At 31.9% G+C, this 71380-nt stretch overlaps 7 protein-coding genes across 8 annotated transcripts; 4 read left to right on the top strand and 3 right to left on the bottom strand.

The window, feature by feature from the left end:
- The first annotated feature begins 1167 nt into the window (after window positions 1–1167).
- LOC103492470 (uncharacterized) lies at window positions 1168–5500 on the top strand. The gene is made up of 11 exons (XM_008452869.3): window positions 1168–1460; window positions 1887–2164; window positions 2397–2480; window positions 3018–3151; window positions 3246–3343; window positions 3460–3548; window positions 3665–3776; window positions 4195–4349; window positions 4635–4705; window positions 5009–5123; window positions 5212–5500. Exons 2-11 carry the CDS (start codon window positions 1937–1939, stop codon window positions 5377–5379), a joined length of 1254 nt encoding a protein of 417 aa, XP_008451091.2. The 5' UTR covers window positions 1168–1460; window positions 1887–1936; the 3' UTR covers window positions 5380–5500.
- Window positions 5501–13290: 7790 nt separating this feature from the next.
- On the top strand, window positions 13291–17997 carry LOC103492543 (probable inactive receptor kinase At5g10020). 2 transcript variants are annotated; one of them, XM_051081437.1, is made up of 4 exons: window positions 13291–14770; window positions 15387–16040; window positions 16134–16949; window positions 17109–17997. In XM_051081437.1, exons 1-4 carry the CDS (start codon window positions 13870–13872, stop codon window positions 17696–17698), a joined length of 2961 nt encoding a protein of 986 aa, XP_050937394.1. In that variant the 5' UTR covers window positions 13291–13869; the 3' UTR covers window positions 17699–17997. The 2 variants fall into 2 exon arrangements, with proteins under 2 accessions (XP_050937394.1, XP_016901019.2); XM_017045530.2 differs by having other exon boundaries at window positions 13293–13663; window positions 13838–14770; window positions 15387–16949.
- Window positions 17998–30609: 12612 nt separating this feature from the next.
- On the top strand, window positions 30610–31588 carry LOC103492469 (NDR1/HIN1-like protein 13). The gene has a single exon (XM_008452868.2). The coding sequence runs from the start codon at window positions 30686–30688 to the stop codon at window positions 31469–31471; it is 786 nt and encodes a 261-aa protein (XP_008451090.1). The 5' UTR covers window positions 30610–30685; the 3' UTR covers window positions 31472–31588.
- A 5194-nt stretch (window positions 31589–36782) lies between these two features.
- Window positions 36783–40815, bottom strand: LOC103492468 (uncharacterized). The gene is made up of 3 exons (XM_008452866.3): window positions 40453–40815; window positions 38888–39215; window positions 36783–37347 (listed from the first exon to the last, which is right to left on the bottom strand). Exons 1-3 carry the CDS (start codon window positions 40598–40600, stop codon window positions 37131–37133), a joined length of 693 nt encoding a protein of 230 aa, XP_008451088.1. The 5' UTR covers window positions 40601–40815; the 3' UTR covers window positions 36783–37130.
- Window positions 40816–42042: 1227 nt separating this feature from the next.
- Window positions 42043–43673, bottom strand: LOC103492467 (60S ribosomal protein L30). The gene is made up of 5 exons (XM_008452865.3): window positions 43569–43673; window positions 43343–43448; window positions 42845–42946; window positions 42346–42414; window positions 42043–42256 (listed from the first exon to the last, which is right to left on the bottom strand). The coding sequence occupies exons 1-5, from the start codon at window positions 43587–43589 to the stop codon at window positions 42219–42221; spliced, it is 336 nt and encodes a 111-aa protein (XP_008451087.1). The 5' UTR covers window positions 43590–43673; the 3' UTR covers window positions 42043–42218.
- A 4764-nt stretch (window positions 43674–48437) lies between these two features.
- Window positions 48438–56631, top strand: LOC103492466 (serrate RNA effector molecule). The gene is made up of 12 exons (XM_008452863.3): window positions 48438–49011; window positions 49908–50020; window positions 50843–50900; window positions 52666–52740; window positions 52830–52904; window positions 52980–53027; window positions 53215–53283; window positions 53371–54174; window positions 54257–54305; window positions 54886–55160; window positions 55242–55424; window positions 56024–56631. The coding sequence occupies exons 1-12, from the start codon at window positions 48566–48568 to the stop codon at window positions 56082–56084; spliced, it is 2256 nt and encodes a 751-aa protein (XP_008451085.2). The 5' UTR covers window positions 48438–48565; the 3' UTR covers window positions 56085–56631.
- A 1181-nt stretch (window positions 56632–57812) lies between these two features.
- LOC103492465 (protein FAR1-RELATED SEQUENCE 3) lies at window positions 57813–64811 on the bottom strand. The gene is made up of 6 exons (XM_008452862.3): window positions 64474–64811; window positions 60585–62893; window positions 60414–60503; window positions 60059–60208; window positions 59615–59731; window positions 57813–58471 (listed from the first exon to the last, which is right to left on the bottom strand). The coding sequence occupies exons 2-6, from the start codon at window positions 62805–62807 to the stop codon at window positions 58433–58435; spliced, it is 2619 nt and encodes an 872-aa protein (XP_008451084.1). The 5' UTR covers window positions 62808–62893; window positions 64474–64811; the 3' UTR covers window positions 57813–58432.
- Window positions 64812–71380: the final 6569 nt, after the last annotated feature.

Raw genomic sequence — 71380 nt, 5'->3', positions numbered from 1 at the left:
AATATATACCTTTGCGGCTTTGCCATAGGAAAAATACATGTAGCTTGTAAAAAAATGGAAAATCAACCTAAGTAGACAGAAATTCAAATGTCTTAAGAAAATGATCGAAGAGATGTCTTTGTATATAGATGAGGATCCTATTATTCAATATAAATTCATAATATTTAGAAATTAAATTATTAAAATAAATAGATAAAAACCTTTCATTTATTCTTTATATTATAAATAAAAACAAGTAATAAATCAATTATAAAATAATATAATTCATAAAAAGATTTTCAGAAAACTCAGGGAATATAAATGGCTTGTTTTCTTTCCTTTTTTTTTATTAATTTAAATAATAACTAATATGTATTTTAAAATATAGGATAATATTATAAATTTAAAATTTGGCTAAGGGTATAACCGTCTAAAAATAATTTTTCTTTTAAATCACTTTTAATATAGTGAGAATATATAACACATCAACTATATGTACCTAAAAGAAGTGATATGTACATTACAGTAATATTGTAAGCGGATTTCAAATATCTCAATTAATATGAGTACTATCAAGTAGATTAAAAATACGTCAAATAATTAGTAACATACTAAATCAATTTTTAGTTTTTTTATATCGTTGTCATTTGTTATCTTCGACTCTTACGCTTTCTTATACTTAAATATTTTAAACCTAACAATTACGAAGATAAGTATCGGACTTTCCACTTGAATGTAGAAGATCATAATTAATAATACTAAGGGTGCGTTTGGGGGAGGGAAAGAGTTATGGGGGAAAAGGATTATAATAATCCTAGGATTATGATAATCCTAGTGTTATGATAATATGTGTTTGGGGGAAAGAATATAAAAGGTAGTATTATAATAGTATGTGTTTGGGAGAGAGATTATGATAGTAGTGTTATAGTAATATGTGTTTGGGGGAAGGATTATGATTGTAGTAATTTAAAAAATAATAATAGAATTTAGATTGGGTTATTTAGGTAGGGTAATGTAGGGTTGTAAGAAAGTAAAAATAGGATAATAGGGTTATTTAGGGATTAGGATTATTTATCATATTTCTTGGGCCAAACACGGTTTGGCCCAATTTCCTAATCCTTTTCCCTCTAAAACCCCACCCCAAACACGCCCTAATTGTTGTTCTTGCCCTTGTGAGAGTGAAGGAATGTGAGATTTGGGCAAAAGTTGAAACAACCTTTGAAAAGTTGACTTTCAATATCACAAAGTCAACTAGGGCAACTTAAAAAAAGAACCGCTTCTTCTTCAAGTGAGCGCGGCCGACCCCCCACTCTCCGTTCACTGCCACCGTAGCCTCGCCACCGTTCAATCAGTTTGCAGCCGTATTCAGTCGCTGGTCACCGCCTGCAGGTCCACTACCCCACGACGTCGAGGTTGACGTGAACCAGCAGCCCAACAACGCTGATTTTCCCTGGCCATTTGTTGGAACGTTATACAGGAAGGTATTGAGTTTTCTTTGGTGCAGTTTTAAAAATTTGTTTCATTGTTTATTTTGCTTGATTATCTTCACCAACAGTGAAGAAAATTAAACACAATTTCTTTTTGGTTGGTTTTTTCTTTCATCTCTATTCAACTCGTCTAAATGAAAATGTAAAACTAAGAACGTGTACCTTGCAAATAAGGGGAAAAAACAGGTTGAATCAATGAAAAGTAGGAATAAAAACTTTATCATTCTTACCTGAATCAATACATTTAGAGGAAACAGCGTTTAAGAAGATGAATACAGCAAAAAAAGGAAAAAAAAAAAAAGGTTTTTAGGGTGTGAAAACAAAAAAGAAGGTTTTTCGGATGTGAAAAAAAAAAAAAGGATTGTATGGTAATGGCCGATGAATCTTTTGGTTGGTTGATTTTCATCCCTTGTGCAACAGGTTTGGCTTGTGATTGATGAAACTTTGTTTCTGAGGTTGAGGCTGACAATATGGAAGAGATTGGTGCGGTGGAATCCATGGATAAACTTAGTAGCCTTCGTATCACCTCTTTAGATGATGATGATGACATTCATGATGATGAAGAATTGCAAGATGACTATGACACTGATGAGGATGAAGAAATGAATGAATCAGTGGTTTTGGGTTTCGTTACGAACCCCAAAAATTCGTGGTCTCTTCTTCCCCAGCTATTTCCAAGCAAGGCTGGAGGAGTACCGGTGTGTAAGCATAATCCACATCCATATCATTCGAATTTCTCTTTTATATTATACGTGTTCATCAATTTTTTGTGTGAACTTGAATGTTGTTTGTGGTGATTGGAAATGTATGTTTTTTTGTTCTTCTTGTAATATCAAATGGTACTGAAGTTGGAGAACTATTATTTGTATAGAATTATTAATACTAATGTAGCGAATTCGTATTTGATTGCATGAATAAATGGCACCTTAGGCTTGGTTGGATCCAGTGAATTTGCCGTCTGGAAGGTCTTGCCTTTGTGATATATGTGGAGAGCCTTTGCAGTTTTTAATTCAGGTATTTGTTCGGTCTCAAATTCTTCAAGTGTTTTCTTTTGCTTTCTCCTTACATCTTTTTCTGTCTGAAATCTCTAAACAATTAGGCTTTTGCTCAAGAAGTTAAAACATCCATTCTATGCATTATTAACTCCTTACACTGTGGGTTGCACGACTAAACAACTTTTTAAGCTTCACAACCCTATTCCTTGTCCGAAACACTCATGTAGCAACTAAAATAGGAAGAAAGCCTTTGTAAACTGCTCTCAAGATTTCACAACTCCGTCTTTGGCCCAAATGCCCCCTTAGTAACTAAAATAGGAAGAGAGATTTTGTCAACTGATAGTCCAATGACTCTATGTGGGAAGAACATAATAATATTAATTTATCGAATTTCAACATGTTGAGGAGTTAGGAAATACCATTTGTATATTTTTTTTAAGGTTCGAACTTTATTTCTTATTGATACCATATAGTTTCTTTTCATTGCAAACTATTATTGATGTTCCAGATGGACGTATAGCTTATGATGGTTTGTTCCTGTTCATTAAATTGTTAGATTTATGCTCCTATTGTGGAGAAGGACTCAACATTTCATCGAACATTATTTGTGTTTATGTGTCCATCCATGACTTGTCTTCTACGAGATCAACATGAGCAGTGGAAAAGCAAGTCTGAGAAGTCATCTCGTAGGTATCACAAGTTGGCTTTCAGATGAAATAATTTTACTTCATCATTGTCTGACATTTTAAAACTTTCCTTAGTAACTTTGTAATTGTTTTGGAAGTGTGAAGGTTTTCCGCAGTCAATTACCCCGTAATAATCCCTTTTACTCGAGTGAACCTCCAAAACATGATGGGAGTGACAAACTCTGTCAATCTGGAGGTAGTTTTGATTTATTCTTCCTTACATCAGAGGCCTCAATTTCCTTTAATATATTAATGTTCTTTAAAATGGCACTGATTTATAAAACATGTCTTACATATGTGATGTTGTTTTAGTTGCACGTTGTACCTGGTGCGGTACTTGGAAAGGAGACAAAGTTTGTAGCAAGTGTAGAACAGCACGCTATTGTTCTGAGAAACATCAGGTAATGTATTTGCAGCGCCGCAAGTAAAATTTGTTGTATTTCGAATTCTCATACAGCATAACCAAATTAACTTCTTGATTCCAATCCTCAATACTCTATTCTATATATATCTTCAGGCTACTCATTGGCGTACTGGCCATAAAACTGATTGCCAACGAATGTGCATGTCTTCTCAGTTATCAAGTTCTAAACTGACTAATAATCATCACGAAACAGATATTGAGAAAGGTTAGTGAAGAAAAAACCTCTCTGGACATTAATGAGATATTAGGAAGATTCATATTTTTTTTATTTTATGTTTTGGATTTACTTGCCTAGGATTTCTGGTTTCTTTTGCATTCCATACATGACTTGGATTCCTTTTTTTTTTTTTTTGTGCAGAATATTTGAAGGATTATCAATTCTTTAGATAAATGTAAATTTGTACAATTGGATGAAATGTGATATGTAGCTTAAATTTATACACAGTAGCACTTACCCAAAAAAGTACTTAAATCTAATAGAAGCTATAGGATCAATTGCTTGACTAAGATGTATGAGAAGTATTCTTTCTTATCTCAAAAAGAAAAAGAAAAAAAAAAAAAAAAAAAAAGGTGTGGGAAGTAGCCTTTAAAATTTAACTGAGATTTATTTGCTTTTTGGACAGTTTCAAGCAAGCATCTTTGGCCTGAATTTGAGATTATGCATGAATACGAAAGTGAGTTCGACATTGAAATATCTCAAGACAATTCTTATGTAAATGCTTTGGTTTGTAAGGATAGGATGGATGACTCGATGAAGTCATTGTTGGCCAAATTTGAGGTATTGATCTTTATGGTATCATATCATTTGAAAACGTTTAGTCTTCTTTGGTAGTGTCCTTTTTGTAACCTATTTTTTAGTAGTTGTTCAACTATTTTGAAGAATTGAAGTTCCCTTTGTACTATTGAGTTGGGTTTCTTTGTATATGTGGCTCCTTTTGTAGTTTGATTTGCTTCTTTTTTATATTGCTTGTTTGTATTCTTTCATTTACATAAGAAAGTGCCGTATTTCATAAAAAATGTAAATCATTTCCTTGCTAAGTTTTATGAAATCTTTGATATTCAGGGAGACGATGATAGAAAGTCTTGGGCTTCTTTTCAAGCTCGAATATCAAAGGCACCTGAACAAGTGTTGAGGTAATATCAATAGTTGATGTTTTCTACTGAAATTTTACAAATTTGGTTGAACTCGTTCATGTCCAGAGATCTCTGGTCAAAGGGGAACTACAAATCACAAAAGTTGATTATTTGCTTGATATTTTCTAAATCTAATCAAGAGGCTAAATACAATTAAAATCTTATCATCACATAAACATTTTAGCCTTAGCAATGCTACCACACTCATGATCACAATCAATCACGTGTACTTACATTTTTACTTGACTAGGTTTTTCATCTCAATGTCATGTCATTAATTTCATTAATAAAAAATGGAAGCAGATATTGTAGAGATGTGGGATCTAAACCTTTATGGCCAACTTCAAGCGGTCTGCCTTCCGAAGCAGACATCCCAAAATGCAATTACTGCAGCGGTCCCATGTGTTATGAATTTCAGGTAAGTCCTGCACTCGTCTTTTTTCTGGGTTCACATTTGGATTCTTTAGTTTTGTTAGTTATAGATACTTTGCATTGGTCAACAACAGATCTTGCCTCAATTGCTTTATTATTTCGGGGTAAAGAATGATGTGGACTCACTCGATTGGGCCACAATTGTTGTGTATACATGTGAAGCCTCCTGCGAGTCCAGCGTAGCTTATAAAGAGGAGTTTGCTTGGGTTCAACTCTCTGTCCCATCAGCTGGTCACCAGTAATATTTTTTGCCAGTTTTGTTCTTCAGCAATTCTTATTGCCATATGATGAGTATGTTTTTTGTTTACTCTTCCAATATTTCTCAGAATGTTAAATTATAGAAATCAACTATTTTCTGCCTCATCTTTTTTTCTGTATTTTATAAATCTTGCGCTTATCATAATTATTACATCTTTTCTCAACTTTCTTTTAAGAAAAATTGGATATGGTATATTAGGAGTGCTCGAGGAAAACTGAAAAACCGAAAAAAACCACTTTGGTCTAAGTGGTTTAGTCAGCCCAGTTTTCCTAAAATTGAGCTACACCGAGCCGCTTAAACCCCTACTTTGGTTCATGCAAGAAACTTGTTCAATTGTTTGCAAGTTTGTTTGTGCTGTGTAGAAAGAAACAGTTGTTTACATAGGTGAAGATATAAGTTTTCATTATGTAGAGTATTTTCAAGGGAACCATGTTTTGGGAAGTCCTTAACAACAAAGTGAATTTTTAAGTGCAAATTAGTTGGATCTAAAAACCAAGTCAGGTTATTGACCAAGGAGCATTATTATTGACGTACAATCTAGTTTAGAGAACTACAATTGTAAATTGTTAGAGTTGTATGATGTTGGATAATTCCTTCAATCTTGGTTCTTTGTATCCTAGATTCATGTAGGAGTGAAAGCAAAACTCGAAAAGGAGACCAAGAGTGCCTACCGATATGAGTTTTAAGCGGTTTGGGTTGAGGGGTTTAGCTAAACCAAATTGCGTATGCTCAAAATCAACCGATCAACTAGAAAGACAAATTGTAAACCTAAGTTTAACTCAACTAAACTGGACTACTTATGATATTTGACATCATTTAGAAGGGTAAAGGTTCAATTTCTGATTCTTTTGACCTTTAAAATTTTAGTTTTTCATTTCAAAGCCTAAACCATAAACTCAAAGTTAACTAACATGGATTAGCCTAGTGGTAGAAAAGAATACATAGTCTTAGTAATTAAGAAATCATTGGTTTAATTCATGTGACCACTTTTTTTATGAGTTTTCTTGACACCAAATGTTATAGAGTTGAGTTGTTCCGTGAGATTAGTCGAAGTGCGCGTAAGCTGACCAAGACACTCACAAATATCAAAAAGAAAAGAAAACAAACAATAAACCTAAAGTTCAATTTGCCAATTCCACTATATGGTTCGGGCTTTCACTATGCAACAATATGTCAACAGTTTTATTGTATCGACGTATTTCTCTCTACTTTTTCAGTGGCAATGTACAGTTTACAATCCCTTTATCAAGCTTTGAGCATTGAGTCTAAGGTTACTTTTTAGTGTTTGGTTGTTTGCTTATTTTGTTTTCAATCGTTTGTGTTTTGTACTTTGTTTAAAGTCAAAAAGCTAGTGTCTTACTTTTTAGTGTTCTATTCACATCTATTTATTCTTTTTCTAATTGTCATATGTGATATCATGACAACAATTTATTACAATTCAACAATGTATGAAGGTGAAGTCGATTTAGATGAAGCTGCACTTATATTCTACCATTATTGGGTCTGCCGTTGAAGAAAGAACTAAAAAAATCATGGATAATTATCTTAAATGACAAAACTGCTAAAAATATTACAAATACAAGAATCTCACATGGATGTATTATTTTTAAAATTCTTTGCAACCTTATTTGGAAATGCTAAGAAAGTGCTCCTTCCCTAAAGTTCTTAAATCCTTCGCATGATATTTCAGCATCGAGCTTTTGAGTATCCTCAATCTCTAAACTAAAAATTGTGTACTTTGGTGATATATTTATCATATTTTTCATTGTTTTTGCGCATGGACATTTTAACGGTAACTATTCATACTTATATTTGGCCTAAAGTTTATCTTCATTACGATTGAACGAGTTGGCAAAATGATCCTAGTATGTTTTATTCTTGTTCTTTTCTTTGGTTGTGGATTTGATAATGGCAACCATCATTTTCTAAAGTGACATAATCTTCGTTTTTCGTTGCAATCCTATCACTTATCTTATCACCCATGACAAGTAGAACACTCTTGAAGTTTTTTTGTTTTTTTAAGAGCTTTTTAGTGGGGTAGTTATTTTTTTTTCTTTTTCCAACTAAAAATGTTCTTTTTTTTAACTCTTTTGACCGTTAGTTGACTAATAATAAAATGAGTGGACAATAAGTTTAGTTAACTAAATTATTATTATTTATTTTACGTATTTTGTTATATCAGCATTGTAAATTATTTAAGATTATTTCTCAAATCTTGTGCGCTAAAAGTTTCATTTTCAAAATCTTATGACATAAGCATAAGAAATCAACTACCTTCAAATTTTATGGACTAAAAGTTCTTTTCCTTTTACCTTAGTGATATTTTTTTTTAGTGCAACAAGTTCGAGATGAAAAATTGAATGAATCTTGAAACTTTATGCACGAAAACAATGTCAATAAAACTCCTTCTTTTCTCTTTTGGGCTAAACAAAATATGGAACAACAATGATATTAAATATAGTAAACAAAGAAAACACCAACGGGACGTTTGATTAACGATAAAAATAAATAGTTGAGTTATTGTTGGAGTTGACATGAATAACGATGTGGGAAATGTGAGTATTCTAATGAGCAATGTGAATAACGAGTTAGTAAACCACTTTAACTATTGATGAATCAAAAGGTGAGTCGATTTTTTTTTACCTATCCAACTCAACTCTCTTAAAGTACTTAAGTTGTCAAACAATTCCTAGATGGCAACCCTCAATTAGAAGAAAAAAAAAAGAGCATTTCCCTCTAAAATAAAATAAAAGTTAATTTGATATATTGAGCTTTGATTGCATAATTATTAGAAAGAGGAAAGTTTATTCTTAATCAAAATGTGATGATTAGATTTAACATATAATGAAAAGACCAATATTTATTTCATCATTAAAGTATCATAAATGTTATCTAACCTTACAACTATTTGTTGCCTTTGTTGTTTAGAAACTCACCTTTTGGGCAAAGCATTTACAAAGGCTTTAATTTTATTCTTTATGTATAAACTTTTTCGTTCAATTATTTACAATTATTGGGTTTTAAATTAAAAGAATATTGACAAGGAAATGTAAAAAAATATATATATTTTAAATAACAAAATTTCTAAAAAAACAATAACAAATATAGCAAAACAAATACATAAATAGTAATCTATCAAAATCTATCGTATATAAACTATAATGTTTTGTTATATTTTATAAATGTAAATTAATATCTTAGTTAACTTTTTGCATTGTAATTTCTTACTTTTTTTTTTTCTTTTTTTTTTGTGGGTATGGATTCACTTTTTACAATGGGAGCCATAATAGAGACAATGTGTATACTTTTTATTTTATTGATGGGCAGCCCCTTTATGAATGAGTGGTTTTTTTCTCTTTGAAAGTGAAGCTTTTGAAAAGTTATTCATTAAATTGAAAAATGTCATCAGCATAGAGACAAAATTACATATTTATAGGAATAATTTATTGTTGGTTTTTAGGGATACTTACAGTGAGTAAAAATGTAATTTATTTTGAAACATAAAGATCAAATGAAAATAAAACTCAAAATACGAGTAAAAATGTAATTTATTTTGAAACCTAAGGACTAAAGGAGAACTAAACTCAAGACATAAGGACATAAGAGTAAGATTGTAACATTTTGAAACTACAAGATGAAAACTAAACTCAAAGCTCAAAAGTAAAAATGTTACCCCTTTGAAATATATAAACCAAATAGAAACAAACTAGCTAGATCGACCTAAAATACTTTTTTCTCTTCGTTTAAAATATGAAGACTAAATTTAAGATTTATGATTAGTACATGAATTAAAATTGAACACCTAAAAGTAGGAGAATTGTCAAAAATAGTAAAATTGACCAAATATTTACTCTTTGTAACCATTTATATTGGAATTTTTTTATTTAGTGGGTTTTTGTTACGAAGGTAAATATATACATGCATGCATATATATATATGGTTATTATTCTTAAGAAAATTGTGAAATTGATGGTTAATGATCAAAATATTATAAAAATTAATAATATAGATCTCCATTAGTATGTTTAGTGTCCATACAGTCATGTGTTACTCTCTCTCTTATCAACTCCTAAGCCAATTATCTTGAAGATATTTATTCTGAGTAAACATGTAATCCACCTCCTACTTTCCAAATTGTCTATACAATGACATTTGGTAGATTTGTAGAACACACGCGTTATAGAGAAATCTATGAAATTTGGAAAAAGCAGATAATTTATTTATATATTATATTATATTTATCGTAATAGTATGTTTGTAATAGTATGTTTGTGTTTCATTTTGAGCATACAAAATTAGATAATAGCCAATATTTAATTGAAAAAATAAAAAGAAAAAGAAAGGGTGAATGAAAGGAAAAAGTAATGTCTGATTTAGGAACAACGCATAGAGAATGTAAAGATAATATAAATGGTAAAAGAAAGAACATAGTAAAGGAATCTTAAAAGGGTAGAAAAAGACAAAATAAATATAAAATAGAGTGAAGAAAAGAAAAAAGAAAAAGAAAAAAGAAAAAGAAAAATAGAAGAAATCCAAAATTGTAAGGCATTGTATTTTGTTTGTCTGATTAAGGGGATGGGTATGTGTGTCACTTTCTTTGGGCATCTTTGCATTTATACTATATACCAATTGCATTCAATTCCCCTATTACACTATTCTTATTTTTTAGCCCAATTCTAATTCATTTTTTCTATATATATATATATATAAACCCTACTCTGAAGGCCATTCTCGTAATTTCATTCCTTGATTTAATTTAATTATTATTTACGTCTCCTTTACGTAGTTTCACAATTTGTGACAAACTTTTCTTTTCTTCCTATATGTATATATGCTTTTAGATGATGTTATTTAATGTTTGAGTTTTTCTGTCGTTGATGAGTGATAGTTTGGATATATTCTTGTATCATAATTACTTCTTTATAGCAACACTCTTCGAGATTAATGCGAACTTTAGACGGTTTAGAATTCACGGTTTATTAAGAAAAGATGTAGTTAATGTGAGTATACCTCAATTTATATGTTTTTGTACTATGTATTAGCGATCAAAAGGTTTGTGGTTTGAATCTCTCTAACTTTTTATTCTACTAAAATTTAGCTTTTCAAACTTTTTTTCCTCTTACCAAATTGATTAGATAATAACTTAGGTAAATATCTTTCCAAAATTTTTAATGGAAAGGCTCATCAATTGATTTTTTTTAATTCAACAATAAACTAATCGTAAGAACTAAATTTAATATCTATTTGAAAAGTTTAAATTATAACATTGGTTCCTATATATATAGTTCGAATATAGCAAAATGAACCAAAATATATATAAATTTCAGATCTATCATTGTTAGTTATATCAATATTCGATGAAATTGTAGGACTCTATGTTTCGTCAAAATAAAAAAAAATAATAAAAAAACCTTTATAGCTACTTTTTTTTTTCTGTATAATAGGATTATTAGTTACTCGTTGGATTTATTTGACACATTTACCATTACGTGATTTAGGGTTTAGGGTTAAGTGTAAGAGCAAATAATCGCACCAAGTATTAATTTTACACAAAGTTTTACTACTTCAAGTCTTTTATCAACATTTATCATCGATAGAATTTGAAATTTTTCTATAATTTATAAATATTTTCAACAATTTTATCATTTATAATAACTCCTCTTGTAAAATCTCCAAACCATTAATTTTATCGAACTACTTTTTAGTTATAAACTATAAAAACTAAATTTTAACTTTTTCGATGATTAAAAAAGATAAAAGATTTTTCCAAAAATAATTACTTCCTTCCAACCATAAAAACTAAAACTAAATATTTTAAAATACAAAGACTAAAATTAAATGATATGAAAGAGAATCTTATTAAATGATGTATATATATATATATATATATATATATATATATATATATATATATATATATATATATATATAGTTTGGACTTAAAAGACCATTAATGTTCTTTATTGGAGGCAGTTGAAAAAGAAAATCCCTTACTCCAAAAACTATTATGTCATCTTTATGTCCAACTGCATTTCCTTGACATTAAGACCATATTACAAACCCTCAATTAATAATTAATCAATCAAAACACTCAAAATCTTTGATTATAACATTATCTCTTTCATAATATCAAACTTCTCCTACCAAATTACTGGCTTAAAATCATTCCAAATTCAAAAGTTCGAGTTTACTACGGTAAATTTGATTATATTAATACTTTTAACGTACTCTTGCTTCTTTAATATGGACTTGAAAAATTGTAGAAAAGATTTTTGAATGAAGAAAAAAATGTATTACATTTTCGACTATAATATCAAGTTTAATTGTTAATCAAGTTAAAGGTAATAAAATAAGATAAATTTAGGGTTTGTTTTCAAATATAGCAAAATATCACTGTTTATTGGTGAGAGATTACTATCATCTATCATCGATAGAAACAAATAAATGTTTATCAGTATTTAACTACTCTATTATTGATAGATAGTTAAATTTTTATTATATTCGTAAATATTTTCAAAAAGTTTGTCATTGCATCATAAATTTAGTTATATCACTTCTTCGATAACTATGAGGTTTTTAAAATAAGGAAAAATGAATAATTGGATCTATATGGGCTATTATGTGAGAACTAGGGATTCAGCTAGGGGTAAAAACGGTACGGTTTGGTCCACCAAACCGAACCTAACCAATTTATTGGTTCAAATCAAATTGAACTTAATCTTATCTATGTTGTTCGGTTCGGTTTTGAATTTGGTTTTAATCTTTTTTAAATATATAAAAATCATAATATTATAGTAACTAAAATTGATTTGGTTCGCTTTCAATTCAGTTTCAATTTCTTTGAACCGAGACAAACTGCATTTTTTGGTTTCATTGAGTTTTGTTGTTGGAATTTTTTTCGTTTAAATGGCCACCCCTAGATTGAGCTTCCAATTACATAGCAAACAAATACTTTGAATTTTTTTAAAACATATATTAAAAAAATTATTAAAAATGATAAATTTGACAAAATATAGCAAAATTTTAAATTATATGAACAATAAACATTGAGAACCATCAGTCATATAATAGAAGTTTATTAGTATTTATCATTGATAGAATCTAAATTTTTACTATATGTTGTAAATATTTTAGTTTGTTCTACTATATTTAAAAATGTTCCAAAAAGAAAGTTTGTCCCACGCCAAAAAATGATTTTATAATTGAATGAGTTACACAAAGATAATTATAGATCTCAAACTTATAAAAATATCAATAAAAATATCAAAATAACAATGTCGATAAAAATATAAACAAATAATAACGTCGTGTAAACTATAAAATAAACTGAAAAAAAAGTAAATAAACCTTTAATGTTTTTAACTAATTATGATGTTTATTATTATATTCAATAGACTATGAATTTTGATTTTATATATATATATAATTTTAAAATTTTTTAAATATAACAAAATAAATAAAAATATTTATAATATTGACCAAAATTTTAGATCGTAGGAAGGAAACACTGTAAATTGTGTTGGTAACACTGAGGAAACGAGTAAGACTCATTATTATTAACCTCAAAATCAATAATTGGATTCCCTACTTCACTTATTATAGAAAATAGTAAAAAATAATAATATTTGGGTGATGCATTCTCATTCATCTCCTTATCGATTATAAAAATGAAAAGTTTTTATGCAACTCCAGATAGGCTCATTTTTTTATAATATGAATTCACCCATGATAATTGATGACTCAAATTTTGCTTTTTGCTGAAAAATAAGGGTGGGAATGAAGGGAGAAAGGTGAAAAGGCATCGCCTTCAACCTTTGTATGGTGTTTTGCATTGGGATCTGATGGGTTTGTACCATTCAAGAGAGGAGACCTAATAAATTTAGAAAATTAACTCTCAAGTCAAAGTCAATGAATCACAACCCTCATCTCATTCATTCCCCTTCATCATCATCATCATCATCATCATCATCATCATCTTTTTTCACTAACTCACCCACTTCTCTCTCACTTTCTTTCATTGTTTATTCTTCTTAAAGGTGACTAGTTGGCAGCACTACCTACCAGCTTCATTCCCACTCCCACTACTGAAGCTCTGATCTCCATTTTTCACTCCATTCTCTCAATTTCCCCCTTCAATTTCCCTTCTTTTTCCCACCCCAAATCCTTCAATTTCACTTTTCCACTCCTTTTGGAATGTGGGTTCTTCTGTTTTTCTCCTTTTCTTTCATTTTCTTTCACTTCTTGGGATCTGAGTACCCCTGATTTTGGTAACTCGTTTTACTCTTACCCTTTTCTGCAATTTCTCTCTTGTGTAAATTCTTGGTCTGTGCTTAATTCTTGTATTTTTGTCAGTTGGGCTTGAAAGGTGTAACTAGTTTTAAGTACTTTTGTTTCGGGGTCTGTTCATTTGAATTGTGTATTGGGTTTTTTTTTTCCCACAGAGATTTTGAGCTGCTTTGTGGGTTTTGAAGCAATGCAGGCTACCTTTTTGATAATATTACTCTTTTTGTTAGTAAATGTGTTGGGACAGTCTGATTTTGCTGCACTTTTGGAGCTGAAGAAAGGCATTGTTAAAGACCCTTCTGGGAAACTTGATTCTTGGGACTCAACGTCCTTGGATTCTGATGGTTGCCCCAGTAATTGGTTTGGGATTGTTTGTGTTAATGGCCGTGTTACATCTCTTACTTTTAATAATGCTGGTTTAGTTGGTGACTTTAACTTTTCAGCCATTTCTGGTCTTTCTTTGCTTCGTAATTTATCACTTTCAAACAACCAGTTCACGGGGACTATTGCGAAAGTTGGTTTATTTAAGTCACTTGAATTCTTGGATCTATCCCGCAATAGGTTTCGTGGTACGGTACCTAGTTTGTTGATTGGTTTGGTTAACTTGGTATCGCTCAATTTTTCTTCAAACCAATTTGAAGGGACTTTCCCTACTGGTTTTGGTAAACTTACGGACTTGAAGTATGTAGACGTGCATGGTAATGGCTTCTCGGGGGATATCACCGGTTTTTTGTCTCAAATGGGCAGTGTTGTATATGTTGACTTGAGTAGCAATCGGTTTACTGGTTCGATGGATGCTGGAGTTGGGAATCCGTCTTTCATTTCCTCGATTCGGTATCTCAATATTAGCCATAACCTGTTGACTGGAGTGCTTTTTCCTCATGATGGGATGCCATATTTTGATAGCTTAGAGGTCTTTGATGCTAGTAACAATCAGTTTGTTGGCATCATACCGGACTTCAATTTTGTGGTCTCTCTACAAACGCTAATACTTGGAAGAAACAAGTTATCTGGGTCACTTCCAGAAGCTCTCTTACGAGATAGGTCAATGCTCTTGACCGAATTAGATCTTAGCCTTAATGAGCTTCAAGGTATTCACATACTATGTTGCCTATATGCTCTTTCTGGATTATTTAAATTGTAATTGATACTTGATTGTTAATACCGAAATTTCAAGTTTGATCTTCTTAAGAAATTGCACGTTGTTTTTCATAAATATTTGTGTTGCCATAGTAAAACTAGAGATGCCTTCAAGGAACAAAACGGTAATACCATAGAAATTCTGTATATCCTATGTTAATTAAGTTAAAATTCACGTTATCCGTGGATTGAGCGACAGTTACTTAGACAATGAGTTAAAGATGATTTCATCTTCTTCTTACATTTTGGAATTAAGAGGGAAGAAATGATAAAATTAAGAAACAACTGTTTTCTAATTCAACAATCGAGTTATAGGTTACAACTTCAACATATCATTGACCTTGCTTCTTTTGCTTTCTAATGTGATTCTTTAGCCATTTAAAATTATTCTATCAAATGAAAGTCTTAGCGTTCCCTGTTTGCTTTTTCAAACAAATCATATAGTTTGATAATAGCAGATGTCAATGATTTGCCTGAACATTTTCCATGGAAGCATCTCGATTCTGGGTTTCTTCATCTCCCATTATCGACCATTTTTTAACTTCTAACGACTTAATTCCATGGCAGGTCCAGTTGGGAGTATTACATCAACAACTCTGAAGAAGCTTAATATATCTTCAAACAAATTGACAGGTTCCTTGCCCGCCACGGTTGGGCGATGTGCTGTTATAGATCTTAGTAACAATATGCTTTCAGGTGATCTATCTCGGATTCAAAGTTGGGGAAATCATGTAGAAGTAATTCAGTTAAGTTCAAATTCATTGACAGGAACGTTATCAAATAAATCTTCTCAATTCTTAAGGCTTACTTTGTTGAATATCTCCAATAACTCATTGGAGGGTGTTCTTCCAACTGTGTTGGGTACATATCCTGAACTCGAGGTTATTGATTTAAGCCATAACCGGCTTAATGGTCCCGTCCCTTCTACCCTTTTTCACTCATTGAAGTTGACTGATCTTAACCTCTCAGGCAACAATTTTACTGGTCCTATACCACTCTATGAGAGTATAGATTCTACGTCAAGTTCCTCTTTGCAGAGTTCAAGCCTGAATTCTCTTGATCTTTCACGTAACTCATTGACCGGTCGCTTACCGGTGGAATTGAGTAAGTTGCACAGCTTGGTATATCTCAATCTGTCCAAAAATTACTTTGATGGCATCATCCCGGATAACCTTCCAAATAGTTTGAAGGGCTTTGATGTGTCGTTTAATAATCTATCTGGTGAAGTTCCTGGAAACTTGATGAGGTTTTCTGATTCAGCATTTCATCCAGGAAACTCCTTGCTAATTTTTCCTTCTTCCTCATCAACTCCAGGACATTTCCCTGGTCTACCGTCAACAATGCACCGGGCTCGTATGAAACCAGTAGTTAAAATTGTTCTCATTGCTGGCTTGATCGTGGTTGCTGTATCTGTAGTTCTTTTTTGTATTATATTGTATTACAGAGCCCAAAGGCTCGACCGTAGGAGCACTTCGACCAACAATGGTAAGGAAGGTGCAGTGGAAGAAGCTTCTTCTGTCACTAGTCAATCTGAAACTGATAAAAAGAAGAATGCATCAATACCTCCATCTGTTTTTCATCAAGATTTTCTGCCACCATCTCACCGAGTGGAGGGTCGTGTAGGTGGTGACATTTGGTCAGTTTCAGACAAGGCTAGAGATTTTGGCTACCATGAATCATTAGGAAAAGGAGAAGGGATATCCTCACCCATGTCTCTCATGTCATCTTCAAATCCATCGCCTTCAAAGATGCAACAACATCCAGATCATCCCCGGGCACTAAAAGTTCGCTCTCCTGATAAATTGGCTGGGGATCTACATCTTTTTGATGGCTCCTTGATGTTCACAGCGGAAGAACTTTCTCGTGCTCCAGCCGAAGTTGTAGGGAAAAGTTGTCATGGGACATTGTACAAGGCAACACTCGACTCTGGACATGTATTGGCTGTCAAATGGCTGAGGGAGGGAATGGCAAAAGGAAAAAAGGAATTTGCCAGAGAAGTGAAGAAACTGGGGAGCATCAAACACCCAAATTTAGTTTCCATCAATGGATACTATTGGGGGCCGAGGGATCACGAGAAGCTTGTTATATCAACTTTTATAAATGCACAGTCTTTGGCTTTCTATCTTCAGGGTAAGATAAAACGCATCGGCTTTTACATCGATGGAATCTCGAGTAAAGTTAGAATCCTTATTATCAACTGTGGGCTTGTACATTGAGGCATAGTGTAGTATTTGATGTAGAATCATGTCCAATATGATTGATTGAATGATGTTTTCTGTTTTCTTGCAGAGATGGAGAGAGGAGGAGTTTTGCCCTTATCTCTACTGGCCCGTCTTAAAGTTGCTTCGGACATTGCTCATTGTTTAAACTACTTTCACAATGAGAAGGCTATCCCACACGGCAACTTGAAATCCTCGAATGTTTTGTTAGAAACTTCAACTATGAATGCACGACTTACAGATTACAGTCTACACCGTATATTAACTCCCGCTGGCACAGCAGAGCAAGTTTTGAATGCAGGTGCTTTAGGTTATCGGCCACCCGAATTCGCAAGCTCGAGCAAGCCATGTCCATCATTGAAGAGTGATGTCTATGCCTATGGAGTCATCTTGTTAGAGCTCCTAACAGGAAGAAGTTCAGGGGAAATAGTTTGTGGGATCCCTGGAGTTGTTGATCTAACGGATTGGGTAAGGTACTTGGTCCGAGAAAACCGGTTCGACGAGTGCATCGACCAGTCAATTCTGGACCTCAATGGCGACGAAAAGCCACCAAAACAACTTGAAGATATGCTTCAGATGGCTCTAAGATGCACTCTATCAGCAGCTGAGAGGCCTGACATGAAAACTGTCTATGAAGAACTTTTAGTGATTGTGCAGTAGAAGGAAAATCACGGTACAGAAGCTTTAACTCAAGCTTTTTTTTTCTTTTTTAAATTGCTAACATCATTGTTTTTACATCATCAATAATCTGTCGTTTTCTCCAATTTGCACCATTTTTCGAGTTGATCCAAGATGTAATTTGTTCTATAAACTTAAGTTAATTGCAAGTACATAGTCCATAAGGTATTAGCAGGAGTTGAGTTTGTGTATACAGTTCATGAAGGAGTTGGAATTTAATTTAGGCCATTGGTTGTTCTTAAACCTCTCAGCTCCTAATGATTAATTAACATTATTTGAAAGTTCTTTCATTTTTTTTACGGATGACTCAAATTTTAAATTTCAAATTTGTGATGTTTCATCCATATTTCAAAAACAAATAAGTATCGACCCTTTTATCATTCTCAAAGCACACTAAGAGCATGTGAAATATTCATTTTGTTCCTTACACGCCATCCACAAATCGAGAGTGAGCGTGAGGAGGCACGAGTGTAAGGGAAAGAGATCGAGAATCCTAGCATGTGAGTGCACTATCGTAAGAATGCCCTTAAATTTCACATTCATTAAAATAGCAAGTGACAATATAGATAAAAGGTCATATTTCATTATTTTCAGACTTTGGATCAAAAGGCATTGCAATTGCAAAATTAAGGTTATCTCTACAAAATAAAGAACTTAAAAAAAAACTCATATTTTAAATAGTTGAGCTATGTTTGATTAATTATAGAAAAAAATTGAAAAAACTATTAAATTGTAATAAAGATCCATACATTACAACTTAAAGGTCAAGATACAAACAAAATACAATTAGAATTCTTAAATATAGAAGCCTTGAGTCATTTAGAACAATAGAAAAAAAACACTAGATTGCACAATCTAATCGACCTCTTGAGAACATAAGTAGTCTCATGAACACAAAGATTATACTCTCTTTAAAGATGATAATTAAAAGCACACCCAAGCACTCTACAAATTTTATTTCAAATCTGATTGTTTGCACTCCTATGAAAAATCTAGTCTAGTGTTGTATCCCAATGAAAAATCCTATGGAAATACCTTTCCAAAAGAGCACATCTTCCCATTATTCTAGTCAGACTAAAAGAGTATTTAAAGAATAAATGATTTTGAGACTCAACACCTTTGTCCTAAATTATGAGAAATCTAAAGTCGAACAATCTTGTCTCTCAACCTCAATTACTATAGTTTGTGCTTGCTCCAAGAGTTGAACCAAATCTGTAAACCCTAGTCACCTTTAGATTTTTCAAAAGAGTTATGGCTAAGTTGTGTTGTGGTTTCGAAAATAGAAGCTTGAGAGGTAATTTGTTAAGTGTTGGAAGGAAGAATTCATAGTGGGAAGCAAAAAAAAGGGAAGGAAAAGAAGTTCAAAATTTTGGCTAGTATTGAACATGGAAGGCTAGGCGACAAAAAACCTTTAAAGAGCATGTTTTAGGCAACCAAAGAGTGACATGAGTGCTAGGCGTTGAGCATGGTTGGACGGCCAACCATGTCAAGAAAACCTCTGAAGACAAAGAATTAGATGGAAAAAACACACCCTAGACGAGGAAAGCATGCTAGACGACCAAGGATTTGTGTGGTCTAGATGTGCCAAAAGAACCTCTAAAGGACAAGGTGAGACAAGTCATACACCCATGGCTAGACTACATGGTGTGTGTGCCGAGAGACTAGGCAGCGGCAAGATGTGCCAAAAGAACCTTTAGTTGTTGTGGCATACCATGTGATCAAGTGAACTTTAGGCGTTCTAGTAGGGCTCGGTGGAGTGGATTCTAGATGTCTAGGCATGCAAAGAATTAAAAACGGTAATTAAGGCAATCATGCAAGAGTCAGTATTTAAGGAAACTTTGAAGAGGAAGTTCTCCCATTTCACTTGTTCATTTTGGGTAATTCTAATTGAAAAAGCTGTATAAGTGATTCTAATTTAAGTGGCTAGGCTATCGAACAAAAAGAACACGATGAAAGCATTCATCCATTATAGGGAAGCATGAAGGTCATTTCTTAGGTAAAGTTGGCCAGTGTTGATTCTATTGAGGCTATAGAGCTCGTTACTTCAAATTAAGACCTAAAATTTTGAGGTAATGTAGTAAAGAGGATGAAAAACAAGTTTGTAGAAGGAAATTTCTTGTTTTGAGTTATGGAGTTTTAGTTGTGAATTTTCTAAGTGAAGTATGGTTTTCTAAGGTGAAATCAGAAGCTTCAGGCCATGAGTGTCAAGGTTAGGCATTGAGGCTAGGCGTGTTGGGCTTGTGTTACGACCATTTGAGAGGCTAGTGATGTGTGGTAAGGTGTTTATGTGTGTTGGGCGTTGTGACAAAGCATGGTACGCATTGGGCACAAGGCTGGTGCCTAGGGCACACAGCTGCGACATTAGCCAGCGCCACCCAGGGCAATGGCATGGCCTACTTGTGCATGCACGAGGCATGCCCATGACAGTGTCATGGAATGGACAATGGCTTTTGGTAAAAAAAAATGGATTTTTGGATTTTTGGATGTTTTCTAAGTATGAGGAAGTTAATATGAAATATTAATTCCTTTGTTTTAGATCAAGAAAAGGAAGAAGGAATTTCTAAGCTAAGGAGTTTAGCTACAAGTTTGTGAGTGACAAAATGAATTTTAGTGGTTAGTTATGAACATGAGTTTAAAGTTAAAAGTTTCTAAGCATACTCCGAGAAATGATATTTCTTTACTAATTTAGTTAATGATGTGCAAAGTATGAGTTTAAAGCATGAGTTTAATAAAGGTTTATACCAAACATGTTTTATAAGCTATTTCTAAGCATGAATTATAAAACATGGAATTTGGAAGCTAAGTTATAAGTATTTATTCAAGTATGTTTCCAAACTAAAATTAAAAGAATGTTTTACATGGTTCTGCACCCGAGACTGTACAAAGTTAGTTGAATATACACGTAGATTTTTCATACAAATATGTAAAGGCAGTAACGGCCTAGTTCCAGTACAAAGTGCCTAGGGAGAAGGTTCAGTATGAACTGTACCTAGCTAGTGAACTAAGATATGTCAAGTGATAATGAGATTGTTGTCACCCAGTTACAAGTTATAGATTAATGTTCAGAAAAAGTTTATGAAATGCTTATTTGTTTACATGTTTCAAGCAAAGCACAGAGCAACTATTTAGAAAAGCATGTTTCACAAAATAGTCACTCACTTTGTTTTTCAACTCATTCTTTCAAAATGTTTTCTCACTTTCCTTATAGTAATCATCATGTCGAGCCTGCTCTACAGCTGCTATTGGTGAACTGAGGTTATTCTCTTTATAGTTAGCATGTGTATGCATTTAGCATAAATTAGAAGTCGTGAGTCTAGGTAGTAAGATTTTTGTTTCCACTGTATGTCTGTCTAGTTGTAAGTGTTCAAGCATATTTAGCTTGAATTGGTTTTAGTCACATGCATTGTTAGTTCAGAGGTTGTTGTGATAATTAGTATGGCAATGGTTGCCAGTCATCACACCTTCTTTTGGGTGAGTGAGGGGTTCCGGGAGGGGCGTGACAAACTCCCATCTAGATAGAGAAAAAAAACCACACATTTTTACATAAAAGAGAGTTGTTAGGAACATTTTTGCATAAAATAAATGACTATTATTTGCGATGAATTGTAAGTACAAATCAAATTTTGAAAAAAAGAAACCAAGTGTTTTCTTTTTAACATAAGTAAAACTAAGGTCACATTTATCGCTCTGTGACAATAATTGGTATAGTTATAATGAAATTTTATTAATAGATCAACTTTGATGAGCTTCGATCGCAAGTTTAATTAGATTGCTTTTGATAGTACTTAAAATTATAAATTTTGATAAATTTATTGACCTTCGAGTGTTAACGATAATGATAACAATAAAGAAGTCAAAATTGATAATTTTTTAACTGTTGTTACAGTAGTAATAATATTAGCATTAATGGTAACAATATAGCATAAGACTCAAGTGCAATTGGATTGGACACTCTCAATTTATGATTATGTTATTTCATTACAAATTTAGATTTGAATTCAACATGTCATCGTAAATACAAAACACAAATAAACAACGTAAGATAATCAAATGAGAGCCATTTTTTTGTTTCAGTCAGTAAACATAGCCTAAATGTTAAGAACAAAGAATAATGGATGATTAGAACGAAATTAAATTATCAAAAAAAAAAAGGTTTAAAGTAAAGAAAGGAAACTATTCCTAAAGAAATTTGAATTAAATACAAACCCCACAATCAAATCAAATTAAATTCTCAATCTCTGACTTTCTTTTTCATTTATTACACCTCGAAATCAATTGCAACTTTAACAAAACTGAAATAAAATAAATGTTTCCAATTAAAATATTATTTGAATGGAAGTTGCCCAAAATAAAAAATTTGAGATAATTCTGTCTTTCTAATTCATTTGTCTTTTTTTTTTTTCTATTTTTATTTTAATGTGTATAATATATGATTTAGGGTAATTGTTGTCTTCTCGAATATCCAAGTCATAACAAGATTGAATTTCCGATTTTTAGATAGGAATGTTAGGTTAATACCATTAAACTTCAAATCACAAATTTTAAAATTATATTTCATGTATTTTATCTTGAATATGTACTATTATTTTTATTTTACTAATTTTGATATAAATAAATTTCAAATTAATAAGAAAAGTTCGTGGTAAAAATTAGGATAGGATAACTAAATATGAACATTGGGAGTGTTTGATGGTTGTAACATGGTGAGGTTGTAATGTTAAAAAAAAACAAAAAAGAAAAAAAACTCAGGTTTGAATTGATTGTTTTAGGTCCTATAAAATTATTTTGTTTCTACAATTTTCAATCGATTTTATCCTCTTTTTTAATGTTTTCACTCTTTGTGTTGTTATTTTTGTTTCATCTTCGATTATTCACGCTTTTCAATACTTCTCTATTAAAATTGTATGAATTAAAATGCATCGAGTTTCAGACAACAACAAAAATTGTTATCTCATTTTTTACATTTTATTTCGTGGAGCATATTAATAAATAAAATATGACATCGATGTTATCTAGATTGTCGTATGTCCCAAAACATAAATAAAAAAATAGAAAAAGAAAAGTCAAAAAGAATTATTAAACCCAAAACTAATTATAAATTAAACTTCAAAGCAAGAAATACAAAGAAATTGTGTTGACAAGAAGGAATATGAACAAAAGACAAATGAAGCCAATTAAATCAAACAACTTGAGGCCTTTAAATTCTCCAAAATTAAACAAAACCTTCCCTTTTCATACAAATGGAAGCACTTTGAAAATTTGGCAAATTAAAAATTTTCATTAAACTATATATAAAACAACCCATTTTTTCTCAAACATGTGGGAGGAGGAAATTAATAGCTTATACCCTTTTTTTGTTTTCAAAATTTTAAAATTAGTTTATATCGATAAATTTGTCAAAATTGAATATGATAAACTTGTATATGATCCGTCGTTACTTATAATTATATTGATACAGATCTAAAATAAACAATTTTTAGATTAACTGTCAACTTTTTGAATGATAATTGATGTTTTTATCCATAGAGTTATTCTCAGGTTAACAACTAGACAATGGTTGAAAAAAAAACATAATATCCATAATATATTTTTATATCTTATTCAAATAAGAGGATCTTATCCAAATTTGTTTATTTTATCGTTGGTGTTGTGTATATTTAAAATTCAGATTTACGCTATCTTGAAAAAGACTCAGATTAAGGATGGAAGTCTTTGTACAATTAAATTTAAATATTTTGAATAAATGAAATAAGACCAACTTTTCAAAAACATGGTTTAAATTCTAACCTTTGTCGGCATTATCAAAACTCTATTTTCTATATATATATATATTTTTTTTTTCTTTTCTCACTCTAGTTCTAGTCTCACTGATCACTTTCTACCTCTCTTACTTTAGGGTTCTTGTTTGGTCTAAACAAATTTTGTTAATTAATTTTTGCCACCGACCACAGTATTGTTAGAGAAAAAGAATAAACAACTTGTTTTTTCACTATTACCTTCGTCAAAGACAAAATACAAGGAAATGAGTGTCATCATTATCGGACATAAAAATTGTTGTTGTACTTCAGTCTTCAACACGCGATTCATTCAGATCAGGTAAACTGGTATACGTAGAAAATAGAACAACAACGGCAAAGATAGATCGGTACTGGAACAAAAACTGCAAAACAGAAACAAGGTTAGTAGATCACTGAGTCGCGGAACACGCTTTCTTTAAAATGTTTCGTGACTCTACTCTGGATTTTGCAAACAGAATATTCCCATCGTTCGATCCTTAAGATAAAATAGCCTCTCGTCGTTAATTGATTTTGCATAGAAATCAACTAGAATCAAAATCACTCAAAATGGCAGACACACTCAAAGCTTGGGAACCTTTGTTTTTCACAGAATGCCCACAAAATAAGAATGAGAAGAACGTAATATGGAAACATTAATAACAATTAATAAAAACACGTTTTAGAAAATCAAAAAAAAAATAGTAAAAATATATATATTATTTTATCTTCCCTCACCCCAATTGACGGGCACATATAGAGATAAAAACATATATCCACATTTGTCTATCTCTTCCCTTCTTCCAAAACATAGTTGCCCTAATGACCCAAACCCATTGATGAATCAATAAGTATAAGAAGGAGCATCCACACTCCAAAGTAACCAACATGGAATACAAAAGAGATTAAAATAATATTATATTTTTTTTTTCACAAATTTTAGATTCAATAAAAAGTACAAAAGAAGTAACACCGAGAAAGAAGACAATACGAAAAAGAGAGAGAAATATAAAGGAGAGTTGAGTGAGAGAAACGAAGAAAATGACACATTAATTAATTCTTAAAAATGATAAAAAGGTTCTTAAAACCAGTTTATATAAAAAAAAAAAAAAAAAAAAAAGGAAATCGAAGATATAAAATGGAAAGTTTCAAAAGTTTGGGAATATTCTAATTGATAAATATATATATATATATATATATATATATATATATATATATATATATATATATATATATATATATATTACCTTTATTTAACCCATGAGGAGTAAGTAAAATAGATAGAGCCAAAAGTTGGCTTAGAAATTAAATTGACAAAAAGAAAGGTTAATTAGGAGGAGAACAAATTAAAAAGAAAATGACATAATAATAAAGAAAAGGGATGAATATGAAAATAAATAAAGGAAATTTGTGGTTTGATTGATTCAAATGAAAGCTAAAGTGAAAGGTAGCTTAGGTGAGTTGATGAAGTGAAGCCATATCCCTAACCAAAATAGTTCAACAAAGTTTTGTACATTTTTCTTTTATTTATATTATTATTATTATTATTATTATTTATTTGCATTTTTTTATTTAACTATTCATAAAATCTTCAAATTATATGGTTGGCACAAAGCTGGCTTTTTCCAATCTTATTGCCAACTCCATATATAAATATATATATATTCTTATTCTCATCCTTTCATATTATATGTTCATAATTTATATATTTTATTATTATTTTAGTAAAAGTGTTAGACTTCTCTCTCTAAACTCTTGTTTGTGTACGAATAATGTTCAATTTTTTACGAGTTTTTAATACGTCTTTAAATTTTTTGATTTCGAATCTAGTCAATTTTAACGTCTTTCTTGATTCTTTTTAAACTGGTCGATCGTTAAATATAAATTTGAATTTTATGTCTAATAAAACTCTATAGTCTATGTTTAATTAGGTTCTATTGGTAACTTTTTTTTTTGGTGTGAGGAGAAGAGGTAGCTTTTAAAAACTTTTTTTAATTCTAAAATTTGTACTAAAACTTAATCGTTATGCTAAAAGAAGATACAAATAATGGTAAGAAACGGAAAGAAAATAGGCTTGATTTAAAAAAAAAAAAAACAAAACAAAACAAAATGGTAGCTAAATTGAACATTTTCGTTTTTTGTTTTTTGTTTCTAAAATTTTAGACAACATTAGAAAAGTTGGCAGTGTACTAATATTTGAGTGCATGTTTGTACAAAATGGTATAGGGAGTGCATGTTTGTACAAAATGGTATAGGGAGATTTGAACCGTCGATTTTTTTTAATCTCTAGCATATACTAGTTGAACTATTTTTTTTTTTTTTTTTAAGTTTGAGATTGTGATTTTAAATTTGAAAAAAAAAACACATTTTTCATATTTAAAATCATTTCATAACACATATATAATCAATTCAATGTTTAATTTTATATTTTTAATTGCATCTTTTGTACCATCTAAATTTATTTTGAGTAATAAAAAATTGAGGGACTAAAACAATGAAAACGGAAGTTATATGATTAAAGTAATTTTTGTAATAAAATGTTGTAAATTATATTTTTAATAAAAAAAAAGTGTTGAAAATATTTTTAAAATATAACAAAATTTATATTTGATGAAAAATGTGTAAAAAGAAAAAATTTATTATTTTATTCTTCAAAGCATTCCCACGTTGGTTATTTTGGAATATAGAGGCTCATTCATATACCCTATTGATTGATCAACGCATTTTGGGTGGTCGGATGTGGTGAGGAGAGGAGTTTATTAAAATTTTCTTTTAATTATCTAAAACGTTTTTTCTAGAATTGTGAAATGTTTTACCATTAAGAATTTAATTTTGATTAACATAACGTTTACCGTCATTAATCCTATTTTCTCCATAATAATTTCTTTATCTATACCTATAAATATCCCGTTCCTCTTTCATTTGAGAGAGAATAAAAAAAGCTCACTCTTCTCTTCTGTCTTTTTCTTCTATTCTGTTTCTCTTCTGTTATTACAAGCAATTGTGTGTCATTCAACTTTGAATGACAAACTCAACTGAAGGATGAGGTTGTTTTATCCTGGGGACGACAGGACGACAATCTGTTTGCACAATCTAGAGTAGAGCCGCGAAACGTCTTAAAAAGGCATGTTCCGCGATTCAGTCATATACTAATCTCTTTCTATTTTGCAATTTTTAGTTCCTTAATCGATCCATCCTGCCATTTCTGTTTTGCATTTTCTGTACCAGTTTGCTGAATCTAAACGTGTCGTTTATTTGAAGACCGAAGTGTAACAACAATTTCAGAATCTATCAATAAAAAATATTGATAGACTTGTATTAATGCCTATCATCGTTGTAATCTAAAATTTTGTTATATTTTTTTAAATATTTTGATTCATTTTGCTATATTTAAAAACAACTCTAAAATATTTAAAATAATATATTTTCATGGTCAATACTTTGGGGCAAAACTTCCCACAAGTTGCTATACTTTTTTTAAGCTATGATAACAATTTATCAATAGTGAGATTTGAACTATTCTTAAAATTATTACAAAAATGGGTTAAGTATATAAATAGATTATCATAACTCAAACATATATTTAAAATATACTAATAAAGATTATCACATGATAATTACAACTTGGAATTAGGTAGTAAGAAATTTCAACCTTTCATTTCACAAATATATATTATTCTTATTCACACATTACAAATCCTCATATAAGAATGGAGAGAGGGGAAAGAATTTTGAAAAGAAGAAAATAAAGACAAATTGGTTGTTGGGAAGAAATTGCCATTTTTTGGTGTTTTGTTTACAATTTAATTAATCACTATTTGAAGAAGTCATTTCAATGAAAAACATGGCTAATTAACTACTCCCTTTTCCCTCGATAATTCATTCTCATTTTTGTATTATTTTTAATTTTAATTCATTTTGATTCGTATACTCTTAAAATCTTCATTTTATTTTCAGTAAGAACTTTCAATATTTTTAGAACTTTAAAAAAGAAAAGCATAGTTGGTCCCTTGAAAGTAAAATGAAAATAAATAGATCAAATAGATCACTTAAAATAAAAGATAATAATAATCAAAGTTAAAAGTTGAATAATAATACTTCAAGTGAAATAAAATCAAAAGTAGGCAGAAAAGTAGTATTTAACTTAACCAATGTATTATTACCTTTAATTAACTTTCATACACTATTTCATTGTTTAAAAACTAGAAATTAAATATTATTTTCATTTGGTTTAGAAAGTTTGCTCATGTTTTCAATTATTTCTCTTCATAAAGGATTTATACTTTAGTTCCATATGTTGTAAATTAGTCCTTATCATAAAATTCACTATTTGAGATTTTTATAGAAAAAAGAAAGTCTATTTTGTTGCATGATATTTTATTGTACCGAAAAAACGAGAAGATTATCTTTTTAGTTCATAGGTTTTGATGAATACATGTGTTTGGTCTTTGAATTTTAAAAATATACATTTTTAGTCTTTAGATTTATAGAAATAAACTTCTTTTTGGTTCTTGAGTTTTTCCGATACACTTTTTAGTTTATGGGTTTTAAAAATATAAAAAATAAAAGGTTGTAGAACTATTTTTTGTCTGATTTTTTAAATGATTATATGATATTAATATTAAGAAATAGCTTTCAAAATGATATGGTTTTTAGAAACCATAAATTAACCGTAAATGATAAAACTATTGTAAATATTTAGAAAATATAAAAAAGTTTTAGATAGTATATCCATGTCTAGATTATTAGTATCTATCAACGATAGATTTAAAATTTTATTATATTTTATAAATATTTTGATCCATTTTGTTATACTTATGTTTTACATACATACATATATTTACGTATGTATGTATATATAAAACAAATTTTAAGTATAACAAAATGGATCAAAATTATAGAGGGAGAGAGTTTAGAGTGTGCATTTTGAGAATCAATAGTTTAAAACATAGCCCATCGAAAGTTTAAATTATGGTTTGATCAAAATTGACGGGACCAAAACAATTAACACTTCACTTTACTTTAGTTAACCAATATTAAAATAATAATAATAAATAAATAAACAAGCAAATGATTATACAAAACTTATTGAAAATATCATTTTAAATAGGAAAATTATGGAAAACAAATATAACAAAATGAGTGTATGAATATCTAGAGAGATGATGGAATGAGTTTTGTAGATTTATTTAAAGAGATGATGGAATGAGAGAGAGAATTGTATTATTATTTAAGAATGGAAGAAGAATAAAGAAATGATTTAAGTTTAGGACATCACCCCCACGCCTGCCGTTTTGGAATTAAAGGGTACCCTACCCCCAAACCCTTGACTTAATTTCCACGTGAGGAACCTTCTTTCTCTTCTTTCCCCTCTCTCTAGCATTCCAACAAAAACACAAAGATATTTGAGAGAGAGAGAGAGAGACTAAGACCCTTCTCCGTGTCTGCCAACTGCCCCCCTCAAATAATAATAATAATAATAATATTATTATTATTATTATTATTATTATTAAACTAAAATAATTTATTTTTAAAATTTATTATAAAATTATTATTAAAAAATTAAACCAAACATTTTTCTACAACCTTTTAAACCTCCTTAAAAAAAACTTGAAAACTAAAAAATGTATATTATAAAAACTTAAGACCCCTTTTGTAATGTTTTCATTTTCTGTTTTTTCTTTTTTTAGAATAAGAAATAGGAATATGTTTGATAATTGTTTCTGTTTTTTGTTTCTTGAAAAAAATAAATGAAAACAAAAAATGTGTTCGATAACTGTTTCTTGAAAAAATGTATTCGATAACTGTTTCTTGAAAAAAAAAACAGAAACAAAAAATGTGTTTGATAACTCTTTCTCGTTTCTTTATTTTCTTCGAGATTTATTTTTTATTTTATTCATGTTATTTTATTCACATCTAATTCAATTAAACATTAAACAAAAAAAAATATGTCCTTCATTAAACATTAAAAAAATTATCAAAAGTTTATTCATTTAATACAAAAGAATACCAGTGCACAAATAAAAATAATAACATAAACATAAAATTGTATCTATCTTTCAAATGTTGTTCAAATTTGATTGGCAATATCATCTCTCACTCGGGTTATTTCTCTTAGATGATGTTAACTCACATCTAATTCAATTATATTACTCTTCAAATTGGCTGACAAATTTTGTGCATCTTCAACGATCACTGATTCATTGCTAAAGTCATCGAATAAATCATCTTGACAACTGTTCAATCTAATATAATTGTGAATTGTGCAAAATGCTATCGGTATATATTTTTGTGTCTTGATAACGTTCTCGTTTCCTTCGTCGAATCCACGCAAAGAGGAAGACGAAAACTATGGATCCGATAGAGAGAAAGAGTCTGGCTTGTAGACGAAGACGATGAGAAGCGAAAAGGAAGACGGCGTGTAGAGGAAGACAATAAGAGAAAGAGGAAGTGGATGGTTATTTGGAAAAGACAATGGACATAAGAGGAATAAAAAATTCACGTGGAGAGGAAAATGGAAAGGGAAAAAGAAACCAATAGAAAAATAATTGAGAAAAATGAAAAGAAAACCAATAAAAATAATTGAGAAAAAAAGAAACAGATAAAAATAATCGAGAAACAGATAAAAGAAACACTTTTTTTTTTGTTCTTAGTAACTCCTTATAAAATAAGAAACGTTTCTATTTTTTTTAGTACAAGAAACAAGAAACGTTATCAAACATTTCGGTTTTTTTAAAAAATGAAAACATGAAATATAAAATAGGAAACGAAAACGTTACCAAACGATCTCAATAACTAAATAAATCTATTCTTATAAACATAGACACTAAAAACGACGGATGAAATTCATCAAAATTTGCATCATAATGTGAGTCCATGCCTCGAACTTACCCTTTGGAAAGTGTTGGGATAGAGTGAAGTAAAGAAGGAACGTAGGCGCGTTAAATATTTGACCTATTCGGCGTCCGGCCATCGTCCGTCATCAAATCTATTGACACCCATTCCTTAACTGTCTCCTCTCTTTTTCTTTTTTAATATTTTTAATTATTTATATATATATATATATATATATATATATATATATATATATATATATTTATATATTTATATAAATGCCCCTCTTCTCCCTTTCTTCAACTCCTTCCTCCTCACTCTTCATCTCACAACCCTCTCTCTCTCTCTCCCTCCGCCTCCCATGGCTGACCGCGTCCATCCCACCGTCGATTCCCCCCGTCCCAGCACCTCCTCCACCCTCTCCGACACCACCAAACCTCCCTCTCCACCTCCCGGCACCTACGTCATCCAGCTCCCCAAAGACCAAATCTACCGCGTTCCTCCTCCCGAAAACGCCCACCGCTTCCAACTCTACACTCGCCAAAACCGCCGCCGCCGCAACCCCTGCCGCTCCTGCCTTTTCTGCCTTCTCGCCATCCTCATCCTCCTCATCATCCTTCTAGGCATCACCGTCGCCGTTTTCTACTTAGTCGTTCGCCCTAAATCACCTAACTACTCCATCGACGCCATTTCCGTTTCCGGACTCAACTTATTAACATCCTCCTCCTCCTCCGCGATCTCGCCTCTATTCAATCTGACTGTTCGAGCGGATAATCCGAATAAGAAGATCGGAATCTATTACTTAACAGGTAGCTCAGTTCGAATATATTTCTCAAACGAGAAACTTTCGGAGGGTGTTTTGCCTGATTTTTTTCAGCCTGCGAAGAATGTGAGTGTGCTTAGATCTGTTGTGAGAGGAACGGGTGTTAATTTGTCGAGTGGGGCGAAGAATGGGTTGATTGAATCGGTGAAACAGAGGGTGGTGGTGTTGAAGGTTGAGATTGGAGTTCCGATTAAGGTGAAAGTTGGAGCGGTGAAGAGCTGGAAGATGAGAGTGAAGGTGAATTGTGATGTGACGGTGGATGAGTTGACGACGGCGGCGAAGATCGTTAAGAAGAATTGCGATTATAGTGTGAAGATTTGGTAGGGTTATGAATTGTTATTATTAATTACGAATCTTTTTTATTTATTTTTCTATTCTTTTTTGAGTTATACTTTGTATACTTTTTGTAATGAAAAAACACACTATTTTTTTTTTTTTTTTTTTAACATATGTGATTTTGTGACGACGAAATAAACATTATTTCCATATCAATAATTAAGTCTAAATTAATATAACAATTATATTAATTTATGTTTTATTTTAACACAGTCATTGAAGATAAATTTAATAATTTGATACATATATAATTATTAATGTTTATTTCTTTTTATTAATTATTTACTATATTATTTCACTTTTCATTCTTTTGTTTAGTTCTCATTTGGGTTTGTACTTTTCTTGAATTTTTGTGGATTTTAGTTTCATTTTCAGTGGGATATATATTTATAAAAAAAAGATTCCTTGATTTAAGAGTTAGATGGTTCAAATTTTGATATTTATAATTGACAAATGGATGGGGTTGTTATTATTTATTTCATGAATGAATTTATAAAGTAAGGAAAAAGAGTTAGGTGGGGGGAAATAAGGATGAAAACGTGGAAGCAATGTTTCCGAAATGTGTAGCCCAATCCAATTCTATGCCGCGTAAGCGTCTTCTTCGCTAATTCCTTTTTTTTATTTTTTATTTCTTTTCTTCTTCTTCTTCTTTTTTTTTTTATTTATTTCTTCTTGTTATTTTCATTTTTGTTTATATTTTGGGGTTTTTAATAAAATAAGAAATTTTTGTAAATGTTTCAATTCTATGTTGATACGATTCTATTATTTGCATTGATAGGTTTATGATCATGGTTTAAAGTTTAATTAAGGATTAGTATTATTGATAAATACTCATATAATAATAGACATTATTAAACTTTTTTTATATATTTGAAATTTTTTTAAAATTATTTTATCATTGATATTATTCAAATATATTTGCATAAATTTTAGTTTTAATGAGTAGATTTGAGTCTCATCGAAAGAATAGAAACTAAATTTAATGATATTTTAACTTCTTTTTTTAACTTTAGGTTAGTTTTTTTGTCCTAAAAAAAGTGTTAAAGAAATATGGAAGATAGGGATGTTTTTTTAAAAAATAAACCGAGTGGAGAATTGAATCATTGACTTAGGATATAGTTAATTAATTTCCTTTAATACATAGATAGATCGTATATGGAATACATTTTTGAAAAAAAAAACACAAAGGTTTTATAGCCGCTCAAAACAAATTTAAAAAAATAAGTCCATAATATAAGTTGGTTTAGCTTCTACGTGTTTAATGTTTAGTCTCTCTAATTTGTATAATTCTAAAAATTACCAAAATTTATTAAAAGTTATCCTAAAATAATTAGATAAGAAGCTGAGATTTGATCGATAGCAATTTGAGTTTTTCGACCAAATCAACACTAAAACGACTATGATCGATTTGGTAAATCTTCAAACAGACCACAATCAATGAAGGAATACAAACCAACCGTTGGTCAATCGATTAGTTGGCGTTTAAGCTTTTGAAGATTTAAAAATAATGTCAATTTGAATTTTTTCCAAACCGACACCAATCAAACCCTTCCTTATTCCTAGCCAACTTCGATTATCTCGATTTTTCATTTTATCATGCTTGCCCCTAATCGTATATATACTCTATTTAATCTTTATTCCTTTGTTTATTTTCAACTGGGGGGGAACATGAAAATAGGAGTACAAATTTTATATGTTTGAGCTACATTATTGTTTTTTGATCTATAGTTATTGTTGGAATTTGATTTATAAGATTAGTGAAATTAATTTCAATCAATATTATACATAGAAAAACAACTATACACAAACGATTTGTTAGAATTTAATTGCAAGATTAACTTTAAAAGGATATAATTACTCATTGAATACTTAGATGGAATAGTTAGGCTTTTTTTTTTCTTTCTCAAAATTATTATTATCTTCATTTCACTTGATTTAATTACTTTACTATATGTATATGTATATGTATATGTATATGTATATGTATATGTATATGTATATGTATATGTATATGTATATGTACACACACATAAAAAACATTCTTGATGGCATTCAAACAATATTAGTCTTTAGGGTCATTTCTTAATTTCAATCATAATAATGCTTAAATTATTTCTCATATATATATATTTTTTTTCAAATTGCTGTTTATTGAATCAGTTACTTCCCATCTAAGCTTTCTAACAAAGTTAGAAGAGTTAGATTTTTTTTATTTATTAAAAAGCTGATAAAAAGTCCCGCAATAAATCCTCGAAATTCATATCATTTTGCATTTTTTTGGACTTTATATGTGCTCGTTTAATTTTATGTATTTTACAATTATGAGGATAGTTGTAGGGTTTTTATGAACCTAGGCAAATTATTAGGTGAAAGGTCGTCGTTGTGTCCATTCATGGTGACATTTCAATTAGTTTAAATAGAGTTGTAATTCGACATTCTTGGAAGAAGACTTTGAATTTGAGTGAAAGTTTTTGTAGAGTTTTATCTCTTAAGTTTTATGTTTTTCTTTGTATTCTTGTGTTTGAATGCATGATTAGGACGTTCAACCTAGTTTAGCCAATTAGATCGTAAAGAATTCAACAAAATAATCTTGAAGTTAGGACTGAATTCTCTCAATTTTTTCAAGCCAGATCTGTATTAGATTTTTTGGGATTATTATCATTTTGTTAATTAGTGTCGTGGGATTCACCTAGAATAAGGAAGAGTTCTCAAACTTGTTTAAAGTGGATTCTTATTATATACCAGACGTAAGAGAGAATTTAAATTTGTGATAAAGAGTATATGTTTTAATAACCAATTGAATCGTGCTATGAATGGCTACTCTATTGAATTAAACTCATTTTATTTTTTATATCTTCTTTAATTGCTTACTTTTCTTTTATTATTGTTGATTTAAAAATCAAAAGAACAATTGGAATATTCCATTAATGAGTAGAAAAAAAGACCTTGAACTTAAGTTGTTGTCATTGGAGCTTGTGGGGCTTTGCCAATTTGCATGCAACTCAAATTCAACAATTCTTTTATAATCAAATTGGCTTTCCAATTGGGAATTAATAAATGCCCAAGTTTTAGGCTATTGAATTTCAAACCATAAAGTCCTTTTCTTTTTTTTCTTTTTTTTTTCATTTGGACTAATTCAAATTATTTTGTGACAATAAATACTCTTACTTTTCTAGAGTTTATTGTACATATAAATCCCAAGTCTATTTGGAATGTCTTCATCCTAACCCTAAACTCATCTTAACATTGGTTTGAAAACTTTCAATGTTATTTTGTGGTTAGTAAAGATTTAGTTGAATAAAACTAATAAAATAAGGGCTAGTTGCAAATGTAGTAATTATATTCAAAATAATTAAGTATATAGCAATATTTTAAAAAAATTGCAAATATAGCAAGATTTGTCAAAATTTATCAATGATAGAAATCTTTCACCGATAGACTATGTAGCAAATGTTGGTTTATCACTGATAAACCATATGAATCTATCAACGACAGAAGTCTATCACCGATAGATTTTGCTATATTTGCAATTTTTTTAAAATGTTGCTACATAGTTAATAATTATTCTAACGATTGCTATCCATTCTAATTACCCAAAAAAAATATTTTTCTCTTATATATTTTGATATAATGGTTTTGGATTAAAGTAGGAGGATGAAAATGAAATGAGTATGATTCTTTAATTTTGATTCATTATATCTACTTAGTCATTGATCCTTGATGAGTCTCAAGTTTTTTAAAAATAAGGTAAGTTTTTGTTAAAGGTTTCGTTAGTACAATAAAAATAAAGAGATTTAAATCACAGAATCTCTTAGTCATTAATATATATTGTATGCTAGATAGTCGAGATATGTTTGTTTTGCCGACTTACAACTTTAGTCTTTAAACTTTTAAAATTTTATCTATCTATGGTATAATCCCTTGGATTTTTAACTTTGAATTTTGTATCAAATAAATACAAAAAAGTAATAATAATAATAATGTCTAATACGTCCTTAAATTTTTAAATTGATTCTTAAATTTTTAATTTTACGTTTAATTAAACCGACCTTGTCCTATTTAATATTTTAAAAAGAATTCATGGATTCATAGAATACAAAAAGAAATTGTTTTTATCGAATAGATTGATAGATATTTTATAAAAAAAAATTGAATGTCTCAAGAACCTACTAAACACCAAAATGAAAGATCATAACATATTAGACATTATTAAAATTCAAAAACAAATTAGATACAAACTATCTCAAAATTGAATTCATACTAGGGCCAATATACATATGTATATCCCATCAATGCAAATCAAATCATAAATAAAGTAATTGGTTTAAATAGTGAATTTGTTGAACATATTTTCAAATATAGCAAAATTTCATTCTTTCTCGACAATAAAAAAAAAATACATGTATGGCAAAAAGAAATCTAATAATCTTAAGCAAAGTTTACATATTTTGTTCATTTAATTTCTTAGCCACTTAGAGTGTAAAGAAGAAAAAAAAGATTAATAAATAAATAAAGATTAGCCACTTGGGATTACTTTAAACTAATCAAGGCATTATATGAGAAAAAAAGTGATTGAATATTTCCATAATTATTAGTAGTCAGATTAGGAAAAAGTCCAACCTCTTGTAAATGAAATCACAAAGAAGAAATTATCGAGTGTTTAGGTTAAAGTTTTTCCTCTTGAGATCATTTTTCATGTTTGCTTTTAAGTAGTGGTTATAGAAGTGTCAAACTTTGAAGATATGTTTGGTATTCAAAACTTCAACTTCACAACTTTTATTATTTTTTAGAAATATGGTTCCTTGCTTTTCTTTTTCACCGAGTTTCAATTTATTACGATTTAAATACTTTTAAGTATTAGATAGTGATTTCATTTTAGTCACTAAATTTCAAAATATATTAATTTTACTCAAAAATTTTGAGTTTGAAATAAATCATTTACTTTTTAATTAATTTAATAAGTTTCACAATGCTTCGTTACTACTAAAAGTTTCACTTCGTAATTTTTTTAAGAAGACATTAATGTTAACAACTAAAGTTCGTATTTGGTAGAAAAAAATGAACGTTAAAAGCGTAAATCTCAAAATCTTAACGGATAACTTTATGGAAAATAAACCTTAAATCTTAAAAGTAAAATTATTAAACTCAAGACCAAAAGTGTAACAATGTGAAAACTAAATCAAAACCCAAAATCTAAATCTACCTACATCTCATAAGTCAAAATCAAATTTTGAATTAACAAATCAACCTTTTGTATTACCATTCTAAACAAACTTATAATTAAATACTTGAAAAGTCATTAAAAGAAAGTATAAAGTTTGAGTTTGAACGAGAAGTCAAAGGGCCAAATTAGGCACTTGCAAAGTACAAAGGGCTACTACCTACGTAGAGAATCCTAACATTGAGCCTATGCTTCAAAGATACAAAATAATGAAACAGAGTGTTAACCTTCTATTTGGTCGTACATGAAACACAAAAGAAGAAGAAAAAAAAATCTTAGATTTGACAAAATGGCAACAAAGGAATACAAGAAACTGACCTTTAAACCCACCTGATGGTAATATAATACAGGGTTCAAAGTCAGTCTTGAAATTTCCCAGAAGATCAAAAATATAAGTATCTGCAGGATACGGTAATATATAAATTCTTAAAGTACAATAATTTTCCTATGCAAAGTGTCTCCTACGGAGCCTCCATGTCCATGTTGGTTGTGCTCGTGGTCGTGAAAGATGAGTGTCAGAATACCTACCACGCACAAGACCGAACCTACGAGAAGTTTGTCATATCGTTCGACCCAGTGAAACTTCAGCTGGCTAGCACCGTAGAATGACAAAGCCACCAACGAAGTCATCACAGTTATTGTGCTGCAAATTCAACAACATAGAGAAAAGTTGTAATGAATCAATGAAATGAATCTTAGGTTTAAAAATTCATGCTTAATATGAATGGAATGCATAACATGAATGGTTCTTAAGTTAAAATCAACCGAACTTTGCGACCAAAGACTTCCCTTGGAACTGAAAACAATCAAGTAGATGGCCTCTCACTTTCACTAAATGAGAATCGGCATTAACAACAAATTATAATAGCAACTCTCAGTTGAAAGTAGATATACAACCGCTTTTAGTTATAATTATTCCATGGTAAATCTACTAATAGCGAGAACGACTTTTGGGAAGGGAGAGACTATATTCATTCTAGTTTTAGGGATATGTAAGATATCAGCCTTCGGTGTTCGGCTTCAAAAGCTAACTTTAATACACGCCAATGTGCAAGTGCAACACATATAATTTTTCATAGTACTTGCCAACTTTCTTCGAGGCTCTAAACGGTGGCACAATGTACAAATAACCATTTTACTTCAAAATCTCCATAAACTTCGACATCAAATTATTGTAAGGATTAACTATGGGCTCCACACTAATAGTTGGGATGCCGTTGTGGTTTCCACTAATACCTTTGAAATCCTAAGCTATCTTGCACTTGTCTTTTAGACTTCTCTCAAATCCTTGAAAAATTCAGTTGAGGAAGGCCATCACAGTCGCTTCCAGGGGGATATTTGATTGGGCATCACGTGTGATTTCTCAAGCAAAAAGATGTTTGTATAGCGGTGGACTTTTTCATTTCTCTTTGCTCCTGGCCAGAGAAACCGAGATTGGATTGAGGAAGTTTTGTTGGGTCCACCTTTTTGTAACAAAGAAAAACTTAATGAAAATTTCGTTTTTCAACAATTCTTTAGAATATTTGATGAAAGGATTAAGGAATAGATGTTGATGTTGTGTAGAATCAAGCAAGATGTAGGAGTTTTTTTGTACTGATGACCCTCTACGGATTCCTTTATGACTTTTGACCCGTCCCACAAATGAATGAAATCTAACATTCTACTTTAAGTCAAAGCGCACTACCGCTTTTTCATATTCACGCACAACAAAGTGAGAGAAAAAATAGATCGCAGTACAAATGGTCATCGTGCTAACGTGATGGTTTATAAAAAACAACGGTGTGTTTTTACGTAAACATAAGATTTGAACATGAGACCTCCTGTCCTCAAGAATATAGTCAGTTGAGTTGAGCTCATATTGGCACGTAAGCATAAGATTAAATTTCATATGTTTTTTTTAGAGGCGGATCATTAATCATGCAAGGAACTGAGAATAGGTCATCTATACAAAAATCTCCAAGATGTAGTGTGAACTTCGAATTTTTTTTAAAATCCTTTTATAGGCCAACCCCAATATAACCAATCTCCATTGAAATTCTCTCTTTTTTTCCACGTAGCACCCTTTGGTTGACTTAGGATAATTCCTTCCCTCCATTTTTCTTTAATTGGTTTCTTTCTCCCAAAACAAAGAAGTTGCACAATGTACAACAGATAAGAGAGCTTTATGCCTATAGAATTGATACCTGAATAGCAGCACAATGATAGCAAGCACCATCATGGAAGACGAATTTCCAACAGCAAGAAACACTGGAAGAGTGGTTGCACAGGGGGACAAAGCAGGTACGAGGACAAGACCAGCAACAGCCATTTTCTCCATAGGTTGGTTGTGGGAGTGGCTATGACTGCCTCTTCCAGTCATAAACAATAAAACGTAACAAGCTCCAAGAATTATAAGCAAAAGAGAAGCCAGCTGGTGCACAGTTTCTTCACCAGCAATTGTATTAGCCATCGTGATTGCGGTTATTCCAAGAAGTGAAGTAGATATCACATGTAAAATTGCTCCAAAAGCAGCTGCAAAAATATAATATGCATCTAAACATAAGATTTCCAGATGCAAGCATTATGAAACTAATATTACACTAAATATCACTTCCTTGCATTTTGTAAAATAACAAAATATACGTGCACTGTAGGATTCTTAAATTTAAGAATAAATTAACTTCACTTCGTTTTGTTATTGTAGTCTATAATCCCATTCTAATATGCAACCCTAAGATTAATCAATTTACTTACAAAGAAAAAAGACCAAAAAGTGCAACTTCCATTAAATTCAGGTCTAGAGCCCATTTGAGTAAACATTGTTAAACCATCAATTGACCCAAAAGCTTAGGTTGATGAGTGAAGGAAAATTTAATATCATATCAACACTCTAACACACACCACTCACTTGTAGCTTGATAAATATAGAAGACCCAACAAGTGAAAATAAATATTAATTGGAAAAAATGAGGAAGTGCAGAGGTTTGAACAAAGAACCTCATGGTCATAAATCATTTTAAATCACCGATTGACCCAAATGTTTGTGTATTTATTTCGAACAAATACATCGTAAAAAATCCCTTGGGGAAAAGGAGAGACAGATCAATGTTAAATACATCCAAAAACCAACTGGGTAAACAAGATTCCCAAGCGCTCCCTCAATCTTCTACATTCGAAGAGACAATAACCAAAATGTGATGCATTTTTTCACCTTAGTGAAGTCAAACGAGCAATTGATCAAGTTAATTTTATATTATATCAACATTCTAACAAGCATCAAAACTAGCAAATATAAATAAATATATATATATATATATATATATATATATATATATATATATAAACACCTTAAAGGAGTAACAACAGCAGTAGAAAGATAAGCATATTATATGGACTCATGACATATGATAGAACTTTGATTGTAAAGACCTAATAGATTAAGAGATATAGTTCATCGGATCTCACAGTTAGTTTATGAGTTTCGTATGATAACATCTTCCTCTGCAGCCACTGATACTCAAAAGAACCCTAAGAACTATCGTATGAGCGAAACTACCGAGAAATTAAGACAACAATGTCACAGTAACACCGAACAAGAATCAACTAAACTAAACAATTGAACTGCATTTTGATAAATCAACTCCAGCATTGGCAAATCTTTCTCTCAGATAACATCCGAACAAATAATCCGTAATTCGCAGAACAATAAAACAAATAGAGATGCGAAAATGAGAGATTTAAGAAGTACGATCGATTGCAGAAAACATACTGACGAGGAGAGTCCTGGAGAGAGTCCATTTCTGGACACGGCCGACGACAGAGAAAGGAAGCCAGTGAGTGGGAATGAAGGAATGAAGGAGCGAAACGGTCGCAATTCCTCCGATTGTGGACAGATCTTCTGCAGTAAAACCTTCCATTTGGAGCCGGAATGAAACAAATCCGCCGCCGGATGAAAAGAAAATCGGGAATAAAGCTAACCCGGTAGGATTTCAAGGCGCCGGGACGGAATCGGAGACAGATCTGAGAGTGAAAATGAAAGATTTCAGCATCGGAAACAATTCGAAGTAGCGTTTGGTACCTAATCCTTGGTGGATTTTGCTTTGGAGTATAATTTTAAAATATATATAAAAAGTATAAATACATGACAATTTCGTTATTCAATTTAACTTGTCGTTGTTACATACAAATCCTTTCGGTCAATTTCGAAATTAAGGATATAGATCCGATTGCCTAACATACTAATTTTTATAGCCAAATTTTAAAAACTAAAAAAAAAAAAAATTAATTAAATCAGTTATTTAAAATATTTATAAAATATAAAAAATACAATTTTATCATTTATAATAATTTCCTCGGTCCAATTGGATTTTTAGATAAATTTAAAAAACAATAACTACATCCTAAAAACATCTTTTTAAGTTTTTAAAAATTTGATTTGGTTTGAAGAACACACCTAATAGCTAACAAAAAAAAATTTAAGACTTTTTATTTTAAGATAAGAGCCAATAAAACTTAAAAACCAATAGACGAAAGTGAAATTCGTACCCTCAAACTTATTTGGTAGGGAATTTAAAAACATAAATCCAATATTAGAAATTTTAAGAACATAAATCCAATAACAATATAATTAATAAAAATAAAATTGTACATCTTATTTTTAAATGTGTATTTGATAGAACATTCAGAAATTGGACTATAATTTAAAATGTTTATATGTTACTAGTTGAAATTACCTTCTTATACATTTTCTACCATAAACAATTCTGAATTTTCTCAACTTTAGTTTGAGATACACTTTAATTTCTAATTTTTATTTTTTGATGTTAAAAAAATAGCTGATTTTGTGTTGGATTGGATATAAAAAATTGAAGAAAAAATTTTAAACCCAGTCCAATCGAATTTTTTGGATTAGACTAATTAACATTTTTAGGTTGAATTAAAATGACTTGAATACTTAGAGAGTTGATCTACACCCAATAATTTATTAACCATTCAAAAGAGTTTAGTAACTATGAGTTTATTATAAAAAAAAAAAACCATTATGTTTAAGGTTTATTGTCAAAATTTCACCATCAAGACTGCTATACAGAATGAAAGATAGGTGCCACTACCAAGCTCATCGAATCTCTCCTAGCGCCCTCTTGACACGACCCGCAACATTGGATATATGAGAAGATTAAACATTTTCTTTCAATCAAACCTTGGATTAGTCGAAGGATCACATGAAAGACTTCCAAATTTATTAATTTGTTCGAACATAACATATTAAATAGAGACTAATATAACAATAGAACGATAAAATATAAGGAGGTAACATGCTTGTACGGTTAACTGTTACGAGGCTAATATAACACAAAGGTTGATACGAAAGTTTTTTGGAATAAGATGATCTTGAACAATAAAAAAAGGGTTTATAATGAAACCATTTGTTCAATAATATCATGCCTCACAAGCAAAAACACATCACTACATTGAACCCAAAATCAAGAAGAAACTCTGAAACAAAATTCTATGATCTTAAAACGAAGTTGGAATCTAACTTTCGGGCATGCTCTTGATAATATCCGAATCACCTGGAAAACATTAGAAAACCAAAATTAGAACGTTGGGTTCAGGCTGTTGTAATTCAAAAGTAGAAGATGGGATTAATCGAGAAATTTACCAGGGTCGATAATGCTGAGGCAGCATACTCTGTAGTATTTGCCACATGCGGTTCCAAGGTCAACATTGCCTGAGCACACATAAAAAGGAGATATTTGTTCACAATGAGTAAAATTTAAGCAAATCTATTCCACCATAATCAACTTCTAATCCATATCAACAAAAGGCACTACCCTAGATTCTTTTGTTTACAGCCTTCTCCTAATCCAAAACAATTAATATGTTCTTGTTCCATAGATTTCTACTCGCTATTTATTGTTTAAAAAAGGGGCAAAGAGTCAAGGTATAAACATAACCATGACATGAAGCAATTGCTTTAGCTACATGGGGCAAAACCATCAAGCTATCCAACAAGTCCAACAAACCAAAAAGGTTCTGAGAAATTTTCTCAGTTGAAAAAATGATGGTAGATAAATACTTGTTCTAGGCGATTAAATGACAATGTGGTGCCAAAGGAAAAAAAAAAAGATAATGCTTTGTTGAAAGGGTTAGAAACATACTCCCATTGTAATGGTGAACTCCAACCTTGGCCAACATTGCATAGTATTCGATCTCGGACTTTCGGAGTGGAGGGCAGTTGTTGGCAATGATGATCAGCTTACCTGAAAAACAAACAAAAAATTAGATATACCCACAAAAGCAGAAACTAAGAAACAACAGATCATGCACAACAAATAAGAAACTACAGATCCCCACGCACGGAGTAATTTAAATTGATACAATTAATATAAATTAGATACCTAAGTCGACTATTTGATTGATGGATGAAGACCAGAATAAATAAATAATCTAATGCCGTAAGAAACAAAATCTCAGATCAACACCTTACAACATTCCCATTCTCAGAATGACTGTGACTCGAAACTTTCAGTAATTTCAGCTAAAACCCTAACTAAAATACAACTAATCAACTAAAAAAAGACACCAGAACATCAATCGATGCAAAATCTAGAGATCAGATCAGTAACAAAAAGAAGAAAGCTTAATCAATAGACTACCTTTAGAGTTCCTCAAGGTTTTGAGGACGGTTTTGTATCCCAAGGTGTATTTCCCACTCTTCATGACGAGAGCGAGTCTGTTGTTGATGCTCTCATGGGTCTTCTTCTGTTCAAGGTTTCACAACAAGAAAGAAAAATGTCAGGGCACTCCAAAGCTAGCAAAGATCAAATGGAAAATGGAAGAACTAAGAACGGAGGTTGGCCGGAAGTGGAAGAAGAAACTTACGGTCTTCTTAGCGGCCACCATGATTGAAGACTCGAAGCTGCACTCGCCAAATGAACGGCCAAAAACCCTAATTCAGAAAAATATATATAGAGCACTAAAAGGGTTAGCCTAAAACTTGGGCCTCATGCTGACCCGTTAGGCCCAATTTTTAAAGTTGGTTTTTTTTTTTTTTTTATTTCTTTGATTTCTTTTAGGTTAAAAAAACTTCTTTTTTCACCGTGAGTTCAATGTAACGCATTTGTATATTTTCGAGGACAGAAGTCATAGATTCAATTTTTCTCATCCCAAAGTTATACTTAATAAGACCTTTTAAAAACAATTAAATTTTAAAATAACAAATGACATAGTATTTATAAATTATAGGTTGAAGTTTTCCAATAAATATGTCGGATCACTTCTTCTCAACCATACACCCTAACCTCTAACCTCTTTGCTTGAAATTCATGCAGAAGCAAATAATACAATTCTAAAGAAAAATGTAATGAAAGAATAAAAATTTCTTAGTTACGAGAACAAATCCTCGCTACCCTTAAACTCAAAACTATATGTACTTATAAGTACATATATACCCTTATAAGTGCAAATGACCCAACGACATATTGAAGAAAAGACGAGACCTTTGGAACACGATATCTAAATGAAAAGTGGTAAACAATTTTGAAAGAGTGAGCTAAAAAGTCTAGTAAGTGACTAGGTTTTAGAAACAAGCGTAGTATAAAATGTTTAGTAAAGCATTTATAAAAATATTTTATAGATCTCAAACTAAATGCTCAAGAGATGACAAATTTAATCAATACTAAATCCAACATAATCCTTGGCTTAGATAGTAAAGTAAGATCAATACTATCAACCCCTCAAACTCTCGGAGATAGGGATCCCTAACTCTACCTCAAAGATAGGTGTCCCTACCTCAAAATTCCTCGACGCCTAATATCCTACCCTATAGTGTTGTAGTTGTAACAAGACACTAGATATAAACTAAAACATGTGTAAAATCATAAGCTTTGAAAGTAATACCTCAAACCATAAACCATGCCTTGCTAAAACTTTTACAAACTCGTTTCCTCTTGCTAGCTGAAATTCACCTCAACAATTCATGTTTATCAAAATACTTTATAAATCACATGCTTTAGAAATAGCTCATAAATCAAACTAAACTAAAAGCATGTTAAAACATTTGGCTAGCAAATTCATATAGAAATCCTTATTTGAAATATGTTTTGTCACTCACAATAAAAGTTAAATCCTTGGCCTATAAATTTTCTCCATCTCCTCTTGACCTGAAATAATGATATTTAAATCCAAATTAATCCCTTAGGTTCAGTGAATATCCAAACTTTGCCAAAAAATTGCAAATATATATATATATATATATATATATATATATGGCCCCAAAAATGATATTTTGGCATGGCCAACATGCAAGCATGCAATAGATTAGGCATATGGCTGGCACGAATGCGGAACATAGATTGGTTTCGAATTGGTTTGATTTTTCAAAATTTTGATTTTTGTTTTACTCCTAATCTTGGGAGCTACAAATAGACAAGCTACCACACAAATAGAAAAATAGAAAAATAATAATAAAAGCAATATGGTCTTAAAAGAAGATGTGTCTAGTTGATACCGGTCCAACCGAGACTAAGCATCCCACTAATATATTGGCTCTATTCCATCCTTAACAACCAAGCCAGTACAATCCAAAACTGTTCGGGCCACTCAACCTTAAATAGGATCGAGCCTATTCTCTCTCCCGAATATAAAAGTTTTAATGAATAGAAAATTCAAGGAGAGAGATCTAGTAAATGAATCCTAAATAGAAGGAGAGCGCATCTTATTGATGAGGGAAGGAGAAGAACAAGGTAAGCAAATTATCGGTCCCAAACTTAGTGAACCAAAAATCTTCAACCCTCTTAACTTGCATCAAAGTGTGTGGCACACAACTTTTTTAGTTTTAAAGATAAACTCTTTTCGTCAAAATACAAATTTACCGTTGAAACGATCCTGAGATTAGTCCAATCTTTATGATCAAAGTTTTCTAACAAAATATTGTATTTACATTTATAAACTACATATATATATATATATATATATATATATATATATATATTTATATCCGTGAGTGTCCGGACCAACTTATTGAATTCATGACAACTTAGGTAGTTTTTGAAATTGTCTCATTTTTTACCACTAAGTCAGTCTATAATGATTAACTACAATAGTTAAGCATATATTAGCATGCATATCCCTATTTGACATGAAATTAGTAACCTTAACCTATTCATTGGCCTTAAAATAATTTGTTGATCTCCATATGTAATATGTATGTTTATATAACTACACAACGTAGGATAAAACATGAATACATTGTTGTATATACCTACACTTAACAAAGAAAAATCAACTACTTTAAACCATACATTGAATAAAATTATTATTGAATATATTGTTTCAATTTTATTGGTAACTACACCTATAGCTAAATTAAAAAAAAAAACTATGCAAAAACATGAAGTTATATATTCATTTTAAATGAAACCATGTTTGTAATTATAATTTAAGGGTGGACGATTAACATTAAACCTTAAACCCTAAACCATAAACCAATGTTTTGAAAAATGTAAGTAAACCATCTATTACATTTATGAGAGGAGAGTGAAGCCAGTTGAATCATCACTGACTATATTTTCAAAAGAACTTGTTTGGTTTGAATTCTTATTTTATTTTTTATTCTATTCAATTTTCAACTTAATATTTGTGTAGTTCTCCCGATAAGGTATGTCAAGGATCTCACTTAAAAAAAACAAGAGACCTTGCAAAATTTATAAGATACGTGTACTATGTATCTTACTACGAATTGGTTTTAAGATGAAACGCTATGTTATGCAATAACTTCTTACACGTCACTAAATGCTTTAAATTGAATCATGATCACTACTTTATCATCATCCTCACTATGTTCATATGATATGTGTACATGTAAGTGTGCGATCTTCCAAATGTAAGCTCAAAATTTTAGGCCTCTACTTCAGAATGAGGGCTTCACACTAGTGGACCTATATTTCATGGACTCCAACGATACGAGATTAACCGACTAAACTTTTTCAAACCAAGTTAATCAACATTTGTTAACTAACAGGTCATTCCACTAAAATAAATATACATTTGCATTTACTGAAGTAAATATATTTGTGTCCATCTTATATAACCATGATTAGTATGTTAATCCTTCACAAATTGTTCATAATATCAGTTGAATATTACATATTGTTCTTTAAGTTCATTCACTATTGAACAATTGGTTTAAGGTCCAATTTATAAATTGAATCTCTCTTAGGCCAATAAGAGGATGAGACCCCTCGTTCAATACCTGAATTTAGTCATTAAGATAACAATGTAACCTATCTACTGACCATATAGTGGACATAAGTGAATTTCGTCTTACACCTTATGTCCTTAATTATCCATATGGTATCATGCATCCTTGAAATGGGAGACTTATTGATCACCGCTGATAAGCTACCCTCACCTATATAGATCTAAGGATAATTCACATTGAATAGGAGTTCATAGTAAAGTGACTACGTAGTTTTAGTCTCATGTAAACTCTTTACATAATATGTCATAACTTTCATGTCTCTACATAGATGATTAAAAATCACATTGTCTGTACTAACTTCAAAGCGGGTCACATGATTGTTCGTAATATGAATAAGTTTGGGTACCTTATTCATATACTAGACTATTTAGGCTATATACTTGAAATTGATCTATGTTATATACATATATAAAGTTTAAGTTTGAACAAGATAACCTTAGGATCTTAGTTTATTGGATTCAAGATAAGTACTATCTTATTTAATAGAATATAATTTTAATTTTATAAACTACGAATTTTATGACACAAATTCTAACAAATATTTGCACTTATTTTACGCTTCATGAAAAAATCAACTACAGTATATTTTCATCCTTTAGTGGTTTTTTTTCTCTCGGAAGGATGTATAGTTTATATTTTTCTATTATATTTGTGGTTTTGTGTTTGTTTTTGTCGTGGCAATAACATTTTATGCATTTTGTTCATTTTCCACAACTCCTATTATTTTTATTTTTTGTTAAATTTTGTTTATTTTAAAAAGTACTGCTTCGACTGAAAAAACTAAGAAATAAAAACCACTATCAAACATATCTATGATTTCCTATTATTCTGTAAGAAACAAGAAACACAGACTTATTTTTCTTGGTTTCATTTTGTTTTTAATCTCTATGTATCCCAAATTAAAAGGGGTTGGATAAGAAGAATTTTTACATGCCCATTTAATTTCTACTATTTTTATAAATTCACATATTACCGGTCGTGACTTTTTGAGTGAAATTTTAAAAGACTTAGTGAAATTGATGTCGATAGAATATGACTCTATGAAATAAGATGCACTAATTCGAAATTGAGGTGCGTTACGTTAGTATATTAATTCAAGCATATATGAGATTCTATGTTTGAGTGTAAATTTAAAAATATAATTAGTTTTTTGAAATTGTTTTTCAAATTAAGTATCTAAAATGAAATAAATTACGAACCAAAATGGATCTTAGAATATCTAAATCACAATTTTTCTAAAAGTATAACACAATTGAGAACAGGGGTACTTTCGTAAAAGAACAAATGTTCCACTTCTTACATTCCACATAAGGGCAACGAGGCGACATAGAAAAGTGAGGTAAAGGTACAAGAAAAACCCGAAAATAACCCTGTCCGACCAATGCGACAACGGTACTTACGTGGCAGCTTGTTCCAATAATAACACGCCACGTCATTAAAATCATAAAAAAGCAGCATAAATAAAAACGTACGAGCTACCGTATGGGATTAATGTCACACGTTTGTCAGATCAGTGAATGAAACTCCGGACTTTCTCGACCTCACTTCTCCGACGCTTTGGTTTCGTTTTAGGGTTTCATTCCTTCTTCTTCTTATTCTTCAATTTCTTTGTAAAATTATGGCCGAGGTTATGAACATGGCCGCCGCCGACGAGTCCTTGGACCGCCGTCGTGATCGCCAAGACAAATCATCTGACGAGCAACCTCATTCCTCGCCGCCGTCACACCCTCCTGCTGCTCCTCCTCCTCCCTCCCGAAGAAGGGATAGAGATGAGAGAGATAGGAGAGACGACCGGGATTTTGATCGTCCTCCCAATCGACGTGGTGATAATTACGATCGTAATCGTTCCCCGCCTTCGCTGCCTCCGAGGGACAGGGATAGAGATAGAGATAGGGATTATAAACGTCGGAGCAGTCTTAGTCCTCCACCGCCTTACAGGGATCGTAGACACTCGCCTCCTAGACGGTCTCCTCCTCCACCTTACAAGCGTTCAAGAAGAGATGATGGTGGGTATGATGGAAGAAAGGGAAGCCCTAGAGGTGGTTTCGGGCCTGGTGATAGGAGGTGAGTGGGTGGGAAACTGTTTCGATTTTTTGAGCTTAATTGCTGTTCTGAAGATTTGAAGCTGAATTTCTTGCATTTGAACTTGAAATGGCATTCGCAGATTATTGAGTCCATTTTCTTTTAAATGATAATTTTTTTGTTAATTCTGGGTTTTGGTATTCTAATTATTTCCCTCAAACTTGGCATAGTCACTAAAAACTTCTAAGGTCCTATGTTTGAACAATAAACTTACGCTGAAAGCCACTTTGAACAAAAAATCTGAACTCAACGATCACCTTACGCATGCGACAAATAATGATTCACACATAGCTTTTAAGATAAATGGTTCCTCCCATTTCGTTTGAGACAAAGTGGTTCATCCCATTTTGACCATTCCTTACGGGAATATTGTTCATTCCACATTTTTTGCTCTATTTGTTGGACAAAGTTGTAGTAGGTCTTCTATGTTTTTCTTAATGGTCTCAACAACCAGAGACGCTAGTTCACGTTCTTGATATTCTCAATCCCCACTCTCTTTTCCCTCTAATCCCTCCCTTAGTGTAAGAGCATGACGTTTAATTTAATAAACTCAGTTGTACTTTCTATTACAATGGACACCTATGCTCACTTTTTGGATGCTCCCTAGTCAATGTTCATCTTCTATTTGTGTTCCCGGTACTTTTTAAATAACTAATGTGTTTTGTGGATTTGGTTCTGAATTTTTATCTCTTTTTTCGAATATTTGGATTTAGTTCTTGCTTTGAGTTTTAATCAAAGTTCTTTTTCTCTTAAAAAAGCTGTCCCTCGTATTATGATTGTGGGCATAGCATTTCTGTTGACCAATGCTCAGAGGCTGTCATTTAAGTACTAATATGTTTTATATATTTATCTATCCACCTACTTTATCTTATCTCAAGGTTTGGTTATGATTATGGTGGGGGATATGAGCGGGAAATGCGAGGCCGGCCTGGATATGTTGATGATAGACCTTTAGGTCGGTACATAGGTCGTTCGTCTGGTGGCTATCAAGGTGATGTTTCTATTAACTGATACTACAAACTAAGCCATTTCACGACTTTGGTGTATACTGACACAAACTTAGTCTATTTCATTTCTTGAGATGTAGTTATAGAACATGAAATACTTTAGTTTCAATTTGGCCAGTGGGAAAATTTGAGATTTCACCTTATTTTTTGTTGTGAATGCAAAAGTATTCATTGGTTTGGAAAATGAGATATATATAAACTGTTTGTACCCATGTCTTCGGCCGATGTCTGCCCTTTTAGCCAATTTATAGAGAAGAGTTATCCTAATTTTCTTTTCTGGTGCACGTTTATGCCACATTATGTTATTGAATGACTTTATTGTTTTCCCTCATGTCTAGATGTGATACCATCCTTATGTCGCCTTTGACATATAAAGTTAAGAGGAATTATTAATGCTGTACTGGCAGAATAACATGCTATTTGCTAATACATTTCCATTCAACGGTTTTCAGAGTTCTTAAGCTCACTATGTTTGTCAGCCGAACTGTATAGAGTATATACAAGGGATCTGTAGTTTATTTAGATCTGTGAAGTTCAGTATAAATCTCAAAATTTACATATTGAGACCTTTTGACATTGGGCACTAAAACTGCAACATCTTCTTGCTTTCCCGGTCTAAATTTTGCATTTGATATATTATGAATAATATTACCAATTTCTTTTTTTCAGTGTTTACTCATTCTAGAAATGTTTCCAGAAAAATCTGTATGTCTCTAGTAGCAGTGATCATTTTGTTTGAATGACCAATGTTATGGATGAGATGCTCCCAAACGATTTTCTTATTTTCTTTAACCCGTGTTCTGCAGATTGGGATTCAAATCGTGGTGGGCATGGCGATGCACTCAATGCAGGAGGTGGTCAAAGGTTAGCATTCAGTCACAACTCCTTCGTTGTCTCGATCACATAATTGATATAGTCCCGTGTTATCTATCGGAATATACTTACTTAAGGTTATTGTGTGAGTCTTTTTATGAACATATGATTTGTTTTCTATGCTGCATGAGATATCGTGGGCTAATCATGAGCAAGCTAGCAGGGTAAATCTAAAATAGAACTATAGTGACGATGCAATAAATGAACAATGCTTATTTTAAACTGCAAAGTGCAAACGGTGGATTGTGTTAGGAACGAAGGAGTATGGGCTGTCTTTGTTCCACATTAGTTAGAATGGGATGACCGATGTGGTGCTTTAGGGGCTTGGCTCTGCCACCCCAACAGCTGACTTTTGGGGTGTGGTTCTCCAAGGTGCTTAAGTACCTAACAGATTGTTAATGGCATGAAAAACATTGTGTAAAAGTCTTGAATTGCTATTGTAAGTGAATTTGCTCTTGGAGAGGGAAAATGATGGGCGTTTTCTTTCTGTAGCTTTATGGTACGAAATATACATTTCCCCTGCCCTTTCTAATTATGTTGTTTCCGAGTTAAATTACTGACTTTTGGAAGTAACCCAACTTGGCGAAACCTAGATGCTGCTTTGCAGGCTTTTTTTTCTCCCTTTTTCTAAAATGCAACCACATTTTGGGTTATTTCTTCTCTTCAGTGATAGATGGTTATGCTCGACTATTTTGGCCTTTGGGTGGTTTTTACTCAGCTTATCAGGCACTATGTCCTTCAATGTTTGTGGTTCCTTTCAAATTTGAAGTGCTGGTTTTGGGACTAATGTTATTGAGACCACTTTTTGGATATTTAATTAAAGAGGAATGGAAGGATCTTTCAGTGATTTTGCGACTTAATTATTTTTGTACTCCTGATAGGAGCTCCCAAAACAGTAACTCAAATGGTATTTTGCATAAGCTGAGAACATAATTGCAATGAGGAAATAAAGATAATGCCCTCCAAGATGATGCTTGATTTTGTGCTACATCAAACTTTTGTTCTCATTCAATCTGCTTCCCCTTGAATATTCGTTTGTTTATTTGAGGACTTGTGTACTTGATTGCCTCTTTGAAGTGCTGAGTTGAGGGTTCGTGGTTTCTATTTATGTTTCTGAACATTTTATTAAAATAGTAATTGGATGATTTGTACAGGACAATAACTTTGTGTGCATTATTCTTAGAAGTTGTTTTGGGTTGATTTCTCATTTCCTTTATTTTGTTGTGGTCTATTTAATTAAAGTGTATACTTTCCTGTACAAAGATTTGTACATTGAAATGAGTTTACTATTCATATGGACGTAAAGTTCATTTATCAGAAAATATAATTATGTTACTAATTCTGTGGAGAGAAAGTTTGGTAATCTCCTTTAAAAAAAAATGAAAATTTGGGGCATGTCTGATTGTCTTTGTTATTGCTCTTATTGAAAAATGGCTCACCGGAAAGCATCGGATTCAACTGCACTTATCCCTTAATTTGAAGGTTGAACTCCTAACTTGTTGAGTAGGACTAGGAGTCATTGGAACCGTATAAGTTGTACTGAAATTGAACTGAATAATATCACTGAATAAAGCATCAAACTTTCAACTTCGAATATTATCTAACAAATAAAAGAAAGTTTTGAAATTTGTGGCTTAAACTAGGCCTCTTTTCCAGCACTGTATTGCTTTGTCTCATAATTTTATTGAATTGTGTTAATCTAACTTCATTCGTTTAACTTTATTTTCAATGCAATGTTGATAATTTGTGATTTCAGAGAAGGCTTGATGACATACAAGCAATTTATGCAAGAACTTGAAGATGATATACTGCCTGCTGAAGCTGAGCGCAGGTATGTTCTAAATGTTCTTTTGATTTCTTTAATCTAATTGTATGAGTTTTGTTCTTTTTAGTTTTGTGGAACTTCATTTTTTATTTCAGATATCAAGAATACAAGTCGGAGTATATTACAACACAGAAACAAGCCTTTTTTGATTCTCACAAGGATGAAGATTGGTACTTCTTGTCTTTTACATCTGAATTTTCTTTCTTTTTGCTATTTCCCCTAATTCATCTCTTTTGTCTATTTAGGTTGAGAGACAAATATCATCCAACCAACCTAGTTACTGTCATTGAAAGGTGTTTTTCTCACCGTCTTCCCCAAAAATGGACTTCTTATAGTTGCGGTCAATTTCTTCTCATTTTTATCAATTTTAGTTAGTGGACATGAAATTGGCTCTTTTTTCCTCCTCCCCCTTTTTATATTTTCTTTCTTTTTTTATTTTTTCTTTTGTGTTTTATTCTAATATTCTGATGGTGTGTTAAGGAGGAATGAACTTGCACAAAGAACTGCTAAGGATTTTTTGCTTGACCTGCAAAGTGGAACACTGGACTTGTAAGATTGAACTTTCTACAATTATGTTTGAATTCAGGAAATTTCAATTGTGGTGGTAAACCAACGCTTTTCTATTCTATGATGCAGAGGTCCAGGGATCAGTGCAGCAGCTACAAATAAATCAGGGCAGGCTAGTGAACCAAATTCAGATGATGAAGCAGACAATGATGGCAAACGGAGGCGTCATGGTAGAGGACCAGCAAAAGAAATGGATCTTCTTTCTGCTGCACCTAAGGCCCATCCTGTTAGTTCTGAACCAAGACGAATCCAGATTGACATTGGACAAGCTCAAGCTCTTGTCCGTAAACTTGATTCTGAGAAAGGAATAGAAGAAAATATTTTAAGTGGTTCTGATAGTGACAAATTAGGTCGGGATAAAGCACATGGTGGCTCTTCTGGCCCAGTAATAATCATACGGGGGCTGACGACTGTTAAAGGCTTGGAGGGTGTTGAGCTATTGGACACACTTCTTACGTATCTGTGGCGCATCCATGGTCTAGATTACTATGGAATGGTCGAGACAAGAGAAGCTAAGGGTCTTCGTCATGTAAGAGAAGAGGGGAAAAACTCTAACATGGCTAGTGGTGCAGATGAGTGGGAGAAGAAACTTGACTTACGTTGGCAAGAGAGATTGAGAGGTCAGGATCTGTTGGAAGTGATGACTGCCAAGGATAAAATAGAGGCTGCTGCTCTTGAAGCTTTTGATCCATATGTTCGCAAGATAAGAGATGAAAAATATGGATGGAAATATGGCTGTGGAGCCAAGGGTTGCACTAAGCTGTTTCACGCCCCTGAGTTTGTTCATAAGCATCTTAACTTGAAACATCCAGAGCTTGTGATGGAACTGACTTCAAAAGTGCGTGAAGAGTTGTATTTCCAAAATTACATGAAGTAAGTGAAATTTCTAAGAGCAATTCTCCCTCATTGTTGATGGAAGATGTTATGCCATTAATAATACCTTACTTCTTCACAGTGACGCAGATGCTCCTGGAGGGACGCCTGTTATGCAACAATCACTCCCGGTATGCTTGTAATTTATGCATTTTCCGTGACAACATACTAGATGCCAACAGATAGTAATTTTTCCTTTGTTGGATTAGTTGTTTTCATGCAAGAATAACAAGAAAAAAAAGCCTATTACACACAAACAGATTGGACAGAAGAATAGTAGGTTAAGTTTTTCCCCCTAGTTTGATGTGTGAATTGTAATCCCCTCTTCTATTGAATATTGTAATAAAAACTATTACACACACATACATAAAGGATACTAGATTGGCTGGTCAGTGTCAATGTTTAATATGTTATCCTCAACTATTGACTATAACATGGTATAAGAACACATTTTTCATTTCACTTTGTTGGGTGATTGTTGTCGTCATCATACTTTTCTGATGGGTAATTTTTCATTTATGAGGATCTGAGGTGTGTTCTCCCTGTAGGTTTTTGGTATGCCTAGTTTGTAGTGTGCGAACTGTCTCATTTTTTGGACTGACAATGTAAACATGTGCAGTCTAGCAATATATTAGGTATAGAATCAAGTTTTATTTTTGGCCTTCCTATCCTTTTCTTTTTAATTCATCAAGAGACAATTTTCTTATGCAGAAGGATAAGCCACAGAGACGTAGGATGAATTTAGATGGTCGGCTGAAGGATGACAGAGGCAATCGCAGGGACCGGGATAATTGGGCTAATGGGGGTGACAGATTTGATAGATCTGAGAACCCACAATCAAGTGATTTCCCATCAGCAAATGATGGTACAGATGGTGGAAACATTGATGATCCTATGTTTGATTCTTTTGGCGGACAAGGAAGACACGTTGCTCCTTTTGCCTCTGAAATACCGCCACCAGTGCTTATGCCTGTTCCTGGTGCTGGGTATGTTGGCTTAACCTAAGTACTCAGCATTTTTGTGCCCATTGTGTTCCTGGTGATTTAACATGTTACATTCTATCACAGTCCATTAGGACCTTTTGTCCCTGCTCCGCCTGAAGTGGCGATGAGAATGCTGCGGGAACAAGGTGGTCCACCTCCTTTTGAGGGCGGTGGTAGAAATGGAAGGCCTGGACCTCAATTAGGTGGATCTGCTCCAATCCTTGCCCTGTCTTCAGGTTTTCGACAGGATCCTCGTCGAATACGGAGGTATAATGGCTGTAGATTTTAACTGCTGTTATGGTTCCTTTTACCCATTTTGTAATGTTGCTTTCATTGGCCTGCCTTCTTATATTGAGGTACAGTAGACTTTCTAGGCAGGTCATCTAAATTTCTATATGAAGCTCATAAAAGTCAACTTAAAAATAATACTCATATAGTTTAGGTTCCCTTGCTGTAAGCCATCTTCTTTGTCCTAATATGGAACTGCTGAAACTTTAGAGGGTGTTTGGACCAAAAGGTAGGGGAATGGGAAATGTGGACTTGTAAACTCCTCTCTTTGCTTTGTTTGGCCCAAGGAGTTTGTGGTCTCACTACTCAACAGCATCATGTTATATCTCATTAATTCCTTACACGGTGAGCTCCAGGAATACACAACTCCCTGAACTTCACGACTCCTTGGAGTTCACTATTCTTGCTTCAAATACACAAGAGTAATATAACCAGATATAGAAATCAAGCAATTACGTGACCTGACATTTTCCCAACATGTGCTTCAATGCTTCTTCGTATAGATTGATTTGTAGGGTGACCCTGCAGCCAGAGAAAATTTTCTTTATGATGTATGTCTAACAGAAAATATCTTGCAGTTATCAAGACCTAGATGCGCCTGAGGATGAAGTCACTGTAATAGATTATAGAAGCTTGTAGATATTTGGCATCAGCAAAGTTTAGAGGCCCGCTTGTGTTTCTAAGAAGGGGGGATGCAACTCCAAAACTGGTACGAATTCGGCATGGTCACTGTTTGATATTCCTTCTTGTTGCTGAGAAAAGGTTTGCTTTGTTTCACCCCATAAGTGAGAACTGAACTCTGAGTTGATCACATTCTGGATGTGGGCAAGTACAAATACCTTCATGAGAATTGTGCATTCATTTAACTTTAATTTTTCTTTTTCTTTTTGTCCACTCTGTATTTTTAGTGAAAAGGCATTCAACCAGAAAGCAAGAGATTTAACAATCGAAAAATTTCCCAGTCTTTTGAATTGTAGAACTTAAATTCTTCCGAAGTTAGGAGTGTGCATTCCCTTATTTAGTTTTATATTTTTTTTGTTCTACTATAGTCGATTTTGGTGAAAGCAAGAACTAGTAATAAAAATTGTGGATATTAAATCTTGTTTCATGGACCTTCTAACTATTGTAATGTTAGGATGCTATATTGTTATATTTTTAGAGAATATTCAAGTCCCCATTTGATTGACATGTTTGAGTAGGACTGGAATGTTTTTCTTTATGCTCTATTATGAAGTTATTACAGATTGTGCTTAAATTTTCTTTTCAGATGTTGGCCACAGAGTGGTGTAAACTTGTGTGAATTTGTCGTTTCTTAGATGTCTAATTATAGTTCTCATATTCAATAATTCTTAGATTTAGTCCTTACGAGTGTTTTTCTTTTTCTTTTAAATTTCAATTTATTCTTTTGGCGTTTTCTTACAACAAAGTTATTATTTTTTGACCAATTTTGGTAAATATTAAATTAATATTGGAAATTTATTGAACTAAGTTCTAAAGTATATGGATCAAATGGGTCCGATTGCTAATCTAATTAGATGGGTAAATTTAGGTTTTAATTTTAATGAATTGAAGAAAAAGATGCTGAAATTCATTTTATTACGAACTAAGCCATAGTACAATATCTGTCAATATTAATGTTTTATTAATCTTTGGTGATGGTATTTGAATTGAGAATCGGAAGGAGTGCTGACCTAATCGGTCCAATTCTCTTTAAAAATAAAAATAAAAGGTCTAGTTGCTCAAGTTCTTGATTATACAAAAGAAAAAAAATGATATATTTATAGGAAGGAAAAAAGATTGCCAAAACTTAAAAATATAATTATATAAAATAAATTGACTTAATACGATAGATGGTTGTCTTCTATCTTAAAAGAGAAAGGTTTAAGATATCTCATTATTGCTTTGTAGTATTAGAAGAAAAGATTAAGTCTAGCACACTTACATTTTACATTTTATTGCATAAAAAGTCTGCTTCTTTTGTGCAAGGAAAAATTGTTCGCCTTTCTTTAAACAATAATAATAACATTCATTATGTTTTTTCTGGGTATATTCAATCACTTCTTTCGTTGACATTAAGAAAAAAACAATAAAAGATGGAAAATTAGATTTTAATAGAGGTCAAAGTTGAACTTTGCTTCAAAAATCGTTGGATTTAAATATTAGGATGAACGACATGTCAACTATGATATTTGAGAAGCTAACTAAACAAAAAAGTTATCAACTTTAATACTTGACCGTTCGAATAAAAAATGGTAAGTGTCAAGAAAGTTGTAATGATTATGCATCTACTATTTATTTGTATCAACATCAAACTACGTATTGATGACAGAAAAAAACAGTCTGAATAGGCATTAATCCTAACAGAGATAAAAAAAAAACACATTAATAAACACAACAATTAATATCTTATTATCACATTTGAGCAGACATATCAATGACCCTTATGTACAATACATGGCGGACCCTCTTTGCAAACGTGAAAAACAGGGGGGAATCTTTGTTAGCGACTCAAGTGAGTATCAGATTCTTCGGCTTCAGATTGTGGCAATCTCCATTTTTATCAGAAAGCAAGGAGGTCGAAAGCTCAGACTCAGTTGCACCGAGAGCAGGGCAGCTTCAACAAAGAATGGAAAAATGACAGTTCATTCAGCAGCAACTGATGCCGGAGGTAGCCAGCAATCTCCAAGAATTGTCGGGAATTGAGAAGAAAACAAGCACAACTTAGTGGAGCTAGCTATTCTATTGGATGGAGGCATCATAACATATGGTCCCTGACTCCCCCTAACAAGATGACACTTAGGACCATTGGATGCTTGAATCTAGTGTTACATGTACATCTTATTGAGGGAAATGTTGATAGCCTAGACTAAAAATGAAAGAGGGTGGGGGTAAATCATTCTTGAATCTTCAGAGATTTAGCAAGCATTTTAGCCATCACCATTGGGACTATAGGATGTGTAAGATGTGCAGTTGTTTCTGTGAGATCCTTACTTTCTTTGCTTTTTTGGAAGAGGTTCTGACTCAGCCTGTCAAATAAGAGTTGATACAAGTAAGAACAGAAAAAAGCACAGTTCAGACATTCAAAAGTTATAAACAGCATTCTAGACACCCAATCAGACTTTTTGGGACTGGTTCTCCTCAAATTACAATTTCTTTCCGCTCTTTGAGGAGAAAAGAGAGAGAATCAAAATATATGAAAATGGATGGCTGTTAATGTGAGGATATAATTAACTATATAAACAATAAGAGAATAAAACATAATCACTTGGTGATTTCATGGATGAAAAATTGGTTGAAGAAAAGAATCATGGGACTGGGAGGGACTGGTTTAATCTTGATGGCGGCCACTTATTTAAGATATTAAAACTTCACGAGTTTTCTAACAACCAAATATCGTAGGTTCAAGTTAATTGCGTTATGAGATTAGTCACTGTGTAAGTTGTTCAAACACTCTTGGAGAGTTTAGGGTTTAGGGATCATTGTTTAAAATTTTATTACTTGATATTTGCAAAACACTTCCGATAAATCGAGTCCAAGAAACTCCAGTCAACTTTTAAGACACTTGGAAAGCTAGATACTCATTTAGCTACTAGACGTTCACAAACAAAATCCTATCTGCCTTATTTATGTAATCCTAGCAAGTAGCAACCTAATTATTTTCTCCTTTTTATTGTAAAAATCGTGGTTCTGAGGATGGATGTACACAATCCCTACTAAGTCTTCAGTAACCACTCTTTAATTGAAATTTGCCGATGTCGTAACATTTCAAAAAGGTGCTTGTAAAATGTCGCAAAGATTCAGAACCTTTTCATCCACCACATAAAGAAGGGAAACAATATTAGGACCATATCAAACCAACAAATTTTTCCATAAGTTCACTATGTGGACCAATAATTTCCACTTCCCTTTCTAAACTTCCAAAGATTCAAGTGATCTCAAAATGTTGCATTGTCAATTCCTTAGGGGATATCAACAAAACATCGCAATGTACATGGAAATGTATAGAAACTCCAAATGGGTAATCAGCAGTTCGTTGTTGAAGTTATCCACTTATATATGTGTGTTGACAAATGGATTAACATTAAAACAGTTGCCATGATCCTCTGAAAACTAGCAACAAAAAGGAAAAGAAAACAAGAAAGACAAGATCTTGGCAAAAAAATACTCACAGCATTTGAAAGCTGCTCACGAATGTAGGCCATTGACCTTAACATTGCACCCAATGTATCTCTAGAGACCTGAAACTTAACCTCGGACTCTCCAGAAGTTGTTTCAGTATCTTGGAGCTGAGATGGAATAGATTTCAGAACATGCATTTATGAGTAAAATATAGCACCTATAGCTTACAGAATGAGTAACCACAGCGCATTTATAAGTAAAAATGTAATGTACATAGAGCATACATAAAGAGACACCAGAACTCTTAAGAGTCATGTAAACACCCTCCCGAACCATGAAAAGAAGAACACTAGATATCCTTCGTGCTTCTAAAATAGGATCATTGCTAATATTTAGCAAGAGATCATACATTGTTCCATTACTAGAACCTAGCACTTATATGAGACATACAGATCAGGTAACTTTTAAAAAATTAAATGTATTTGGTATTGTACCTTCAAGTTGATGACAGCAACTTTGTTAGCTGGTGTCGATAGCTGTTCACTGATGTATGCCATAGACCTCAGCATTGGCTCCAGTGAAACCCTAGAGAGTTGAAACTTAACTTCTGATTCAGCAGACGGACTCCTACTGTAGTCTTGCAGCTACAATGGGAAATTGTAACAAAGAAGCTTACTAACAGTAGGCGGGGCAGTGAATTTCAAATATGTACTGAATTATAATAGTAGCAACCCGGATCAGAGCTAAGTTAAGCAAATGAGATCAGAACAGCCAACCTAAAGATATCATAACTTCTTGAAAGTTCTATGAAATCACAGTCGAGGAAAAGAAAATTATGTCTTTTAGTACCTTCAGGTTGATAACAGCAACTCTATTTCCTGTGGTTGAATTTTTATTCTCCATCACCCAAGTCATTGATTTCAGATAAGGAAGAACAGCCTAACCAAATAGGCAATATTAGATACTGTACCCATGCTCACAATTCTGAACTAAGAAATAAGCAAAATTAAATGAACAAACCATGTGGTCGGGAGGATTATCATCCCGGTGAAGGGACACAGGTGCTATATGTGGGTAATTCAAATCAGCAATAGATTGAACAGGAGCACCAGCATCATTAAGATTAAATCGTCTCATAACTTCATCTTGACGAGGCCACAACAGCGGAGTCGTATCTGATGCTGAAGCTGAGGTCTTCCTCTCATCATAGCCAGCCCCACTAACCTGAGAGCTAGGAGGTGTAACTTTTGCTACATTCTTCTTGACAATGGCCACTTTTTTCCCAGCTTCTTTAAGTGCAGTCATGGCAACATTATAAGTTTCTGGAGCAGTTGCCCCTTCCTCTGCATACCTGATTGCTTCTCGGCATAAAGTATTGAACCTTGATGATAAAGACTCTTGGCCATGTAACTCAATAGCACGCTCATCCGATCCAAGTCCACTCCTTGCATTCCTTGTCCATCTTTTCAAGATGTAATGAGATGGTAATGTAAGTACATTAGTTACTGTGAAGACGGTCAATACATGTCTGCAAAGAATGCCTGAATACTCGAACATTTGACAACTACAATTAGCTCTCATATCTGGATAATTCAATGTGACAACATATGCCTTCTGATCATCTTCAAATTTAGCAACCCTGAAAGTGCTAAGAGCTGCATCACCTTCAATTCGATTAGCAGTATAGACAAAAGTTTCAACAAGCTCCTCTTGAAATTTTGCGAAAATTTTCCTCGTATAAAGATTTGCTGCCTGTTTCTCCATAGGAGATGGTGTCCTCAGTACTGGTGTAGTGCACATTGTATCAAAGTCCGCTTCTATTTCCTTTTCAAACCAATTTTCTAAAGCTCTTTCATACTGTCTAAAGAACAATGGTAATGTGGTCTGCTGATTCACGTATCCATCAAAAAAGGAATTATCATATCCTTGATTAGGAGATATAACAGCAAAAAATGAATCACGGACATATACAGGAACCCACTGAGCGCGTGCATTATATAATGATAGGAGCCAATCATTTCTCCCTAAATTATATTTTTCGATGATACAATTCCAAGCTGACTCAAATTCCTCAATAGTTTCAGTCAAGTTGATACAATTGTAAAGTTCAACTTGAAAATTTGGATGTGTGAGACATACATGAGCTAACTTTTGCTGGCCTTCCCTTAAGACATGCCATCTACTAATGCAGTGTCGGGCTTCTGGAAACACTTGAGCAACAGCTACATGTATGGCTCTGTCTTGATCAGTGGTAATTGAAACGGGCTGACGATCATTCATTGCAGTTAGAAATGTTTTGAACAACCAAACAAAAGAAGCCTCAGATTCATCAAGAAGTAAAGCACATCCAAACAAAATTGTCTGACCATGATGGTTCACTCCAGTGAATGGAGCAAATGGAACTCTGAATTGGTTAACTCTGTACATTGTATCCAATGTAACTGCATCACCAAAATGACTGTATGCTGCTCGAGACCTTGCATCCGCCCAAAATACATTAGCCATTCGATTATCTTCATCAAGTTGTATGGCATAAAAAAATCCAGGATTCTCAGACTGCATTTTCTTAAAATATTCCAGCATATTCTGAGCATCCCTCCCCAGTGTCCTCTTTCGACCAGCATTCCTGATGGCATAATTGATAGTTGACGCATTATTAAGCGACCGATTAGCTTCTGCTTGAGATGTAGTTCTACCTCCACGATTTTTCTCTGCAGGTACACGACTGTCATCCATTAATACAGACATGACACCACTGGGAACACCTGCTGAACCAGTGTAAGCTTCATTCATGGTCTTTGCAGCACCAGCAAAATGTCTGCGTGGCCGTAGATACTGCACCTTACTAGAATTGACTGTAGAATGACTATGCTCCTTCACAAACTTTGTGACAACCCATTTATCCTGATCTTTCAACTCTATCCTAAGCATTGCATCACAACTATCAGCTGATTTTCTTTTTGAACACTCTCTACCACATACAAAATCTCTAGCAACTATAGTTCCATCAGATTTAGAACGACTAAGTTGGCCGAGTTTTGAACTAAAACCAAAGCGTCTAGCATACTCATCGTAGAAGGTCTTGGCATCGCCTTCAGATTCAAATTCCATGCCTACAAAAGGTTCGATAATTCCATCTTCATGGTCTTCAACAGTATTAATTTCACCTTCATGAGGGTCAACATCACTATCATCTACAACTGCAGGATGGGCTAACCCATCAACCTCAACCATTTCATCCATTTAATCCAATGCGAATCCAAGTTATGTACCCAATATAAAAGGGAAAAGGCCATTCATTTTTGCTCCTAGTGCAATTTAAGTGCAATCTGCAACAAATTTTCAAACCAAAAAATATCATTAAGTTGCAGTCTGTAAGAGCTCACGAAAGAGAAAACAAACAGTCAATTATAAATTACTGATGTGGACACTTTTCACCACATGGTGACAAAAGTCTTCACAAAACCTCACTTTGTCCCAAAACCCAAGACACACACTCCATAAATATTTAGTAACAAAAGGCCACGAGAAGTTAATATTAGAAAGACCTATTCCAAAACTCATTAACATCTGCCACATTTTCAAATTTGCGCATCAGTGTCTAGATTTCCTGAAAGATGGAGAGGTAGTCAACATTCCAAAAAGTCACCATTGTCCTTAATCTAACATAACTGCAAACGGCTCCAACAACATACCACCAGAAGTTAACAGTGAATCCACCTAAAAGCATTTGGAGACAGAAAGATTACACAAGAAAGAAGAGAGAGAGAGAAGAGTTAAGAAGTGAAGAAGAACGTGATCAAAAACCTTGCTCAATTTCTTTCCAAATATCACATTGCTGAGGTTGCGGATCATAGACACGTAAGCAGGTGTCTCCTTTGAAAGAAAGTGTTTGATAGTATAGCGTTTCATCTCAAAACCAATTGGAGATGAGAGGAGTAGCTCATCTATCTTATAAGGAGTGTGAGCCTCCTTGGTTTTCCTAATATGAGACTTTCAACATCTTAACATGCTCCCTCAAGATAGTGCCTCTTTGAGTTCACCTATCTTGGACCGAATATCCGTTTGGGTTTAATGGGCTCTGGTACCATGTTTGATAGAATGAGGTTTCATCTCAAAATCAATTGGCTATGAGAGGAGTAGTTCATCTATCTTGTAAGTCTTCTTGGTTTTCTAATGTAGGACTCTCAATATCTCAACAGAAAATAATTGGAATTGACCTTTCTAGGTTCAGCCACCAACAAACTGAACCTCAAAAACTTTATTATTTAGTGACTAATTGCCTTTGAAAGCGAAAGGCCAACATCAAAATCAGCAGAACCCGGAATGGGAGTCCAACCCACAAACTGTTGAAATCTCCATAAAGCAATAAACATCTTGGAAGATGCTTATATCTAACAAGTGCAATCCATCGTACAAGTTATTATTGCTAACAGTACAATACATATAAAATCACTTTATTCAAGCATCTAAAATACGATAAGCACCTCACTTTATCATGATCACACTGTCAATTCCCACACATTTAACACCAAAATTCCTTTGTAGTAAACAGAAAAGGAAACAAAACCTATAGTTTAGAAACAAAACAAAGTAATTAAATTAAAAACGTTGCAAATGACAATAAGGAAAAAAAAATGTCACATTTTAAACAGAAAGCATAAAACTTTTCATAGTTAAGAAACTCAATACACCGAGGACTAACAAACCCAAATCCCATTTTAAACGCATATATCATTAAATAACAAAAAATAACACCGCAATTACAAACTACAATCGAATAAAACCAGAGCCCTATGGCATCATAGAGAAAGAAAAACAGAATTAAACCCTAGAAACTGAAAAAGAAGAGAATTAACAAAAAGGAAAACATGGAAGTAAGCATATTCAATTCGTTTACGGTCTTTACCGGCCGGTGACTGGCGAAGCCTGAAGTGACGGAGGTTGGTGGCCGTGAAGAGGAGGAGAAGGAAAAACGATGAGAGAGAGAGAGAGAGGCGCGATCGAGGTCGTTTAGAGAGTAATCGGATGTGCCATCATGTATTCTAATCTGCTGATAGACGAATTGGAAGAGGCCACGTGGAGGTCTTTTTGAGAGATTTTGTTTGTTCCAATTACGTTCATCATTTTTTGTGAATGCTAAAGTGGTATAATCGTCTATGACACTCCATCGAATCAATTTTCTTATTTCCTTTTCTTTTTTGTAGTAGAAACTATTTTCCAAAATTGGTTTTTTCTTTTCTGTGTAGATTTGAACCACGGATATTCAAAAGCCATGTTCTTTTATATTTGATTAGTTTATAAATTTAGGAAAAAAGTCTATATGTATATGAAGTTTTGCTTTTTTTAATAACTAGTAATCATAGATGTGCATTGCATATGTTTATAAATTTTATAATTTATTGTATTATTTGTTTCTTGTGCGGAGAGGTTTTTTATGGATATTGAGACTTCATTTTTGTTTATTAGTTATAAATCATGTTGAGCACATTGAAATAGTTTATACTCTATATTTATAAATATATGATACAAATAAATAATATGCTAAAATTTGCAACAAAACACACTCATTCAAAAAGTAACAAGATGTCTAAGTTTGGCTTCTCAAAGGACTGGATTGATAAAATTATGAATTGTATTAAGCATGTGGATTTTTCGGTGCTTCTTAATGGGTGCCTTTCTAAGGCATTCTATCCTTAGAGGGGTATTAGACAAGGGGACCCGATATTCCCTTACCTGTTCTTTCTGTATTCTGAAGGTCTATCTACTCTTTTGGCTAGAGAGGAGTCGAAGGACAATTTCTACAGTTTGAAGATTAACATGTTATTCCCTTCTATTTCTCACCTGTTTTTCACTTATAATAGTTTGATTTTTTGTTGGGCTCTTGAGAGGGATTGTCAGGCCATAAAAATAGGTCCTGAATGACTATGAGTGCACATCGGGTCAGACAATTAACCTTAGCAAGTTTGTTGTAGTCTTTAGCTGGCTAGTGACAAGCCCACTCAGGTTGGGAGGGGGTTGGGGGGTCAAGATTGCTAACTCTCTTGGAAAGTATATAGGCATGTCTTCTCATTTCGAACGAAACAAATCTAAGGAGTTTAGAAAGCTAAAAGAAAAACTTTGGAAGATTTTGCAAGGTTCGAAAGCGAAGTTTTTCTCCTTTGGAGGAAGGAGATCTTGATCAATGTTGTGGCTCAAACCATTCTCAATTACGGTATGAGTTGTTTCAGACTTTCCATCAACATCTATAATGATCTCACTTGCTGTTATGTTCAGTTTTGATGGGGTTTGAGTTCTAAGGTTAAGAAATTCCACTGGCTTAGTTGGAAAATTTTTTGTAAAAGTAAATGGAGGGGTGACCTAGGTTTTAAGGACTTCTTTCTTTTCAACCAAGCAATGTTGGCCGACACAAAGTTGGCGCCTTTGGAAAAATCCAAACGGTCTCCTAGGTAAAGTTCTTAAGGGGAGGTATTTCAATGGTGTTTCCTTTCTCAAGGCTCCCCTTGGAAAGAATCCTTCTTACACATGGAGAAGTATTATTTGGGTATGGATGGATTAAGTTGGTTTGGTTTCGAGCGAGCTTAAGGAAAGTCGAGTTTCTAGTCTCATGGTAGGGTACATGGACATGCAGAAACTAGTGGATGATCAAGAAGTTTGCCCTTGATCTTCCGGTGGGTGTTGATCGATTGTGTAAGTTGATCAATTGAGCGGTGCACTAGACAAAACCTCTCTTGTGATCAGTTGGATGCCTCATTGTCGAAGAGCCTGTTGAGTCATAGGTTGTGGAAATCGCTCCTCGTGGGTTAGAAGATGAATACATATGCTTCTTTGAGTAATAAGTTTGATGTGAGTGGTTTAAGTTGGGTGATTTTTGACTCGATCAAAACTTTGATTGATGTGAGTTTCAAAAGATGGCGAATGACATGGAAGATCAAGGTTCTCAAGATTAAAGCGATTAAAGCAGGTCTAAATTCTCTACTGTCTAAATTCGATGCCTTAATTGCTCATTTACTTATTAAGTCAGACTTGAGTGAGATGGTTGCTTCTTTGTTATATATAGTGACCTTACTAAGATTAAAGGTGTGTCTTCGTGGGCTCTGAAGTTGGCGGGACACCTCCAGGATGTTTCTTGTTTGTCTTGTCCTAGGAGTTGTAATTTGGTAGTGCACTCGTTGGCTGGGATTGACTTGGTCCTAGGTTTTGTATTTTTTATTGAGTTTTTGGGAGTTTTCCTCTTTCTTGATAGATGATGTTTTATGTTTCTAGGGTGATGATATCCCTTGTTGACTTCTCGCATTTATTTATAGGAAGTCTGTTAGTCTGGACTGAGTTTTGCTTTTGAATATCTTAAAAAAACAAATATAATACCATCCACACTCGAGTAGTGATGTTTTGTTGACATAAATTGTACTTATTCAACTTAATAGTTGATATATACATATATGAAAGATCATCTTTGTTGTCTTGATGTCTCTCAACAAGCCACCTTTTAAATGGATAGCGTCCAATACATGAATGAATGTACCCATTCGAGATGTGTAACCACTACACAAAAAATAATTAACAAACAATTAAATTTGAAGAGTCGAGTCCTAGCGATGGAAGAGTATCGATGAACACCTAAACTTGAATAGTCCTATTTTTATACTAGTTAGTAACACGTGCATTGTAGGTGAATTTGTCATTTTGTTTTAGTATATAAAAAAGTGAAATTTGTATAAATAGCATAGTATGATTTGTATATTCAAATATAATAGAATCTAATATTGCGTGGTCTCATATTATTATAACATATATAATTTCTATGAATATGAAGGTAAACACATACAAGAGAATATTAGCCATCAAACTTTCTCCCATATACCTTCTAACTATTAGATAACTTTATTGTTTAAGTTAATAATTAAAAAACATATAATAACAACCAAACTAATCTAATGTGGTTAATTTGAAAATGTGTAAATTAAAATCATGCACTATATTTTACATCTCAAAGATGAATAATTTCATCATAACAAACTTTCAACAACAAATTGAAAATTTGATTTCATTCGCTCATTTCAGAGCTTAATTAACATTATAATTTCCTTTTTTTTTTATTTCTTACTAACTCTTCTAGGCTCACCATTTTTGACAACCTCATAAGACACATTTTTTCAAATTTGGCACCATTGAACTGTTCACATTTGTCATAATCGATCACTTCTTGATCTTAAACCCTTCTCCACTTCGCTCTAGCCGGAATTGAAAAACATAAATTAACACAATATCGTTGTAATGTTTACCTCCCTCATGATGAAAGAGAGAAAAGTTAGGAAATACGAGAGTATACCGGATAAACTTCCCTTTTTCACCACTTCCATACTTGTATTTAATTTTTTTTGGTAGTTTTCTACCAATTTGAAGGTGGCAAGCTAATAAGACGCTAACAAAAGAAGAAATAATAATAAAAAAAAAACGCTCTAGTGTGAATTCTTCCACAATTCCATGCATGTGTATACCTAATTGTTCAATGTTGTTTTATGTTATTTGATTTATGAATCCAATGATCTATGAATCCAATACCTAATTGTTCAATGTTGTTCAAGGTTAGAATTTGGTTAGGTTATTGTTTTACCTGTAATAAGAATAAATGACTTTGTAACTTCATTCTTGAGTAACATAGTTTAATCGTTAATTTGTTTTATTTAAATGCAAAAATGAATGATTGTAACATTAATTATCAACTACTTTCAAAATTCAGAAAACTAAATGAAATTATTTTATTAATTGTTTAGAAATAAAATTATGGGAGAAACCACACATACTTATTATTGAATGACAAAATTACCACCAAGTGAATTATGAGAAAATTTTAAAATTGTTTTTTTTGGAATAAAAAGAAATGTTAACTTTACATAGTTATAGCCAAAAATTGTATTAAAAAATGTTATAGTGAGAGAGTTGAAAGATTACAATACCTTTTATTATTGGTGTAAGACCATTATATAAAATAACTTGAAAATACCTATTGAAGTCGAAAGACTGAAATCTTAGTTTGACAACAATTTAGGAAAAATATTGCTATTCATTCTTGAAAAAAATTGAGAGAATGAATTGAAAAAAAAATACACAACAAACAAATTAAGTTATTAAAAATAAATTAAGATTAAAAAAGAAGAAGAAGTAGAGGATAGCTCTAGGAGCGAGAAGTATTGCATAACTCTTGAAATTCAATTATTAAATATAATTAAATGTAAAATCATTAGTTATATAATTAATATTTGGAAATTCAAACCAACAAAACTTTTTGAATTTTATACTATACTTCTTTCTATCTTTTTTTTTTTTTATTAATCTTATACCACTTGTTTTAAATATTATTTTTATTAATCTAGATATTAATCATTCGTAAAAATGTTGGATTATTTGAAAATCTAATTACATATAATTTACTTATTAAACAAATAAATATTATCATTTTTTTAAAATAAAAATTGTAAGGCATACATTTGCTCGTGTTTTTACTCTTAAGAATCAATTTATGTAAATTCATAATAAAAAAACAATAATAACTTAGAATGTCATTAGGTAGAAGTTATTTTCATTGTCATTTTCATAGAAATAGTAAAAAAATTGTAAATAATTAATAGTTAGTAGTCTTAAATAATAGAAGAGAAATTGCCGTTAGTTTATGGAAAAAACAATTAACTATTAATTATCTATACTATATATAAAAAGACGAAAGTGGAAAATTTTTCTAACCCACTCTTTCATTATAACTTTTTGTTTTGTTTAAATAACAATTTTGTCATTCACGTAATTTTAAGATAGAAATTACATTTTCTTAACTTTTCTTTTCTTATTATAAGTCTTCTCAAAATTTTAAAATTTTCTCTCCAATTAATTATGCGATTTAAATTTATCCAAATCCATTCACATTTCTCTCTATTCTTTTATCTTCTATCTCCCAACTATTCACAGTTTCTTATCTCATTTTAACTCTTTCTTATATTTTTCAACCTTTCAAATTCTTCATTTTCAAATATTTAGGTATAAATATTTCATTATTTGTTTTTATTTTCACTCATATTCACAAGTCACAACAAAATGCTAGGGGTGAAGAATAAAAATAAATCAAATTATGTTTTTTTTATTCTTTTTTTTTTGTCTATTTTTTATATAGAACTATGCATGTGTATATTCCTTCATTTATAGGTTTTTTTTAGTACACAGCAGAAGTTGGAAAAACTTAAACTACCAATTTCGTGCTTGATATATAGATATGTCTATGCTCTTTATGTTTAAATGATGTAATATTGAGAATATGTTTTAATGTAATCTTGGGAATCTTGCTCATGTTTTTTTCTTCATTTAATTCTTTTTTAATAAAGCTATTATAAATTTTGAGATAGTATATTATGATATTTCTAAATGTATTATTCATTTTTCACATATTACGATGTGAATATAGAAATGATATAAATATGAAAAATATTGAAATGACTGTTCTAATTTTATAAAGTTAAGTTAAAACTATAACTTTTCATGTGTGATTTTCACGTGCATCGCAAACATTATTTACTAGTTAAAATAAATCTTTGAGAAAAAGATAAAAGCAATTAACTATTAATTATTTGTTGGGTATTGAGAAAGTAAACGTGGAGATAATATTTGATATTTAATTTTTAAGTTAAAAGTAATAATTAATTATAAATATAATGAAATGAAATGAAAATGACAATTATAATAAAACTAAAGTTGTAAGTAAGTAAATTCAACATTTAAAAATTACAATATGGAGAAAACAACTGAAGTACGGAAGGAAAACTTAACAAATTTCTCAAATAATAGATTGTTTATTAAAATTTATAAAAATAAATGATAAAATAAGATACAAACTAAAAAAACTTTACCACTGTTGATGGATTAATCTCTAGATTTTATGCACTGCCTTCTATTATTCTAGAGATAATTATCTCTAGATTTTATGCACTGCCTTCTATTATTCTAGAGATAATTGCTTTCTGTATATCTGTAGTAAAGAGGGATGAAGTTGAAACCAACTTGATAAAGGAAGAGTCCTGTTTTAATTCATTCAATAATTCTCAACATAAACTTCTCAAATTTAAAATTAAAAAATAAAAATAAAAAACATTATTGGTTTTAATGTAAAACAAAATTTCTATAGCAAACCCCATAATTAATATTTAATACCTATTATTCATTAAAAGCCTATTATTTTATATTTAATACCCATTATTCATTAAAAGTCTATTATATTATTGTAAAACAAAGTACAAAGTTTAAAAAGAGAATTATTATAAAACTAAGTAGTTACCTAAATAATGTATTAAGAAAATGGATATAATAGATATAAAAAAGTTTATCCACGCAAAAGCTTTTATATATAGTATAGATGATCGTGATCACATCCATACCTAAATGGATATTGTATTTTATAGCCTCCGAATGCAAAACTATACAAGATTGCAATTATATCAATTAGAATTCTGAAATTCTCAACCTCAACTTTCTTAAACACACGAAAAACTCCCAAAATCAAGGATTAAGATTATTTAGCATTTTGACACGATTTTTTTCTTCATTTTTATGTGTATATTCAACTATTAATTAATTCAAGAGTATATCAAAGCAATCCACCAACACTATGGCTTTCAACTTAAATGGTTTCAATTTCAACCAATTTGTAGTTGATAGTCAAGGTCGTGTAATTAATACTTAGGCTGATATTATTAACGGTGCTAATCTTGGTATGAAAGTTATGCATGAACGTAATGCTCACAACTTCCCTCTAGACCTAGCTGCTGTTGAAG

The sequence above is a fragment of the Cucumis melo genome, chromosome 2 (genome assembly GCF_025177605.1).
Source record: "Cucumis melo cultivar AY chromosome 2, USDA_Cmelo_AY_1.0, whole genome shotgun sequence".
Classification (NCBI taxonomy): Eukaryota; Viridiplantae; Streptophyta; class Magnoliopsida; order Cucurbitales; family Cucurbitaceae; genus Cucumis; species Cucumis melo.
The sequence above is the reverse complement of the archived record's forward strand: the minus strand, read 5'-3'. Positions and strand labels throughout refer to the sequence as shown.

Coding starts and splice junctions, on each gene's coding strand:
- LOC103492470 (XM_008452869.3), top strand. CDS start 1,937: ATGGAAGAGATTGGTGCGGTGGAATCCATGGATAAACTTAGTAGCCTT. Junction 3,549..3,664: donor ATTGTTCTGAGAAACATCAG/GTAATGTATTTG, acceptor ATATATCTTCAG/GCTACTCATTGGCGTACTGG. Junction 4,350..4,634: donor CATTGTTGGCCAAATTTGAG/GTATTGATCTTT, acceptor TTTGATATTCAG/GGAGACGATGATAGAAAGTC.
- LOC103492543 (XM_017045530.2), top strand. CDS start 13,870: ATGCAGGCTACCTTTTTGATAATATTACTCTTTTTGTTAGTAAATGTG. Junction 14,771..15,386: donor TAGCCTTAATGAGCTTCAAG/GTATTCACATAC, acceptor ATTCCATGGCAG/GTCCAGTTGGGAGTATTACA. Junction 16,950..17,108: donor TTTGGCTTTCTATCTTCAGG/GTAAGATAAAAC, acceptor GTTTTCTTGCAG/AGATGGAGAGAGGAGGAGTT.
- LOC103492469 (XM_008452868.2), top strand. CDS start 30,686: ATGGCTGACCGCGTCCATCCCACCGTCGATTCCCCCCGTCCCAGCACC.
- LOC103492468 (XM_008452866.3), bottom strand. CDS start 40,600: ATGGAAGGTTTTACTGCAGAAGATCTGTCCACAATCGGAGGAATTGCG. Junction 39,216..40,452: donor CTCCAGGACTCTCCTCGTCA/GTATGTTTTCTG, acceptor ATATTTTTGCAG/CTGCTTTTGGAGCAATTTTA. Junction 37,348..38,887: donor ATCATTGTGCTGCTATTCAG/GTATCAATTCTA, acceptor TTGAATTTGCAG/CACAATAACTGTGATGACTT.
- LOC103492467 (XM_008452865.3), bottom strand. CDS start 43,589: ATGGTGGCCGCTAAGAAGACC. Junction 43,449..43,568: donor TGGTGGCCGCTAAGAAGACC/GTAAGTTTCTTC, acceptor AACCTTGAACAG/AAGAAGACCCATGAGAGCAT. Junction 42,415..42,844: donor AGTTCACCATTACAATGGGA/GTATGTTTCTAA, acceptor ATGTGTGCTCAG/GCAATGTTGACCTTGGAACC.
- LOC103492466 (XM_008452863.3), top strand. CDS start 48,566: ATGGCCGAGGTTATGAACATGGCCGCCGCCGACGAGTCCTTGGACCGC. Junction 50,901..52,665: donor AATGCAGGAGGTGGTCAAAG/GTTAGCATTCAG, acceptor TTGTGATTTCAG/AGAAGGCTTGATGACATACA. Junction 54,175..54,256: donor TATTTCCAAAATTACATGAA/GTAAGTGAAATT, acceptor ACTTCTTCACAG/TGACGCAGATGCTCCTGGAG.
- LOC103492465 (XM_008452862.3), bottom strand. CDS start 62,807: ATGGATGAAATGGTTGAGGTTGATGGGTTAGCCCATCCTGCAGTTGTA. Junction 60,209..60,413: donor TTGCTGTTATCAACCTGAAG/GTACTAAAAGAC, acceptor TTCCCATTGTAG/CTGCAAGACTACAGTAGGAG. Junction 58,472..59,614: donor GTGAGCAGCTTTCAAATGCT/GTGAGTATTTTT, acceptor CTTATTTGACAG/GCTGAGTCAGAACCTCTTCC.